General features: G+C 46.6%; 3 protein-coding genes and 1 pseudogene across 4 annotated transcripts; 1 reads left to right on the top strand and 3 right to left on the bottom strand.

The window, feature by feature from the left end:
• The first annotated feature begins 5,392 nt into the window (after nucleotides 1-5,392).
• Nucleotides 5,393-16,560, top strand: LOC133928860 (PH, RCC1 and FYVE domains-containing protein 1-like). Of its 2 annotated transcripts, XM_062375361.1 has the most exons (9): nucleotides 5,393-5,833; nucleotides 7,933-8,019; nucleotides 8,111-8,200; nucleotides 11,509-11,589; nucleotides 11,753-11,947; nucleotides 12,578-14,701; nucleotides 15,173-15,319; nucleotides 15,481-15,833; nucleotides 15,952-16,560. In XM_062375361.1, the coding sequence occupies exons 1-9, from the start codon at nucleotides 5,768-5,770 to the stop codon at nucleotides 16,082-16,084; spliced, it is 3,276 nt and encodes a 1,091-aa protein (XP_062231345.1). In that variant the 5' UTR covers nucleotides 5,393-5,767; the 3' UTR covers nucleotides 16,085-16,560. The 2 variants fall into 2 exon arrangements, with proteins under 2 accessions (XP_062231345.1, XP_062231351.1); XM_062375367.1 differs by lacking the exons at nucleotides 5,393-5,833; nucleotides 7,933-8,019; nucleotides 8,111-8,200; nucleotides 11,509-11,589; nucleotides 11,753-11,947 and adding an exon at nucleotides 12,264-12,459.
• A 5,277-nt stretch (nucleotides 16,561-21,837) lies between these two features.
• Nucleotides 21,838-28,799, bottom strand: LOC133928849 (F-box protein At3g54460-like). The gene is made up of 8 exons (XM_062375351.1): nucleotides 28,193-28,799; nucleotides 24,028-26,556; nucleotides 23,724-23,937; nucleotides 23,409-23,633; nucleotides 23,268-23,327; nucleotides 22,623-22,753; nucleotides 22,220-22,334; nucleotides 21,838-22,135 (listed from the first exon to the last, which is right to left on the bottom strand). Exons 1-8 carry the CDS (start codon nucleotides 28,615-28,617, stop codon nucleotides 22,007-22,009), a joined length of 3,828 nt encoding a protein of 1,275 aa, XP_062231335.1. The 5' UTR covers nucleotides 28,618-28,799; the 3' UTR covers nucleotides 21,838-22,006.
• A 1,618-nt stretch (nucleotides 28,800-30,417) lies between these two features.
• LOC133891067 (germin-like protein 1-4) lies at nucleotides 30,418-31,361 on the bottom strand (annotated as a pseudogene).
• A 6,110-nt stretch (nucleotides 31,362-37,471) lies between these two features.
• Nucleotides 37,472-38,692, bottom strand: LOC133891057 (putative germin-like protein 3-2). Its single transcript, XM_062331754.1, has 2 exons — nucleotides 38,449-38,692; nucleotides 37,472-38,302 (listed from the first exon to the last, which is right to left on the bottom strand). The coding sequence occupies exons 1-2, from the start codon at nucleotides 38,576-38,578 to the stop codon at nucleotides 37,761-37,763; spliced, it is 672 nt and encodes a 223-aa protein (XP_062187738.1). The 5' UTR covers nucleotides 38,579-38,692; the 3' UTR covers nucleotides 37,472-37,760.
• Between the last annotated feature and the right edge of the window lie 13,279 nt (nucleotides 38,693-51,971).

Here is a 51,971-nt window from a genome sequence, read left to right as displayed (position 1 = left end):
CTACTATTCTTACTGGATCATCCGGTGTTAACAGTTTTTCTGAGTTGCCGGGTTAACGGCTAGTGCGTGAGTTTGAGGCCATAGATACCTCTACACTTAGTCTTTTGAAGGTGTGACATACTGTTGGAGTTCAGAGAAACACAAAGACACTTGAAAAGACATCCAAACCACCAAAATATTTAAAGTGATCATCCAAGACGATTAAGCATCATATTTGAAAGTGTTTAGTGCTTATAGGCCTAGAGTGAGTTGTAGCTAGATGTTGCAATTTGAAGAAGAGGTCAAGGAGTGATCCTAGCTTGTACCAAGTGGTACGCCGACGCCTTAGAGTCTTAGTGACTTGCCGTCAACTTGAGCCGAAGTTGCTCAAGCTTGTTGGCCCTTCGACTTAGTGTGGAGCGGCAACAAGACGATTATGCAGGGACACGGATACCCTTTCCTTTGTAGCTCAAGCTCCGAAATGATCACAATGGCAAGTGACTAGAAGAGATGCTAGTGGTAAGATCTTATCTTGGTGGTTTGGTATCTCATCCGATTTGAGGTCTTATCTTGGTAGCTTAAGAGCTGTGATCGGGTGCCGATCAGGACCATATCCTTTGTGGAGCTCTAACATGGACCAGGGGTGATATTTATGTCATCAATATTACGGGATAAAAATCATTTATACCGAGTTTGCTCTCTCTACCTTATTTACTTTTCATATTTACATACTTGAAATCTACCTTTGCGCATTTATGTTCATAGAGTAGTTTACTAGGATTGGTTGTAAGTTACAAAACTCTTTTGAGTGGTACATTAAACGCACCAGATAAACCTAGACTATATTTAGAAAGAAATTGAGGTAGGTTTATCTTACGAAGTTTTTAGAGCTGATTAGATTTCTAAGTGTCCTAATCCACCCTCTCTTAGCACGTCACCGATTTCTATAAGTGGTGTTAGAGCCAGGGCTCACGCCTTTTATAAAGACACACCATTCAAGTAGCATCTGAGACTCCGTCTTATTTTGATCGGTTAGGCTTCACGCCTAGTGACTTGTGACGTCCGGGGTTAGGATGGATATCTATAGTGCTCCACTTTTTGTTGGTATAAATTTCTCCTATTCCAAAATTTTAATGTATTATTATTTGCAAGCCAAGAGTTTAGATGTTTGAAGAGTCATCGAGGAAGGAATGAGACCTCGCATTACCAATAAGGAGAGGCAATTAGATGCATTGTCGAAGAGTATCCTTTTATCAGCTTTAAATATTGATGCATTTAATAGTATTTATTCTCTCACCAATGCACATAGTATTTGAACTAGTCTCATTGAAATACGTAAAAGGCACAAAGGATATGCGCAATGAAAAATATCATATGCTTGTTACTAAACTTAATGGCATCAAACAAACACCCCATAAAAATGTTAATGACATGTATTCACGTTTGAATATTCTTGTTAATGAGATCAATAGATTATGTTTGACGCAAATTGATGATGATCAAGTGATGAAAAGAATATTTCAAACTCTTCTTCTGAAGTACAAGTTGATAGTCTTCATCATTTATGACAAATACGATATCAAGAAGATGACTCCAAGTCAATTGCTTGGCAAGATCACCGTCCATGAGATGACCATAAATATGAGGGTAGAAACTTCTTTTTATCTTACACCAAAAACCTTGCTCTCACAAGTAAGTAAGCACCATGTCAACATATAAAGGTAAATATGAGGAGGTAAGAGAAAGAGTCAAGTTCAAGCGAAGATGATAGAGATGAAGATGAAGATGAAGAGAGCAATAAAAATGATGAGTAAAGCATATCAAACAATAAAGAGATGGATCCCGAAGTCATCAAGCTCATCTCTCAAATAGAGAAAAATATCAAGAAGATCAATACTAAGATTGATCATCGGATCTCTATGAAAAACTTGGTCAAAACAATTGATTATCTAAAAGAAGGAGAAAAAGACCAAGAGCAAGAAGGAGATGAGGGGAAGAGTCAAAATATTTACAAGCATGGTAAGATGAGTATGTGAAGATAAAAATTAAAGCTCAAATGATGAGAGCTTCACTACCTACTTCTTCAAGACGAGCTCTTTCTTAAGGTCGTCATCACGCAAATCACCAGCACGCAAGTATCTTACGGCTAAAGGTATGGAAAGCGATACAAGTGACGATGAATCTAATGAGGATTCTCTTTCTCAATAAAAACTTATTGATTTGATCAACGAGCAATAAAAGGCTTTTAAGAAACAATCTAAAGAAGTTAAGAAATTCAATACCCTTAATGATATTTAGGTACCTTTATTTCTAATTATGAGCAATTATTGAGCAAATTCAATATGCTAAACAAGGAGCATGAAGAGTTTAAGGTAAAACTTGAGTGCATTGAATCTCAAACTAAGGTGTTTTTAAATCAATCTACCTCTCTATTTAATTTCAATCCTAAGGCAGATTATTCTACTCCTTGCGATGATTTAATTGATATATCATGCTCACCCATTTGCAATGAGAACTACATTGAGAATGTTTTTTAGAACCATCTAATGACCTAATTTCACGAGAAAATGATAAGCTCAAGTAAGAAGTGGAGACGCACAAAAAGGACTTGGCAAGACTAAAAGGCAGGAATCATGTCCAACCTCCTTAATATAATCGTGCAACCATGATGAACAAACTTACAGAGGTGTCTATCGTGACATGCTTCAAGTGTCATCAAGAATGTCACATGTTCTTCCAATTAAAAAATAAGTCAAGAAGGAGACCAAGAAGAAGAAAAAGGCAAAGAACATCTCCAACAAGACCTCTAACCTCTACACCAAGCCTAACTACAAGATTCAGATCAAGACTAATTACTACAAACTCAAGAAGAAGGACAATGGCAAGATGGTTGCACATATACTTAGGAGAAAGGATCGGAGGTGGAACTAACCCATTTGGGTACCTAAGAGAGTCATCATCAATATGAAGGGACCCTAATTCGTTTGGGTTCCAAAGAAGACTTAAAGTCTACAAGTTGGTTCAGAGATTTAGAGATTTGACTCATAAGATGAAATAAATATTAAAGCAAATAAGTCAAATATATAAAATTAGATGCTTTAATGAAGATTATGATAATCATATACCCAAATGCCCATTCAAAGTAAAAAAAAAGACATAAATGGTAGCTAAATTTTTATTCATACAATTTGTTTTGCATCTAGATCATTTGCCTTGATGTCACGTCCCGAAGCCATAATTATGTAATTAAACCTAATCATGCTTCATAAGCATGATTTAATTTTGAGTAATTTTGTTTCGGAGCATTAGAGCACTTAATTTTAAGTCAATTGGATGAGAGAAAAAATTTAGGAGATAAACTAATGAATTCACAGTTGAAACAAGCATTTTTCTCTAACATGTGGGACCCATATGGGTGGCCAACTACCTCATCTCCTCTTAGGTTAGCAGCCCCCACCAACTCCCTCTTTCTCCCTCACTCCCACCGTGTAGCCTGAGCTCCCTCTCTCTCAAGCTCGCTCTCTCTCTTTCTCCCTTGATTCCTCCCTCTAGAAGCTGAATCGAGATATGCATATGGTATTCACGTGATCATTAGCTCCTAAGCTTCTCATCCATCCAATTCATTTTTGTTTTCCCGAAGGATTCGAGCCGTTCTTGGTGTTTTTGCTTGAAGTACGAGGAACCACGGTTGAACTCCTCTTCCCTGACGATTTCTTCGTTTCCTTAATCACCTGGTGGTCACTAACCTTTACAAGCATTGTGGGTAAATCCTTTAGGCTTCCCTTGGTAAGAATGTGTGAATTGGTGGTTCGATTTCGAGTTTGGAGCTAAGTTTACGGAGTTCTCGAGTTCTTGAGCTTTGAAACAAAAAGAGAGGATTTGGATGAGATTTGTGCGAGGAATTATTTTGCTAGATTGGTGAGTAAGCTCTAGACTATATGAACTATCTCAAACATATTTCTTTTAGTTTAGAGTAGTTTGCTAGGATTGATTATAGGTTGCAAAACTCTGTTGAGTAGTTGAGTAGACGTAATAGATAAATCTAAGTATATTTAAATAAAAATTAAGATAGATTTATTTTATAAGTTTTTAAAAATCAATTATATTTTCAAAAATCTCTCTTAGAACATCCCTGATTCTTACACCCTGTCGATCCCGCTTGGTGCAACAAAACAGGGGACCTTTGGATTGGGAGGAATTTGTTTAATCTAAGCTAGCTTTGTTTTCTCTCTCTGATACTATAAGCGCGGTCGTTCGTCACAGCTCGATTTTTTATTATTTATTTATTTTTTTTATCTCGGGTGAGTGCATCACAGATTGATAACGACAACGCTGATTACCACTGAGATTCTTCTTCAGCTACAGACTGTTCCGGATTCAGAGCTCTCATCGATGAAAAATGTAGGCTGGGACCCAACTGATGAGTTCCCTTTCGCCATCTCGCCGGCCGGATCAGTTTCTGGTTCCATCTTAGCGCTCTACTCTGCATGCAGATCGTGGTGGTGATCGCGTCACGCCGACAAACGCATATTGCTCCCAGAATTAGGTGGTCAGCACACGGAGGAAAAAGTCTAGAAAGAGCATGGAGCGGATTAGTTAGCTCGTGAAGGTATTTTCTCTCAAGCGGTTGTAAAGTTTGCTAGTAGTTCTTTTCGGTTGCGAGGCTGATAACGATGTCTAGTTTTCTGAATACGACACTGCAGTGAACAGTATTAGCCGCCCCACTGGGGGAACTAACTCTACATTTATACAAACGGCGTGGCAGCAGCACTGCACAAGTAGTGAGAAGAAGCACCTACCACGTGTTGAAGAAGTACTGGTGCGAAAAACTATGTACCACGAAATATTACGAAATAATCTTTTACTATTGGGACGGTGAAATCAATTACAAATTTAAGAAGATCGGCATTCACTATTAGCACCCTTGCATCTATTTACTAATCTTCTAAGGATATGAACAAATGCCAGATGTTCAAGAAAAAAAGAACGTTAACCACCTAAATAAAAATTATAGTTTTTAATACTAATCAAGATTAATAATTAATTATTTTTAACACCAATATAAATAACGGTGTTTAAGCAAACATCCTACCTTTTATCTACGCGTTTGTGCTACTACAGTTAGAAAAGATTATTTTATAAACATCACTCTGAGCACCTTATTTTTAGTGCTCTAAGATTTTATCCTCCGAATGCCGCCCCGACCAGCCGTCAAAGACGTAATATTTACCGCCGCCGTCAAATCGTCGTAATGGGCGAGGCAGCAACACCGAGAAATAATTACTCGCAGGCAGGAGGCAGAGCCAAACAACTCCAGTAAAAACATGCGCCTTGAACCGAATCATCAGGTGGGCCCAACCCCAACCCCAAGTCCCAACCAAAACCGAGACCCTCCGCAAAAAAATATATTAAAAAAAGTAAAAATAGAAAAAAAGGAAAAAGCTTCCCATTCCTCCTCCTCCCCCCTCTCGTTCCTCTCTCCTGACTCCTCCCCGTCGCGATCTCTCTCTCCCCCATCCCCGCACTCCCAAACCCCTCCTCCTCCTTCGCCGCCGCCGCCGACGCCGCGCTCCGATCCGATCCACCGAGGAGCCGCCCTGCGCTCGTCGCCCCGCGAGGCCGCAGGTCGTCGGTGAGCGAGCCCCCATTGCCGCGCGCGGCTCCGCGGCACCCCGTGGTGGCAGTGCTTGGAGCGAGGGCGTCGGGCCAGGCGTTGCTGTGGGGTTTAGGGTGAGAAGCGTGGCGGTGATGGGGCGGTGCCGGCGGCGGGGTTGATGCTGAGGCCGCCATGTCGGACGCCTCGTCGGATCTCGGCGGCATCCGGTCGGGGCCCGTCGAGCGCGACATCGAGCAGGTGCTTGCTGCTAACCTGGTTCGCTTTAGACGGATCAATTTCGCGATTCCTTTTACTGGGGTGCAACTGAGAGGCGGATACATAGCGCTACATGTTCTCTGCTTGGGTTTCTGTGAGGTGCGGAATTTCGTGTTGCCTTCTGTTGCTCCTGTCCTTTGAGCTATCGGGGTGGAATGGTAACAGATTCCGGCGTACTTCGTGGGGGGTAGATGCTACCGTTTGTTCTTTCTTCCTATTCAGTTGGGTTTCTGTGCTGGAATGGAGCTCGGATTGGAGATTTCGGTTTGGTAGTGCTCCCTGTTCCTCTGTTAAAATTCCGGGCCTACGGAGGTAGCTCACCTGTTTCGCGTTTATCTGGTGTTTAGTTTGTGAGTTCAAGTTGGGACTATTATACTTCCCATTTCCCCATTTTGGCGGAGTTGAAGGGATCAGTGGGATGCTTTGGGGAGCTGCAGATTTACTTTGGTATGACCAGGAGGTGGTGCAGTTTTTCAGTTGTAGACGCCTAGCTTTCCTCATTGGTGTGTTGGCCTTGGTAAAATGCTTTTGCCCATTCTGTTGTAGTGCTAAATGGTGCTGAATTATGGTGGAACTTCGATGGAATTGCAATGGGATTTTGTTCATCTGTGAAAGCTGTTACGAGATTGATGTAGCGCATAGTGTCTTTGTGGTTTTGTGGATTTCAACTCCTGTAGATTTTGAGAGAGACGGCTGGCCATGTGACACTCAAACAGACAGACACCTTAATACTATAGTCTTCTTTTGGGCACCAAGGACGAGGACGGTCTTGCAGTGTCGGAGGTTTGGAGTTTGGACTCAAGTGCAGATTGATTTGTATTTTTTTTTTGTGTTATGGCCATATTCCGTTTGAGGTAAACTTGATTCACAAAAGAGCCAACATGTTGGTTAAAATAATGCTTGATGAAGCTGCTCAAAACTAAACGAGTATGCTTTAACTGATTATGTTAACAAAACTTTTGAAATTTCGTTCTTTGTATACTAAATGACCGTGTTACCTATTTTTTGGTAGTTATTGGACCACATTTGTCAAACATTTTAACGTGTAATGATCAATATTCTGTTTAAGTTCTGGAGTTTACGGAGCGATGCTTCATCAGGTCTCTTCCATGTGCAACTGACAAGATGCTAATAATACAAAGTAGTAAGTACAAAAGCAATACAGGAAAAGGTCAGTGCATAACCGAAAATATCACAATCACCAATATCTGCATATCAAATCAACAAGCTCAATGGCTGCAGTTGCAGTCATCATTAGGACACAAGGAGAAAGGCAATGCAAATGTTGTGCATGATAGGGATTATTTGGGTTTATTATTATTTATTTTTGTTAGGGAAGTTTATTATTTTTTGTTGCTGATAAACCAAAAACATGAAGATGAAATACTATTTCAACATTAACTGTATGGAACAATAGCTAAAGTCAATCTGAAGAATAAGCTGTATAGAACATTAGCTAATAATGAAGGATAAATAATAGATAACAGTGGTTGATCTTGTATATTGTTACTACTTCAACATCCCACTTGCCTTTATGTATGTTTTATATTTTTTCTGTTATAGTTTCAGAGTATAAATCCTGCAATGTACTTTCCTTAAATATGATAAGAAATTTTCTTAAGCGTAAGTAATTTTGGTTTATGTTGTACATCATCACCATTTGAACCATTAGTAATCTGATGCCACTTGCCTTTGTATATGTTTTAGTATTTTGTTCTGTTATGCTTTCAGTACAAAACCATCAATTTACCTCTGTGGAGTATCTAAGAGCTCTTCTTTGTTCTTAAGCCCCATAGATTTTTGTTAATCAGTTTTATAATGTGAGACATACAGTACGGTGTAGCTCCGCTTTATTGCTTCTATTGTTATTGGAACCATTTGGAAGTCAAGTTTATTACGAACTTACTTGGTCGTATAGACACTATTGATGATTATTCTGTGGTATTATATATTTTTTCCATGTGACATCTGGAAGCTGCATGATTCTGATTACTTTTTTATTTTCCATGAAATATTGAGAATTGAGATACTATTGGAGGCTTGACACCATCTTTCCATTGGTTGTGTCTATTTTTCTGCAGGCTATCACCGCTCTCAAGAAAGGAGCTTACTTGTTGAAGTATGGACGTAGAGGAAAGCCAAAGTTTTGTCCATTTAGGCTATCCAATGTTCGCTTTCTTTGCACTCTCTAATAAGATTTCTTTGCCTGCATAGTCCTCACTCTTATAAGGTGTATTTTGTGCTTTTTTGCTCCTTCAGGATGAATCTGTATTGATATGGTTCTCAGGGAAAGAGGAGAAACATCTACGGTTGAGCCATGTATCCAGGATAATTCCTGGACAACGGACTGTAAGTTAACGTTCCTAAGAGGCTAAGACTCACACTTAGAAGGTGTTCCTGTCTAGATTTTTCTGCCTATTAGATAAATTGCTTTGACCAATAAGCTTTATTGCAAAAATTTCCTTGGCTTGCTGTTTTTATTTGCTTGCCAGCTCATATCAATGCATACTGTTTGGAACTTTAATAGCTTTTCTACTACTACAACAACAAAGCCTTTGTTCCAAGCAAGTTGGGGTAGGCTAGCGATGAAACCATAGTCACCAGAATTCCGGGTCGAGGAACAGGGTCGAGGGATGCGGGTCGACATTTGAGAAAAATGGGGTACGAAGGGGGTATACCTCTTTGGGACGACAATTCGTGACTTGGATTGATGACCCCCAGTATTCCGGGTTGATGACCCTAGGACAAAGCATCGTGTTGAGGGTTGTGACCCTGGAAAGGAAAAAGAAAAAGAGAAAAGAAAAAGGGGAAAAAGGGACAACAAAAGTGAGGGGAGTAGCGCAGCCCACCAGCCAACCCATAGGCCCACCAACATGCCACTTAGCACTTAACGTGTGCCCTAAAAGGTTAAAATTGAAGGCTGGGTGGTTGGTGACCACGTTCAGCCACCACCACCTGCTTCCATTCTTCCTCTTCTGTCTCCCCATTGAAGTGCTGCTCGACCACCGCCACCGCCCATTGCTATCCCAACTGTGAGCACCGGTCAGCCGCCACCTCTGCTTCTCCTCTTCATCCCCCTTCCCATCCCGTAGTGCTACTCCGCGCTCCACGCCGCTCTGCAGCTTCGGGTCCAGCAGCAGCGGTGCGCAATCTAACGACAGTGGCCGTGATGGTCTGCCCCCCGCGCCATCCGTGCTTCGCCGGCGAGGTTCTCTCTCCACGTTGTCAGATAAGCCCTAAGCTCCATTGTATTACCTATGTGGCAAAGGGTCGACGTCCTGTCCCGATCCATATGCATCAAGTCCCACAGTCGATCTGTGCGTCAAATGGGCGACGACCCTCTTAGAATTGGGACATCGACCCCATTCATTCCCGACCCTCGATTCGGGACGGCGTCCCAGGGTCGAGGAACACACCATCGACCCAGTTTTAGGTGACTATAGATGAAACCCACAAGATCCAACTAAAAAGATGATAAAATAATAATGATAATAAGAGTACTAGTAATAGTAAAAAATAAAGTAATAACAGTACAAGGAGGCTGAAGTATAAGTTATTGTTCTGGCATGTGGATTGCTAACTTCCACGTGTTTCTATCCGTGGATAGTTCTTTAGGGATATTCTATTCCTTCAAGTCTCTCTTTACAAACTCCTTCCATGTTATGTTTGGTCGATCCCTGTCTCTCTTCACATTATCAGCGCGCCTCAGTATACTACTATGCACAGGTGACTCTAAAGGTCTCTATTGGATATGTTCAAACTATCTCAACCGATGTTAGACAAGCTTTTCTTCAATTGACATTACCCTTACTCTATCACATATATCATCATTACAGATCCGATCCTTTCTTGTATGGCAACAAATCCATCGCAATATATGCATCTCTGCTATAATTAATTGTTGGATATGTTGCCTTTTAGTTGGCCAACATTCGCGCCATACAACATCACAGGTCGAATCGTCGTCATGTAGAACTTCCTTTCAGCTTTTGTGGCACCCTCTTGCCATAAAGAATGTCAGAAACTTGGCATCATTTCATCCATCCAGCTTTGATTCTATGACTAACATCTTCATCGATATCACCATCCATCTGTAGCATCGATCCTAAATATCGAAAGGTATCCTTTTTAGGAACCACCTCTCCACCGAGATTAACACCTTCTCCGTCGTGCCTAGTATCACCGAAATTGCACTTCATATACTCAGTTTTGGTCCTACTAAGTCTAAAACCTTTCAATTCTAAAGTATATCTTCACAACTCCAATTTCCTATTAGTCCCTATCTACTCTTGTCAACTAGCACCATATCGTCAGCAAATAGCATACACCAAGGGATATCTCCATGAATGTCCCTTGTGACTTTATCCATCACCAAAGCAAATAAATAAGAGCTCAAAGCTGACCCTTGATGTAGTTTTATTTTAAGTGGGAAGTTATTGGTGACACTTTCACTTGTCCGAACACTTGTCACAACGTCATTGTACATATCCTTGATGAGGGTAATGTACTTTGTTGGGACTTTGTGTTTCTCTAAGGTCCACCATATGACATTTCTCGGTATTTTGTCGTAAGTTTTCGTCAAGTCAATGAATACCATGTACTTGTCTTTTTTTTGTTCCCTATATCTCTCTATAAGTTGTCTTATCAAGAAAATCGCTTCCATGGTTAATCTCCCAGACATGCAACCAAATTGGTTTTTGATAATGCCCGTCATTCTTCTTAGGCAATGCTCAATAACTCTCTCACGTAGCTTCGCTCATCAACTTAATTCCATAGTAATTAGTATAGCTTTGAATATCTCCCTTATTATTAAAGATTGATATTAATATACTTCTCCATTCTTTGGACATTTTGTTTGACCGAAAAATTAGGTTGAAGAGCTTAGTTAGCCATGTTATTGCTATGTCTCCAAGACATCTCCACACCTCAATGGGGATTCTATTAGGGCCTATCGTCTTGCCTCATTTCATCTTTTTTAAAGCTTCCTTGACCTCAGCTTCATAAATCCTTCGTACAAATCTCATGTTGGTATCATCAAAAGATTCATCTAGCTCAATGGTAAAGCTCCCGCTCTCCCCGTTGAACAGTTCGTCTAAGTACTCTCACCATCTAGTCTTGATCTCATCATCTCTCACCATAAGTCGACCGGTCCCAACCTTGATGCATTTGACTTGGTTGACGTCCCTCGTCTTCCTTTCACGGATCAAAAGGGTTTCATCTCCATAAGAGTCGCTGGTTTTTTTATGTTGGCTCACCAAGCCTATCACAACCCTCCTCCCAAGCCTATCACAACCCTCCTCCTTAACTTTAATCTCTTTTGTAAAGTTCGTAATTTTTCACTTTTGTATGGATAAACAGCGTGGTGCAATGAAAAGATGACTAGAATAATCGTGTTTAATCTTCATCAAACTATAAACAAAACAAAAGGCCTCCAATTCTTTACTTGTATATAAGAGTTGCCATAAGCGTGAACTCTCGTCTCATGGTGCGATTGTCTTCCATTTGCTATGAAATAATCAGACATTGGTCCTTTTCTTATTTTCAGCAATCAGCAGCACTTAATCAGAGAAGTATTTCCAATTTTCAATTGTGATGAGTATGGTGTATGACTTTACTAACTAGACCATCTTTGTTCCTTTTCTCCCCGGATAATTTAGGCAATTTTTCAGAGGTATCCACGACCTGAGAAGGAATGCCAGTCTTTTTCTCTAATTTCACATGATAGGTCATTGGATATTGTAAGTTCTCCCCAGTTCACATTTCATGTTTCATCTTTGTTGGTTCTCTTGGCAACTTCAGTGTCGCTATTGTTTCTTTTTTCCCCTTTTGCTTTCAATTTTAATTTTTAATAAAGTTTCATGTTCACATGGTAACTCATTTTGTTTTATTCAATAATATCAGATATGCAAAGATAAAGATGAAGCTGAGGTGTGGTTTGCTGGTTTGAAAATGCTGATTTCCCGTAGTCACCAAAGAAAATGGAGAACTGAATCAAGAAGTGATATCATTTCCTCCGGTGCAACTAGTCCAAGGACATACACACGGCGGAGTTCTCCGTTGAGTTCTCCTTTCAGCAGCAATGACAGTGTCCACAAGGTATTACTATCTATATCTATCTGAAAAAGCTATTTCGAAACAATCTTTGAGTTTTAGCCCTTAATTGTGCTGGGCAGCCTCTTCATAGATAGACCCGATCCTGTTCTCACTTTTCCTGTTTATTTACTATTTTATCTTGGCTTCAAGATGATATACATTTCTTGTATGTAATAGTTACCGTCACAGAAAATCATTTGACAAGGTGTACTGGATCTTGATAATCTGCTGGGTTAGTAAGACACTAAAACTTTCCGATTCTTATGCTCTGAGCACTTTTTTTCAAAATGCCAGATTAAAAACTAGGATCTGGATGACATATCAACACAATCATCATATCAGCAATTGCTCCCAGTCAAATAATCATGAAAGTACTACCTTGCTTTCATCGATGCATCCAATTAGAGAAGGAAGCCTTGAAGCTAGAAAGTGCTTGATACTAGAAACATTCCAGTGACAAGCTAGAAAGAAGTAGTGTTTTGTGGACTATGTACGCTGCACGCTCCAAATTCCTTGTATGCATAATTACTCTTAATGATCTCTCCTTCCCATCATATTACTTTGCGCTTTTTATACAGTGTTGCAATATTTCCATTGTTTAGGCACTGATCTTTGATAACTGTTTCACACCAGGATGGCAGTGAAAATTACAGGCTCCGTACTCCATATGGGAGCCCACCAAAGAATGGCTTGGAGAAGGCGTTTTCTGATGTTGTGTTGTATGCAGATCGTTCCAAGGGCTTCTTCCCATCAGATTCTACTGCTGGATCAGTCCATTCTATGTCTTCTGGACACTCAGATAACACAAATGGGCACCCCAGAGGCATACCAATGGATGCTTTCCGGGTCAGTTATTCAAGTGCTGTTAGTTCATCTAGTCATGGTTCTGGTCATGATGATGGTGATGCTTTAGGCGATGTTTTCTTATGGGGAGAAGGAACTGGGGAAGGGATTCTTGGTGGTGGTAGTTCGAAAGTTGGAAGCTCCTCAGCTACAAAGATGGATTACCTTGTACCAAAACCATTAGAATTTGCAGTGCGACTTGATGTGCAAAACATATCTTGTGGAGGAAGGCATGCTGCACTTGTCACTAAACAAGGAGAGATATACTCTTGGGGTGAGGAATCAGGGGGGCAGCTTGGTCATGGTGTAGATTGTGATGTGTCACAACCAAAACTCATTGATGCTCTTTCTCATATGAACATTGAGCTGGTAGCATGTGGTGAATATCATACTTGTGCTGTCACACTATCTGGAGATCTTTACACATGGGGGGATGGTACCTTCAAATTTGGGCTCTTGGGTCATGGGAATGATGTCAGTCACTGGGTACCAAAACGGGTGAATGGACCATTGGAGGGTATACATGTTTCATCAATTTCATGCGGACCTTGGCATACGGCCCTAGTAACTTCTGCTGGGCAGCTTTTCACATTTGGAGATGGATCTTTTGGTGTTCTAGGTCATGGAGATCGTGAAAGTATAACAGTTCCCAGGGAAGTTGAATCCCTCAAAGGGCTCCGCACGGCACGGGTGGCTTGTGGTGTTTGGCATACTGCTGCAGTTGTAGAAGTAATGGTTGGGAATTCAAGTTCTAGCAATGGTTCATCTGGCAAGATATTTACATGGGGTGATGGTGATAAAGGTCGCTTAGGACATGGTGACAAGGAACCAAGGCTTGTCCCAACATGTGTGGCTGCTTTGGTGGAGCCCAATTTTTGTCAGGTTGCTTGCGGACATTGCTTGACTGTGGCTCTTACAACTTCTGGACATGTGTATACAATGGGCAGTGCCGTCTATGGTCAACTTGGGAATCCACAAGCAGATGGTATGCTTCCTGTACGTGTTGAAGGGAAGCTACACAAAAACTTTGTGGAGGAGATTTCCTGTGGTGCTTATCATGTTGCAGTTTTGACCTCTAGGACCGAGGTGTACACATGGGGTAAAGGTGCAAATGGTCGGTTAGGGCATGGCGATACTGATGATAGGAATACTCCTACATTGGTTGAAGCACTGAAAGATAAACAAGTCAGAACTGTTGTTTGTGGAATTAACTTCACTGCAGCTATATGCATTCACAAATGGGTATCTGGAGTGGATCAATCAATGTGCTCGGGTTGCCGTCAGCCATTTAACTTGAGGAGAAAACGACATAATTGCTACAACTGTGCTCTGGTATTTTGTCATTCCTGCAGCAGTAAAAAATCTTTGAAGGCTTCACTGGCACCAAATCCAAACAAACCTTACCGTGTCTGTGATAGCTGCTACAGCAAATTGACAAAGGGGCAAGAGGCAGGCATGCATTCTTCAGCAAAGCGGGGTGCTACTGTACAGGGATTCAATGATACAATTGAGGAGGAACTGGAAACAAGATCAAATGCCCAACTATCAAGGTTGTCTTCAATGGAGTCTTTTAAGCACGTGGATAGTAGATATTCAAAGAAAAATAAAAAGTTCGAATTTAATAGCACTCGTGTGTCGCCTGTTCCTAATGGAAGTTCACATTGGAGTGGGCTCAGCATTTCAAGATCTTTCAATCCTGTCTTTGGATCTTCAAAGAAGTTTTTCTCAGCTTCTGTCCCTGGATCTAGAATTGTTTCTAGGGCAACATCACCTATTTCAAGAAGAACAAGCCCTCCGCGATCTACAACACCGACACCTACTTTGGGGGGTCTAACATCTCCAAGAGTTGTTGCCAATGATGGCAAGCCAACAAATGATGCACTAAGCCAAGATGTTCTAAATTTGAGGTCCCAGGTACGCATTTTGCTGCATTTTTTTCCATTTTCTTAAGGCTATTTGATCAATACTGCTGCTATATGTATTTTGCTTTCAGCAGTAGTTGATAACTCAAATGCAGTTGAACTTTAGTTGGCATCATGCCTGATTTCCAGCCCAATAAGACATCAGTAGTAGGCTAGTAGCTTAGAAGCTTTCTGTTCCTGTTCGCCCCCAGTGACTTTGTGCTGTGGATATATATATGTAGTTATGTACCCTTTTGCTCTGTAACAGTAACAAGGTACAGCCTATCCATTAAACTGTACCAGATTTTTCAATACTAGATTGCTATCTGCCTACTTAATACTAATATGGCCACGGTAATTACTACATCGTAGACAACCTGTTATCTTTTTTAATTCCAAGATTTCAACCTCCTCTTCTTTAGAATCTCTGTATTATCTGAAAGAGATGATTTTCTTGCTGATATACTTGGGTGTTCACTTACAGGTGGAAAGTCTTACCAGGAAGTCTCAACTCCTCGAAGTGGAGCTGGAGAGAACTACCAAACAATTGAAGGAAGCTATTTCCATTGCCGGGGAGGAAACTGCAAAGTGCAAAGCGGCAAAGGAAGTAATCAAGTCACTCACTGCACAAGTAAGTCTGCTTACTCCGCGAGCATGCAATTTTGTCTCTTACATGTGCCGCTAAGTTTATAATAATTAATTTCAATATTAGAATTTAGAGGGAATGCCTTTGAACTATGATTACAGCTATTGTCTAAGGTTTTGTCAATTTGTTTTTTTTTTTGGTGATAGTTGAAGGGGATGGCAGAGAGATTACCTGGAGGAGCATCCAAGAACAACAAACTGCCACCTCTTCCAGGAATTCCTATTCCAAGTGACATAACATCTATGGCCAAGGAAAGTTTGGGCAGCCCAGGCAGTTCCTCCGGAGAACAAATTACAAATGGTCATAATGGATTGCTTGCTTCTAATGGACCAAGTTCTACTAGGAATAAGACAAGTCATCCAGAAGTTGGCAAGAATGGAAGTAGGTTACCTGATGCAGAATCTTGCCATGAATGGGTGGAGCAAGATGAACCAGGTGTTTACATTACTCTCACAGCCTTGCCCGGAGGCGCCAGAGATCTCAAGCGGGTTCGCTTCAGGTACTGCCTTCAAATCCTGCTCAGATAACTTTCTATAACTACTGCTCAACTTATTCATCATTACTGTGTATTCGTGTTGAATTGATTAGTTGGTTCCTCTTCATTTGTGTAAATACAGCCGTAAGAGATTCAGTGAGACACAAGCAGAACAATGGTGGCAGGAGAACCGGGCAAGGGTATACCAGCAGTACAATATCCGCGTGGTTGACAAATCAACCGCCAGTGTCGATAATGACATTGCATCTCACTGACATTAGATTGACCTGGACAAACATACTTGATTGCAAGTGGAGCTGAGGCCCCGCTCCCTACGTGAAGGCTCTCTCGTCAGTCAAGCTCGGTTGCTAACGTGGCTACCATTTTACTTAGCCCCTTGGAAAGTTGGAAGAGGAGGTTTCCGTTTCCGGAAGAAACAGAAGGGTGGATTTTTTCAGTTTTACATAATTCTTTGCTCTTACTCCGTTTTCTTCTTTTTCTTCTCTTGTGTGAAAAGCAGAGTGCTTGAGCAGAAGTAATGTAAATGCTTAGTAGCAGCAGGCTAATCTATCTTGTAAATGCATAAGCAATTGCATCGATTAGAATGTCTTCCAAATTTTCCCTGATATGATTGCAAATGCAAGTCAAGATACGAGCTAGTGGCCATGGTCCGTGGGTGGCGGCTACGTTTGGTTTGAGATCGCGAGTAACCGGTTTGCGAGGCTGCAGCTCTCAGATATTATTGTGTGTATATCCGACCTGATGGCTGTGTCCTGTCCTTTCGGGATCAAACGCAAGATATTCTGCTGATGGTGATAAGTGTTACGGATCACTTTTGATCAATACCGTAACTAAGTGCTTTTGTTTCGGAAAGATTAATTACTGATAATATGTTGCTAGCATATGAAATGACCCACTATACGAGGAACAAAAGAGGTGGTTTGGAGGGTTTGGCAGCTGTTAAGCTAGATATGAGTGGAGCCTACGATAGAGTAGAGTGGAGCTTCACAGAAGGCATTGATGAGAAAACTGGGGTTTCCAGTAAGATAGGTAAAATTGGTGATGTGTTGTGTTACTACAGTATCATATCAAATTAAGGTAAATGCTGAACTAACAAATGTGATCACTCCACTGTGAGGAATAAGAAGGAGATCTGCTATCCCTGTATCTTTTTATTATATGTGCGGATGGTCTGTCTGCTTTGCTCGAGGAGGGTGACCAAAATGGTAATAATTGTGGGATTGAGATTTGTCAAGGTGCTCCAAGAATCAACCATTTGTTCTTCGTAGACGATTCTTTGATTCTCATGAAGAAAAATGGTGATGCAGCAATGATATTGCAAGAAGTTTTGCAGTTATATGAGGATGCATCAGGAGAGATGATCAACATGGAAAAACAACAATCATGTTTAATAAAAATACACCATTTACTCAAAAGCAGCGGGTCATGAATCAGTTGAGATTATCTAGTGAAGTGCAGAACGATCGATACTTGGGACTGTCGATCTTCATTGGCGGATCGGAAACCAAATTTTTTGAGTACATTAAACAAAAGATATAGGGGCACATTCAGGGCTGGAAAAATTGCTATCAAAAGCAGGAAAAGAAATTCTGATAAAGGTAGTAACCCAAGCAATACCAACATTTGCTATGTCTTGTTTTGACCTCACACAAAGCTTTTGTAATCAGCTGAGTACAATTATTGGGAGTTTTGGGTGGAGTCAACAAAAGACAGGAAAATACATCGGATAAGCTGGGAAAGGATGACCCAATCCAAAGAAAAAAAAAGGGGCATGGGATTCAAAGACTTACATGTTTTTAACCGGGCCATGTTGGCCCGACAAGCAGGAAGATTCCTAATAGATCCGGACTATCTCTGTGCTAGGGTCCTTAGAGCTCACTACTTCCTAGATGGCAATCTTCTTAGGGTGACATCAAAGACAGGTATACCCTACACGTGGCAGAATATTCTGAAAGGTGTACAGCTGATCAAGCAAGGAATGACATGGCGTGTCAGGAATGACGTTTCTATCAACATATGGAATAAACTATGGATCCCTAGAGGTACAACCCGCAAGCCAGCTACACATAGAGGCCAATGCATACTAACCCGTGTATCAAATTTGATCGATCCTGTCACAATGAAATTGGATTCAGTGTTGCTAGAATCTATATTTTCTCTGAGTGATGTCAATACCATTTTGTCAATCCCATTAGAAGAGAATTTTGATGATATGCCTGCATGGCACTTTGATCCAAAGGGACAATTTTCAATGAAATCGGCATATAAGTTGGCAATCAGTTTAAGAGATCAAAAACTAATGTGTGATTCAGAGGCATCAAACGTTGACATAGCTAGCAGGTCGATCTGGAGGAAGATCTGATAGCTGCTGGTGCCGAACAAGATGAAATTATTCCTTTGGAGATTGGGTCACAATAGTCTTCTGTTGCGTACTAGCTTAGCTCGCCGGGGAGTCGACATTGTACACTCTATCCAATGCGTAGCAGATTAGACAAGGATGGAGGTCACCTTTTCCTAAAATGTAAATGGGTTAAGGAAGCATGGATAAATGAAAATATGGAGGAAATCTGGGTGAGATTATTGAATTGAACATCAGCGCATGAGATGTTCAACACTACATGGGCTTTGGACTCAGACCTGCAAGTGAGAACTTACACATTGCTGTGGGTGCGGTGGTTAGCAAGGAACAAAATCAATGCAAGGGAGTGTAGCAGAAATAATGAAAAATTCAATCGGCGTATAGCTTGCCTTTTGTCGGATTTTAATCAGTTAAAGAAGAAGCCACAAGAATCGAACATCCGTCGGAAGTCATGATGGACTGCTCCCCCAAGTCAAGTCCTAAAGGTGAATATTGATGGCTCTTTCAATGAAAGAAACGAATCTGGAGATTGGGGCTTTGTTGTGAGGGATGGAGCCGGTGTGTTTCAGGCAGCAAGTGCAGGCCAAATTGACAAAGCAACTAATGCATTGCACACTGAACTGATAGCTATCCTAACAGCGCTCCGATAAACTAGTGATTGGAGAGCGACGAGAATAATTATGGAAACTAATGCTGCAAACTTATTTGCTGCTTTGAAAATGACTTCCTTCTATCTTTCTCCGTTGGGTGTTCTTGCTATGGAAGCCCTAAGTCTGTTACCGTTATAATTTAATGTAGTCGAAGTTGGGTTTTACCCACAAGCATGTAATTAGGTAGCAGATGCTCTAGCAAAATTGGGTGTTGATCTTGTTGGGAATGGTCCTAGGCTATGGCTAGACCATTGTCCGGATTTTGTAACCAGTTATGTGGCCAGTGATTTAGTTGAGCCTTTGGTTTAATAGAATCTCCACTAAAAAAAAACATAACTGATTATGGCAGTTTCTCGTTCGTGTCCGTTAGTGAAGGATGTCTTCCCAACAGCACCCGTTGAACATGTATATATTGTACACATCACAATACAATGAAGACAATGGATTCATGGAGAACCCAAAAGAGTGGCAGTTCCAATCTCGATCTACAATTTCTACTATAATAATAAAATTGGAAGTTGGAGAACCCGAAAGAGTATGGCAGTAATTACAGGTACAAATAGTGCATTGCCATTGGACTGTAACATCATAATTTGGTTGTCAAAAGTCAGTTAACCGTGTGGCAGGGATAATCATGCATGCTTTTACTGATTGATTATAAGTCATAAGAGGTTACATATATAGTTTGTTGAGGCTAATGTGAACACATGACTAATATGAATCCATAATGTGAATGCCTGAGGTAACCCAAAGGGCAGTCTAGCACCCCCGGTAGTTTGAGCGTTGACGATGCAAATATTCAGGCTAGATATGAACTTAGTGGAGATAGAAGTATGCCATCTTTTGGTGAAGATGTCGGCGTACTGCACCTAAGGGAACCTAAGGCGCAGCACCGGTTTTGCCAGAACCGAGTGCACATTGAGGACGAAGGTACACATCGGTGTTGCTAGAGTCGAGTGTGTGGAGCAAAGGGAGCATCACATGCCTGCCAACAGTGTCTAGGAAGGGTGCAAAAGCAGCATCATAGAAGGGCTCGACGGTGGTTGCAGCACGCGAAGCGGTGAGAGGGAGAAAGCCGAAATTGAACGCGGTGGCTGAAGCAGACAAAGCTAGAGTGAGGAGAAAATCGCATGCGTGCATGCAAAAAAAAAAGACGATGACATTGAAGGCATAGCTATGGTGGATGAATCAACAATAGATAAAGACTCGATGACGGTTGCAGTGCATGAAGTGGCGAGAGGGAGAAAGCTGAAACAACACACGATGATCAGAGCAGACGAAGCAAGGGTGACGAGAAAAACACATGCGTGCATGCAAATAGATAGACGACGATATTGCAGATATAACTATGGTGGACGAAGCAGCAGCAAAGAAGGGCTCAACGGTGGTTGTAGTGTGTGAAGCGACGAGAGGGAGAAAACCGAAAAAACATGCTGTGGTTGGAGCAGACAAAATTGGGGCAAGGAGACAAACGCATACATGCATGCAAATAAATGGACAAAAACATGAGCATAAACCAGCGGCAAGAGAGGTGGCAACGTAGTAGTTTGGAGAAGGGTGCGAAGGCAATACATGAACGCAAACCAATCTATGATTGGAAAAAAAAAACGCTGAACAAGCTACCAGCAAGAGAAAATCAATCTAATAGATTGGAAAAACTCTATTGTGCGCTGATTTAAAGTATTAGCAATATGTCCGCTACACTAGGGGTTACACAGCCCCAATGTTGACTTGGGGATTGATCTCTCCAGTGGGCGGCGTGATGGAGAGCACAACCGATGTTGTCTCAATGGAGGAGCACATGATGACGAGGAATCTCGGCGTGGGGCCGCGGTGGACGAGCACCGGATGACGAGGATCGTCGGTGTGCGGGGGCGTAGGGGGCACGATGGAGAGCATGACAGATGTCGTCCCGACGGAGGAGCACTTGACGACAAGAAACGCTAGTGCGGCTACACTAGGGGTTGCGCAGCCCCCGATAAAGATAATGGGGATTGATCTTCCTTGGGCGGTGTGGTGGAAGCGATTTAGTGAGTAGGTTGAGGAAAGAATGATACCGTGTAAGTGAAGATAACCGCGCACACTTTGACTGATTGATTATAAGTCACAAGAGGTTACATATACCGAGGCTATTATAAATATGTGACTAACATGAATACATGACTAATGTAAATCCATAATATGAATGTGTGAGTTAACCAAAGGGGCAGTCTAACAAACCACACTTTCCCATTCATGTCTATACTCCAGAGAGGCACAACTAGGAGTTTAGGCCTGTTCCTCTCTGTAAAAAAAAACGAGTATAATAGGCCTGTGATTTGGATTCGAAGTAGACCACTTATATTCCTACGTGGAAAAAATCATCTTTCTCTCTTCTGATTCCTATGAATTTCCGTTCCGTCCATGTCCATACTGTAGTTTTTCATGTGTTCTGTAATCTTCAACTTTGTACCTGTTTTCGTACTTAAATTCCATGTTTTTCCTATTTCCGTGTTTTTCCATTTTTGTGTTAAAAAAGGTCCATACCAGGATTTAGTATTTCATTGGTCGAACGGCCAAAAAATTGTAAGGACAAAGGCAGCAATGAGTACGCGGTAAACAACATTAGGGAACCGGAGGTCTGTAGGCTTAGCGTTATGCTAGGTGTAAAGCACGAAACAAGGTGGCTTGTTGAATCCTAACTATTTACTCAGGACCCTAGCTTCAACTTATTTTGCTCATAAGATTAAAATACTAGAACGTTTATGCGCGATTATCATTCTTCAGACTTTGAGAGCACCTTCCTGTACGACAGAAGATATGTTAATGAATGACTCAAGTCTGAAGGCATGCCTGGCTAGGTTGATCTGAACACGACTGAATCACAACTGGTCACAAGAAGATTACTTCCAGTAAAACACTGCAGATACTATACCCAATTTAAGGCTTCCTGAATTGGAATCTCCCTTTTTAACAAGGGCCAGTGCCGTTGTTTAAAAGAAAGAAACAAGTGACTCCGAGCAAAATTCTTTTTTTTTTGGAATTAAGATGAATTACATTCTAAGTAGTTTTTATTTCAACTGCAAAAGAATGATTTTAAGGATCTCCACATTTCAAAAGGATGACATAGAAAAATCAAGAATTTAGTTGATATTAGAATCAATACGCAGTGATGTGTTAGATCCTGTCTACACAAAGCTGAGTTGCGACAGATAGCTGCTTTCAGCAAAATCATGGAGACTCCTATGAGACCGGCCTCCTTCATTGTCAGTGCTGCTTGTTCCTTCATTCACCATTTTTCTGCAAGCATCAGAATTCTGCAGGCAAAGCAAATACTTAAAACACGTAGGATTGAACATATTTTCGCATGAAAATGTTATGAACATGTGATGCACACAAACCTGGAGAAGTTTAAGCATTTGCTCTTCGATGGTACCACGCATAGCCAAAGTTTCGACATGTATTGGACGAGTAGCACCCATTCGATGTGCCCGACTAATAACTTGTTCCTCCATACTGATCAGAACAGAAAAGATAGTCCAATCATCAATCATACATAATAATGACAATGTGACAGTGATAAGAAATATCCTCATCAAAAGTGTTACTTGCCAACTGCCAGTAGGAATACAAAAATACCCAATCTGAGATATACGTAAGGCAACAAGACAGAAGTGTAAAGTATTGGCAGATAAGTTTGCATTTGATTAAGAACCTATCGAACATCATGATTGGTAAATAATCTGAAACTACTTGATGCAGTAGCATCTGTAGTTGTTTGAAGTATCTGAACAATTAGATTACCTCCTATCCCATATTGGTTCCATGAGGAAAACATGTGTCACAAAACTCAAATCAAGGCCCAGTGCGGCAGTTCCATCCATGAGTAAAGCCATGCATGTTGGATCATCTTGAAACTTCATCAGTGCACTTCTCTGCATAAAATTGCAGCAACAACTGGATAATCCTTAAAAAAATGTTTCAGATATTTGCTAAGGAGAGTGTACTTTATTTTCCCAATTAGGCAGCTATTTGTGTAACATGTGAAGGAGCACGAATGGAGGGCAGTGTAGTGGGAACTAGGAAACAAGTGGGTACTAGTGTGGTGCACATCAGGCCACTGGGAAGGAAGGTGGTTAGGGTAGACAGGTAGGGACAGAGAGGGAGAGAGATGAAGAAATGTAAGATCAGGTGGGGCAGAGTACTGAACAAAAGAAATAAATTGAAAAGGGGGAAGGAGCAAGGGGTGGGTTCACACTAAACAGTGTGCACAATGAGCGTCAATAGGGTTCACCGGGCTAAAGTAGGCCGACAATGAGCGTCATTATAGTTATTTTTATAAAAAAAAACTGTTAATTTTTTGGGGAAAGATGAGCATGGTTTCCCAAACACTCCAAGTACTTTAGTATAATTTACGAATTTAGACTAGAAACAACAAGAAAGACATACCTTACTCCCTAAAGGCATGGGACTATACATTCCCGCATATGTTATTCCAGCAATAGTCAGCTGAACAGAAAGGAGATCAATGGCCAACGAATTCACATGATTTGTTAAGTAAAAGCTGGAGTATGAGCATTTCGAACTAACCTGCTGCTCAATAACATGAATATGCTCTAGAAACTGAGAAAATACTATAACTTTGTCCAACATTGCCTGTGGTTGACAAGATAGTGTACTAGCATGACCAGCAGAATTAGTTATGTTAGTAGAGTTCCCATGATTTCTGTCTGTTTCTCGCAGATTTCTCAGCTTCTCAACCAAATAAGCAACTTTGCTGCTAGATGTTGATTGCCAATCTGGATCCCAGTCATCCTACATAAAATGAGAAAATTACATAAAGCAACTTCTTTTCAAGAGCACACAAAAAAAGAAGAAAATGCATAGGATAGCACAAATACAAACCTGCTTATATGAAGGCTGCAACTCAATTAGATCCTTGGGCACCGGCCATTTTGGGTTTGGATTTTCTGGCCTTGCAAGAGCCTCAGGAGACTGCATCTCATAATGATTGCCACAACCAGGTAATGTGCATTTCTCACTATCAAGAGCTACACAATCAAGGCACAAAAGATGTCGACAGGGCGTGATAACAGGCAATCGACACCAATATTTACACCTGAAAGCAATATGAATATTTGAATAAGGCAAATAATCTGATTGATGTGTAATATGATTTATTTATTTATTTTACCAAAAGCTTTCATACCTGAAACAATCAGCACCATTTAAAAGAGCATATCTTATAAATTGATATTCCTCTGAAGAAGGATCAAGACCCAGCTGCACCAATGCATCCATTGTTTCCTGAATATCCTGACCTGCCTCGGTTACTTTGATATGCCCGGCAACACAGCAAGATAAACGGACATTCTTTATAGTAGTAGCACGGAATTTCCACTGCTTGGGGTTCAGAAGGGATTCCACATGGGAAGGGTCATTCCAATCAGCCATCAGTATATTTCGGCGAATAGTAACGACCAATTCATTGTAACTTTGTGCATGCCCTTCATTGAAGTCTAGGAAAGTTATCTTTTTTATGCAAGGAGGAATGTTTTTCAGGTCTGCTTTTCTTGCACTAATCATAGTCCTCTGAAGCAGCTGCACAAGGCGAATGCGCCCCTCTTCCATTTGTGCCTCAAAAGGCCTATGGATTCCATAGTCCCATGACTGGTAATTTTGACCATAAACTTCGTCATGAAGAAACTTAAGCATGGGGTGAAGATGAGCGACCTGACTAGTTGGTGTGTTTGGTGTAGGTGTACCAGTTAATATCCACCTATTTGATGCAACCAAAGAGACAGCCATTTGTAATTTGTTTGTCAGGGTGAGGCTGGAACCTAATGTGTGCCCTTCATCCAATATAACCCTGAACCAGTGGATCTGCTTTAATGCACTTCTCTTCCGTGGACCCCATTCTGCACTTAATCTGCTGAATGTGGTTATGATAATGTCATAGTCCCAAGCAAGGTTGTGAGCAGATGGCTTCTTGTGGTCTCCCCACACAAAAACATTAAGGGTGTCCGAGGACACATGCCGCTGTATCTGTGTTGTCCAGTGATCGATTAAGTTAGCAGGTACCACTATCAAGGTGGCCATAGATAAATAAAACCTTACTAAATTCAGCGGTTTTTCAAGAGCAACTCCAAGTGCGGTAGAATCAAAAGCTAAATCGTCAAGCATAGAGGGATAGTACCACCGAGTCACACCTTTCTCAATCTTTCTCACAAGGCCAAATGCTTGAAAAATCTTGTAATATGGACGAGCACCCTTGCCTATGGTTGAACGTGTATCTAAAACTGGGCGAGTCAAACCGACCAATTCCATCTCGAGGTGTTTTGTGGGAGAAAGTTTTGCCAACCACAACAAAGCCTTCTTGGTTTCTGAATTGATCATAGCAACATTATCTTTCAATATGTTTGTGAAAAATGAAACATTTTCCTCATTTCCAGGCAATGAATTTTTCTTGTAAAATCCTGGCAAATAGGTTATCTTTCTCTTAAAATCCCAGGATTCCTCTGGAGCGGTGCATTTCTGTCTTGCAGGATCAGTGTTCATAGTGCAAAACCATGCTGTGGTAGAATCAAGAACAGTTCCATCTGCTAACCTTCGCCATTTTCTGCAAGCATCACACTGAACCCAGGTCTCACTTAACTCGGAGGTGGTGCCTCTCTTCCTTTTATTGCCAAATGATTCGTTGTTGTATGCATCCATGAGGTTTTCCCTAACTTGTCTCGAGTTTTTAGTGAACTTCAGTACATGAGTAGCTGGACTTGGATGCTCTTTGCTGTGTGATGACTCTGGGGACTTCTCACTCGCAGCATGCAACATGACCATAGTTGGATCAAGGCTCGCTAACCTGCCTCTCTTTCTTGAAGATCTGGTACTGCAAACATAATCACCATCATGCGATAGCCCACTTGAAGATGGATCTTCTCTAATCACATCCTTCCCCAAAAGCTTTGTCAACCCAGAAGAAGAGTTGTTTCTATTAGAAGAGCAGCTGGCACTTAGTTCATAGTATCCGTATTTTTTATCTGGCTTATGCATGCACCACCTCACATCCACCCCTTGTGGAGGGTACGCCAGTGTTCCATACGTTTTCAGAATAAGAGAGAGTGCGGTTACCGTCTTGCCTAACCCAGGTTCATCACAAAACATACCTCCACAGAAATCATTTACAGTTGGATCATTTCCGGTAAATATTTCACCAGAGGCAACATTTATGTAGAAAGGGAAACCATCCTCAGTGCAGAAATCCTTGTACAGAGGATGTGCTAGGACCTGCGAGTTCTGCTCTCGATTCAACATCCATTTGACAGCCGCCTCTTGATGGGGAAAAAGCTTAAGCTTCATGCAAGGCATAATAGAGGCAGCAAGAGTCCTTAGATGATGACAAGTCGCTGCTACTCTTATCAAATCCCTGGGTTTAAGTCGAATCAGTACTTTATTCAATACATCATCAGGGACAGACCAAATACCCAGTTCCAGTGCTGCTGCGTCTGGTGTAATTCTTGCTACCTGCATGCTCTTCTCCATCCTAACACTAGGGAGGGTTTTGAAGATTTCATGCAGGTCAAATGACTTCTTGTTATTTGATATAGATGCTATCTGATGGTCCTTGCAACCAAGGACGTTACAATCAGTGCAGCTCCAAATATACCGGTCATCACTGTGTGGACTATCATTAGAAGTCCAGTCAAAAGCAAGCAAAGCATTCCTATCATCCCAGTTGCAACTGCAAGGAAAGAAAAAAAGCTTAGCCTAGGAGGAAAGTGGCAACAACAGGGAAAAAAATATTGACATAATGAATAGCTGCTGCGCTGCCCAACCTAAAGGCATTCTATGATAATTAGGTCTACAAAATGTACTAAAGCAGAACAAGAAGCTATATTTTTGGAAATAACGAATGAAAAATCCACAACCTTTATTATTGCAGATTCAGTAAATTCACAGAATATGCATAGGCTGGGACAGCAAAAATGAATCTGGACCTAATATTGAATAAGAATATCTGTTTATAACAGAGGCAGCGACATTAACAAGGCAGGGTGTGAAAACACCACAAATATGGAACTATTACAAGCTTGCATCACATCGTGAGAAGGGAAGCTGAACACATAGCCTTTTAAAAGACTTGAAGCATCAAAGGCTAGGAAATGCGGTAAAAATAGAAATGGTTGGACATAATTTAAAATTTTGTGTCCCAGAATTTTTTCCCCCAAGCACATGCCCCAGAAAGTGATCATTTTTTCAGAAAAGACAAGAAAGTGCTGATATCAATCCAAACTACAAACAACAAGAAGAAATGATGATTATGTACTAATATAAAAGGCACCAGTCCTGAAACAGAGCATTATAAGGAAAGCTTTCCTTTGCAAGATGCCAAGCATGCTGGCCATTCTTGGAACAGATAGATTCGTTGTGATTCAAAGTTGTTCCCACCCTCAGAAAATACCATCTGATTAAATGCACAATTAAAGGTAATAAATCATTTGTACACTAGTAGGTCTAATCCATTCCCTCCCCAGCCCTCTAATCCCTCCCCATGCCCTCCTGGCCTCCTCTCAGTCGCAATCCTCCCTCCAGTCTCACCAGTCCTTGGCCCTTTGCATCCCTCGCCCCTTCTGTTGGTGCCTCCACTGAGGGCAGTCACGGGCAGGATCATCACCATGGCATGGGGAGGCTTGGTGAGGCAGGGGCGGCTACCGCACCCCCGTTTAATTCTATGCGCGACAGTGGCCAGAAAGAAACATCCCCTACCTCCACTGTTGCTCACTCTGAGTCATCCTGTGCCTTGTGGCGTCGTGGAAGCAGCCTGTAGTCTGTGAAGCATCCACCACTAGCAGTTAATCGTTACTCACTTCAGGTATAAGCTCATGCATTGCCATCTTCGTTCATATTTGGAGGTGAGCATTTGAATGTTCAAGGTTAAATTCCCTCTGCTCTTTTTTTTTATTCAGATTTCCTTGGACCAGCTCTCCAAATTGCAAATATTAGTTGTTCAAAACACACGTGTCCAGAATTCTAGACATGAAAATCCGTTGCAACCCACAGGCACTTGGCTAGTAGTTACGAGAAGTCTCAGAAATGAAACATAGAAGAAGGTCGAGCAGAATTGAAAAATATAAATTTCTCACGCAAACAGATCACGATTCTCATAACTTCAGACACTCAAGGCAATGCAGCTAAATATCAAATGTGCGCATCAGAGACCTGTAACCTCGACCATTCAAATGACAAAAATACCCCTAACCCCTACGCCCACAAAGCTCAAAAGTTCGCCGCGGAAAAGCTCCAGATTCGGGTATCGCGATTGGGGCGACAAAATTCAACCGCTACAAACGGATGAAACGTTCCGAACAGCGACGCACCTGACATGCTTGAACACCGCGGCGGCTGCGGTGCGGGAGCGCGGGAACTGCCACCCGGACCAGGCGGCGACGGGCAGGTACACGTCGAGCAGCAGCACCGCCCTCGCCTCCACCACCGCATCGTCCCCTTCCCCCACGCTCCTCGTCGCAATTCTCAGCACCCTGCCCTCCACCTCGATGCACCGGTTCGCCACGAGCGTCCTCATCATGCGCACGACGCTCCCGCCGCCGCTGCACGCCCTCGACTTGGACCGCGGTTGGGGCCCGTCGTCGGGGAGCGGCGCGAGGGGCACGGCACCGCAGGCAAATAGGGAGCATGGGGAGAGCGGGGGGATGGATGTGGCTCCGGTTCCATCCCCGGGGGGGAGGGAAAGGACGGCGCGGAGGTAGCCGCCGAGCCTGCGGTGCGCGGCGGCGTTGACCATATCGAGCGAGCTAGGGCTCGCGCTCGCGCTCCACCATGGGGAGAGGCTTAACGAGTCGTCGCCGCCGGCACGAGGCCCGCGGGATCCGTTGGCGAATTCGGCTTCGAGTGTTCGGAATTGGAGCGAAGAAGTGGAGGAGGAGGAGGAGGGGAGGACGGCGCGAGCGCAACGACCGGGCAGGATTTACCCGCGTGTAGCACGGATCGGATCAGTGTATGTATGGCAAGTGGGGCCGGTAAATTTGCGGGCCCACTGTCGTTGCGTGAGAATCGAGATACTATTAGATTATTTTTGGGCCCACTGTCACGCGAAACCGAGGGGACGCTGATCCAACGTGGGCTGCGATCTATGGGCATTTCTGCTTGGCCAATAGCAAACTATGGGCTTTTCGTAATACGTGGGCTGCGTACCAGCAAAATGGATAATGATCGTCACGTCACAAAATTCACACGGTGTTGAGGTGTCGAGGACAATGTCTTTTTTCCGAACAACACGCAGACGCACACACAAATTGAATTAAAAAAGAATATCACATAAAATGATAAATGCAAATAAATAGAGTATTAAAAAGGAACTTATTTTTTCACTAAATAACCTAGGGCTAAAAATATTTTTTATAAATTAGTACGTCATATGAGAAAAATATTAGTGAATTTTTAGTGATTTTTGGGAATTTATTTGAGGCATTAAAAATTGCTAAAATTTTAAAAAGTAGGTTTCTTTGGAGAATTTTAATTAATTTTGGCTTAGATTTTTGGATCATATCAATTAAAATGGGTTGTTAATGAGTTCTAATTTACTCATAAAAATGTTAAGAATTTTTAGACCACTCTAGTACTCCAAATAAAATCGAGAGTCAGATAAAGATAAAAATGAACACGTATGTACATACATACACTAGCTAGCAACAGACACGAACGAACATAAAGCACGTGTGCCGGCGCGAGCACGTGTGCCGGCGCAAGATTGATCTCGCCCTTTTAGCGGGTGAGAGAAAGGTTTCGCTGGCTGAACATGCGACATGCATTTTTTGTATTTTTATTCTTTTGAGCGGCGGGGCTCACAAGATCTCGCCCGTTCATCTCGCCTGATGAACGAGTGATGGTAGACTATTCTTGCAATTTATTAAAACGGTTGTATAATTTGGCAAATATTAGAAAAAACATATATAAACAAAAAAAAAATCCAAATTCACATGGTGTTGAGATGTGGAGGACAATGTCTTTTCTCCGAGAAACTCCTGAATAACACAAAGATGCATACATAAATTTACATCACCATAATCATCTCTTTATCAGCAGGTACATCATCTACTACTTAAAAAAAAATTATGACTTAGTGAAACATTCGAAAAGCAAACCTCGTGAGATACCTAAGGAGCAAAACTAGACTTTATTTCTATTGGGTAGGTGGTACAACCACTCTACTAACTAAGACTTGTTCTCGTCTTGAGGATAATGTTTAGTTATATAGCATGGTTGAAGAAGCATTGAAGACAATAATCACACATTTATTAACGGGGAATCAGATACGTAACGCAGATTATGCAAGAAACGCTATATATCGTGGTACGGGTGCAATCAACTGAGGATGATGCACGAACAATGAACAAACAAGAGAGATTCGTAGTATATAAAGTTACACGCTACCGATACCAAATAAAGCATCAAATTAATCGCGCCGAAAGCATGCGTCCCTCCCTTATTAATGTACCACACGCACGTACGCCTCCTTCACGGTCCCTTGCGATGGGAGACTTGGAGTGATGAAGCGTCATGCATGATTCATGTCCGTGCTGCTCTACTTGGCTGGAAACTTGGACTTGATGTTGTCCACCACTCCATCGTCGGTCTGGAATGCCCGCGCCAGTACGTCCGTGGGCACCGCCGGCGCGGCGCCGAACAGCGCACCGGCGACCGTCTGTGTGCCGGCCGGGCAGCTGGCTGTCGAACGCTGAGATGGCCACGGCGGGCGCCTCCCCGACGGCCCGACCCGACGCTCCGCTGGAAGTGCACGAGGCCACGGGGAAGACGAACACCTCGCCCTTGGAGACGGTCCGGCTGAGTTGCCTGTTCGCCGAGGTGACGATCGAAGCCCACCTCGAGGGTGCCCTCCAGCACGAAGAGGATCTCCGTGGCACGCGGGTGCACGTGCGGCGGGTTGACGCCGCCCCACGGCGCGTAGTCCTCGCGCTCCATGGACACGCCCAGGGTGTTGAGCCCCGGGATCTTCTCCACGTCCGCCGTCGTCACCGCCGACCCCAAGGGGTTGCCAGAGTACACGTCGGCGGCCTTCGCCAGCCCGCCGAAGAAGAAGTCGTCCGGAGTCACGTTCATCTCCCCCTTGCACGGGAACTCGTTCACCCGCAGCGCGCTGCATGCGTTTCGATCAATTATATATATGTTACGTCAAATGCAAAGACGATCGATAACAGCATGCATGCAAGGCTTATGCATGCTTTGCATGCACGATGAACAAAAGTTGAATGAAAATACAATGCATATATGTAATAAGGGGATGAATCACTCACGGCCCTGATGGGATTTGTAGTCGGCGACGCAGATGTCCTGGAGCATGTCAGGGTCGCCGGCGAGCAGCGGACGGCGAGAGCCAGGAGGACGGCGCAGGTGGCAAGAAGGGTGGGGAGCTTGTTGGCCGCCATGGGTCTCTCGTGATGATTGGTTGGTCCTAGCCTCACCTAGCTAGTTGTACGTGTGAGTGTGAGCTATATGAAGTTAAGTATGTAAGGCACTTCCGTGCTGATGGAAAAGATGAGAGGCATGGAGTTGGTATTTATAGATTTATGGAGTTGGTTTCACTATTATAGTAGGGGTTAAAAGTAGCGCTCTATTAGCGTCAATTCAATAAAAATCATGACAGAAGATGTATCACTGCTGGTTTTTAAACTCCCTCACACGAACTATAGTGAAATCACTAAAAACCGGTACTGATACCTGACTATAGGTACCGATTTATGTTATAAACTGATACTGGTAGTCATGTATCAGTGCCGGTTGAAACCATAACCGACACTAATATGAACATACTCGAAATTTCTGTTAAATGACATTTTGGCTCAGCTCACGTCCTTTATCTTTTCGTCTCCTCCTTTCTCTCCCTTACCTCTTTTCTTTCCTCCACAGCCACAAGCGGACTCAGACGACGGACGGCTCACTACGTAAGAAACTAGCAAATAAGACATCACATTAGTGACAGCTGCTCAACACACGTCATTAATGTCCAATTAGTGATTTGTGCAATAAGGACGCGTCACTAATGTGCCTTCTAATCATGACTAGATATAGACCCGTCACTAATGATCACTCATTAGTAACATGTCGTAACATGACCTGTCATTGATGATAATAGTGACATGTCAAGTTATGGCCCGTCACTAATGATTAGATCGTTGATGGATCATCCTAGACCAGTCTTAATGATGGGTTAAGTTATAATCTATCACTTCTAATGATAAGGTCATCAGTGACAGGTCGTCCTAGGACAGTTATTAGTGACAGGTTAAGTTGTAATCCATCACTAATGACTAGGTCATCAGTGACAGGTCATCCTGGACCAATTATTAGTGACAGGTCACAACTTGACCCGTCACTAATAATCCACTCAGCAGTGACTAGTCATCCTATGCCAGTCATTAGTAACAGGCTAACTTGTAATCTGTCACTAATGACCACCTTCAGTCACCAATGACGGTATTCGCAAATATTTTTTATTTTATTTTTCTCTTATTTTTTCTCACCTCAGCAGCACTAGAATATGAATTATTGTACATTTCTGGTCAAGTTTAATGTAAGGTGTGACAGCTCTGGACACAAATGCGCGTTTTGAAAATGGTGCTGAAACTTTCGGGGGTGAGAACTCGATCTTTCAAGCCATTTTTGGCTTAAAAAAAAATCCTCTGAACCCGACAAAGTGGGAGAGACACAGTTGTGACTTTTTCTGTAGATGTTCGTAGAGTCAAAAAAAATGTTAAAATCAGAGTATGTATGCAAAAGTTATGCCTATTTTATCAAATACATTCCGGATCACTTATCAAATTATAAATCTTAACGAAATTTGGCAAAATTAGTTATTAGTGACGGGTTATGGTTATGATGCGTTACTAATGACCTTTGGCAAGAAGGTTAAAAGGATAAAATATTCGGTTTCTATCACAACTATATGATAGCAGATGTGGTAAGGTGGCTACATTCGCGAGGAGGAGGTCGCGGGTTTGATTTTCATGGAACGTAAACTTGAAAATAATATGAAAAAATGTATGGGTTGTGAGACATATGGGATGAGCCTAGGTTGGGATGGCTTGATTAAATAAAATATTTTTTTGACTTTTTTGTGTCCAAAAAATATTCATCGGTCATTAGTGACGGGTCAAGATTACAATCTGTCACTAATGTTCAGTCAATAATGACGGGTCACGGTTACGACCCGTCACTGATAATTGAATATTAGTGACAGATTACGGTTATGACCCGTAACTAATGACCTCATTAGCGACAAGAGTGATGGGTACAAGACCCGTCACTAATGCCAGTTATCACCCGTCACTAATGCCAGTTATCACCCATCACTAATGACTTTTTTCACGTAGTGGCTTAGGCGTAGTAGAGGGTGGAGGTCAGCCTCCGAGCTGCGTGCGGCTCGGGTGTAGGGGCATGTGAAGGCTGGCCTCCAAGCGGCGGCCTCCGTGCGGCGTGCGTCTCGGTTGCGGGCGTGGGCGGCTCGGGTGCAGGATCGGGCGGAGGCTGGCCTCCGAGCGGCGTGCGGCTCGGGTGCACACTGGATCTCCCTCTTTGTATTCTTTCTATTTGATTTGATTGTGTTCTTGTGTTTGAGATGAGTATATAGATGAGATAAGTATATGGATGAGATTATGTTCTTGTGTATCGGCAGATATGAGTATTTGGATAAGATGAGTATATGAATGAAATTGTGTTTTTCTGTACTGGTTGAGATGTGTATTGGTGAGATTGTGTTCTTGTGTTCTTATGTTTGAGATGAGTATATGGTCAGAGCTGGCGACGGGAGCAGCGACGGCGGTGGCGGCGACGGGAACGACATCTAAACCGGCTCGGATGCCGCTCCCGCTGCCACCATTTTTCTCTATTTTTATTGCTAAAAATAGCATTTATACCGGATAAGCAACCGGCACTGATAACACTATCAAAACTGATTTAAGAGTGCTTGTGTTTCAGCTTAACAAAGGCGTACGTGACCGATGGATCGATTGGTCATGTCGCAAGTTCATAGATGGAGTGTGAGAATAGGAATATCGGGTGTAGGTAAGTAGCTAAGTGATGTGACCCATAAGATTAATGGTGCATGGTCTAACACTGAATCTCAAACAGTGCTTGCGAGTTACAATTTAAAATTCAATAATCTCTTGTTGCTATTGTCATATTTTTTTATGCAACTTTTCTTAATTTTGATGTCACATGAGGATTCTAATTTGCGTACAGCACAGGACAATGCATGTGCAAAGGTTATCCAGATAGAAGGAAAAACTGTAGAGACACTTTGAGTTCAACACAAAACACTATTTTCTAGGATACCTATAGAGTAACAATGGGGTGTAAATCATCGTAGCCTCAGGGATTTGGATACATGGCTAAACCTCCTAGTGGTGCTGAAAGGTTCTTGCTCATGCATAGATGAAACCTGAAGATAAATTATTAAGCTCAATCTCTAGGTTCATGATTTACACGATCAACTAGCAACTGAACGTGCGCAGAGAGAAAGAGACTTGGAACATGAGCGTGGTGAAAGAGTGAGAGTTGAAGAACAACAGGAACAAAAGCTTGCAGAAAGGGATATGTTTCTAAGGGAGGCGCGTAGAAACAGGAAGTCAGAACTACAGGTGCATACACGCATTTCTTTCAATTCATTTATTTTGCACCACTATATTATGCTTTCAAGTTTTCCCATCAAATATGATTATTATTATTAGGACCAATAAGGACCCATGTGAAACCAAGATTATATGGATATCTTTATGAAACCAAAGTTGTAATAGTAATTGTCAGATGCCATGCCTCAAAAAAGATACTCTGAGAAGTTGCAAAATGGTATCGACACAAAAAATTGGTTGTTGCATCAGATTATTACAAGAAAAACAAATTGTTGTCGTAGGCTACCATCACAAAGGAAATGCTGTTGCAAGACCATATTGCATCGTTCCAACTCTTGTTGTAAAATGTTGTTGCCAGAAAAAAAATCTTGTTGCAATAGCATATTACGGCAAAAAAGTGTATGTTGCAATTTGTTGTTACCATGGGAATTTTATCATGGCATGCAATAGTGTGTTACCATGAGATAGGAGTCGTGAAAACGTGATATGGCCACAAGAAATTAGGTGTCGCATTAGCCTAACACAACAAAAAATTCCTGTTGCAATTGGTTGTCGCAGCAAAGAATATGGTGTTGCAATATGCTATTACGAAGAAAATGCTCTTATTGCAATATGTTTTACCACAAAAATGTGACCCTTACAATAACTTATCACCACGGGAAAATTTTCATTGCAGTAAAATCTTTGGGCAACATTGATAGGTGTGGCAATAATAGACTAAAATTGTTGCAGTATGCTTATTTAACGCAACAGTATAAAAACCGTTGCAACATGCTATTATCATGTGGTTTATTGCAATAGCTTGCAACACATTTCGCTCCGTTGCAACAGGTACCTATTGCAACAATATTGGACTTATTGCCACAAATAATTTTGTTGCAAAAAGTAGGTTCCTGGTAGTGACGCATCAAACCAGAGGGACATCTCCTGTGAAAAATAGGACTTAGGTGCATGGCAGAGCCTGCAGCGTTTGAGAAGGTTCAGGCACCAACAGCATGTGCTGCATGTGCAGGATTTCATGTTAATTGCCTGATGGACAGGACTCTCTAATATAAGGCAATGCAGTTAAGATTATTTAAATTGATAAATGGTGTACAACTGAAAACCGTTAGTTCATATTGCACCGGCCGAGTCCTGCAGCTGCTGGCAAATCATAAGCATTCAGCACAGAGAGGGAGAAATAGGCTTATCCTATTTGCATGAATAGTAGCTGACGTGATTCGTGCACTTTGGGAGTTGGAGCTAGAGGGACCCGTAGGAACCCACTTATAAGTTTTAAGGACGGATCATGCAATTTGCTCGTGTCGCAAACGGTACGACGGCAGAATTTAACTCCTTTAGGGGCTCACAAGTTCATTCGCGTTAAGAATATCTATATATGATTGGATGCTAGTGCTCAACTTTCAGATGAGTTGTTAACGTTGTTACACGTCTGATAATAACGGTACGGTCATGCAATTGGTTAATATCGGAGACCCGCGCATTTGCTTTCTGAGGCTGTACATGCAGAGCAGAGCAGTAGGAATATATAGGAAACTAGTAAGATGGTTCATATTAATAGTGCGACTATTCTCACTCAAATATTGTATCAAATAATTTTTGATTAAAAATTAATCTTATTAATTTTTATGAGGTTTGAGTCATTTAGTTACAAAATGTATAAAATTAGAATAAGAAATAAAAATTATGTTAATAGAAAAGAAAATTATTTATGCACTAAACTTTGCCCGAATCGTATACACGTATTGGTTAGATTTGTATATGTTTTGATCAACCGTCAAAATAGCGTGTCATGTGTAGACAACCCAACCAAAATCAAAATAAATTTGTCTTGCCTGCTTGATGTGATAACTTTGAGCAACACGATGCTTCGTAATCTATTATCTTAGTAAGAATTTTGAAATATATTTTCATTATTTTTATTGTGAATTTTAGCTATTGATTAATTATATTTTACATTGACTCTTTATTTAGTATTGTACCGTTGTCTACTTGATGTGATGATATTGAGCTATAAGGTGCTTCTTAATTATCTTAATAAGAATTTTGAAATATTTTTATTATGAATTTTAGCTATTGATTAATTGTATTTTATATAGACTCTTTATTTAGGTATTTGATTTTAATAATAATTTTATTTTTTAATAAGACTATATTCGATATGGATCCTTATTGTTTTCTATTCTAACCACAATTTCAATTATTATTTATTTTATTTAATTTAGACTCTTAATTTAGATATTTTGCTTCCCTATGGAAATCGAACTACTAATTTTCCTTAATTTTTTAATTCCGAATTTTGTTATTTATTTATCGTACTTGATAGGAGTTTCTGAATTTAGCTATTTATTAATCATATTTTATATAGGATCTTTGATTTAATCTAGATCGTTAGATGTTTATAACAATAAGTGGTGTAAATTATTTTTTTCTGATTAACACGATAATTTTATAACTTAAGAGCTAATGTAGTGGCTCTTTTTTTCCTCAAATAATAATATAATAGATTAGTGATGGATCAAGTAGGACTCAGACTTCCACGCAACTCGACAGTGCCAAATTCTGATGATGATTTTGCCGGAACAAATTTGATTGCATGGTTGCACGCTTCCTATATATAGATGACTGATTCACAGCAAGCATTTGCGACCAAAGTGTCTAAGGTCATGTTTGTTTCTTGCTTCTGATTTTGGTTCTGATGCTGCCAGAAGCCGGAAGCCAGAAGTCAGAATAAACGGTGTTCTAGAAAAGCCAGAAACCTATTTTTAAGAAAAATAAAGTAAATCTGAGAAACTCACTAAGAGACGTTTTTATGAAAAGGTATGTGCTGAAAAGAAAAATTATTATAAAAACCAACAACCTATTTTAAAAACAGTTTTTCAAAAGAACCCAAAAACAGAAACTAAACAAACAGGGCATACGTGTGACATATCATCGATGAGTATATATTAAGGCCCATATGATGTTTACTGTGCATATATACATCAACAATTGAGAAAATCAGGACATGCATTCATTTTCTCGAATTGATAAATACACATCACCTTTATTTTTCACGCAGAAAAAGCAACAAACAACAGTGAACTAACAGGAAAGAGGTCCAACGACACGTACAAAAAAGGACGAATTGACAGATCATACTTTGAGCATAAAACAGATTAAGTGGCGGCCCGCGGCTATTCAGTGGTGCTGCAAGAGGTATATAATTTATTTCCCTTAATGAAGGGTCCTCGTTACGTACGTGGTGGTTGCCAGCCACCAACTGCATGCATGAGCGTGCCTACTTGGGCGGGAACTTGGACTTGATGCCCTCCACGAGGCTGCCGTCGATCTGGAACGTCCTGGCCAGCACGTAGGTGGGCACCGTCGGCGAGGCGCCGAAGAGTGTCTCGGCGACGGACTGCGTGCCCTGCAGCTGGCTGTTGAACGCCGAGATGACCGCGGCCGGCGTGTTGCCGTTGTTCTTCTGGTAGTGGACGAGACCGCGGGGGAAGACGAAGACCTCGCCCTTGCAGACGGTGCGGGCGTAGAGCTTGTTGGCCGTGGTGATGAAGCCCACGTCAAGGGAGCCCTTGAGCACGAAGATCATCTCGCTGGCGCGCGGGTGGGTGTGCGGCGGGTTCACACCCCACGGCGCGTAGTCGATGCGCGCCATGGACACGCCCAGGGTGTTGAGGCCCGGGAGCTTCTCTACGTTCGCCGCCGTCACCGCCGAACCCGCCGCGTTGCCCGTGTTGCCGGGGTTCGCCAGCACGTAGGAGAAGAAGTCGTTCGCCGTCACGTTCTCCGGCCTCTTGCACGGGAATCCGTTCAGCCTCAGTGCTGCACGCACGTACATTCAATTCGTTCATGTTTATCGAACATGCATGCATGATTATTCATGCAAGTTGTTGCACGTAGCCACGTACACAGTGAATAATTGAAGAGAGTGGTGTGTATGTATAGATCTAGATCACTTAGACACTTACGGCCCCGGAGGGATTTGTAGTCCGCGACGCAGATGTCCTGGAGCATGTCGGGGTCGCCAGCGATCGAAGGGGTGGTGAACGCCAGGAGGACGGCGAAGGCGGCCAGGAGGAAAGTGGCGAGCTTGGCCATGGCGGTCAAGTTGTGTATGTCGTCGTACTTGACTAATTGGCTTGGCTCTCGTGTGCTGGCGCAGCTAGCTACTCCTGGTGTAGTTAGCTAGCTGTCTGTAGGCCGGCCTGGGTTGGTCTGAGGACGGGAAGGGAAGGAAGGCTGGTATTTATAGGGGCACGGGTAGCTTAATGGAGACTGACATCATGGTCGATGATGGCATGGACATGCATGAGAGAGAGAGAGAGAGAGAGAGAGAGAGAGAGAGAGCACGTACGCAGCAATGGAGGGACGCATTCCTGTACGTGTGTCTGACGGCTAACTATGTCCATCAGATCGAGATGCATACACCAATGGATATCCATCCAACCGCCCGTTCCTTCCCTTCCTCCCATGCATATACACCTCTTTCCAACCGCAGGACGCTCGTTTTCCTGTGACTAGCTAACAGCAGGTATAGCTCGTACGTCATATCGTGCTTGCTCACTAAATCCGGCCCCTTTAATTTTTTCAGTTTCGGATGACGTAAATTAAACAGGATGCCTTGCGTGCGTGTTAGCAATGAATAATGCCACCTTTTATTGGGATTAATTTGACGCCGACATTGTGGGAGAGAATTAATGTGATCGACCACATCTACAGCTTTCGACGTACGACACCCTCTCTCTGCCTCTGATTTTATGGTACGAGGTGCAGTATGACTGCATGAGTCCTCTGATTTGATGGTACGAGGGAGCACACGCAGAGAGAGAGAGAGAGAGAGACGCCGGCCGGCAGCCACCAACCAAGATCGAATTCCCTCCGTTATATGCGCCACCAACTTTACAATTGTTACCTGCTGCTCCAACACGATCGACCAATGGCAGCGTCAGATCCCTTTCAGACAACAGAAAAGATGGCGCTATCAGAACAGACATGAATTCAGATCCGTCCGGTAGTACGTGCATTGATCACTTGCTCGATCAGATCGATTAGAGAGCGTACTCATGTGTGGCTAGAGGTCTATATCTGTCCTTTTTTCCCCCTCGAATGGACTGCGTATCATAGAAGAAAAAACTTCAGTTTTACGACGCATAGCGCCGAGCGCTAGCTAAGTGCAACGGGAGAGGTCTATATCTGTCGCCTACGAACCGAGTAAATGTACGTATATATGTATATGTATATATGTTGTCGCTTCAAATATCCGCTGCTCCACTTCGTCCCAGCTTAATTTACTAGACCGATGCAAATATGAACAAATTAATCATGCAAATCGTCCGTAGCTATTATACATAGATTCCGTCTCCGTATAGTTATATCATATTAGTATAATTTCTTCTATATAAATTACAAGAGAAATAAATAAACAAATGAATCATTTATAATTTGTAAGTAAAGGTCTTATGCGAGCCTCATGCACGCATGCATGTGTGTGTATATATATACATATCGTTAAATAAGAAATTTAATGTGCGGCGCGTCCGACCCCGCCGGCAACTGACACGTCGGCCCCAGTCATGCACACATCAGCATGTACCGGAAAATACTTGTTGCCTAACCGGTTGAAAATGTCCAAGTATGCACCAAAAATTGTTACCATTTTGAACCATAATATTTCACAGTTTTACCCAAAAAAGCACTCCCACAACTGGAAAAACAAATAGAGTCTGATCCAGCTAGCCATTAAATAGAGTTTACTTCTTCTCTCCCTTCTAGTACCCCATAAACCGCTGTAGATATCCTGATGCATGCATATTTGTACCTATTGCTGATGGGGCGCGATTTGAGAGGGTCATGATCTCCTCATCTTCCTACACTCCCTCCCCAATGTTCAACGACGAGCCGAGACGTTGTCCATCAGTTCTGACATGTTTGTGAATCTCTTTGTCTCACTGCGCTCACTCCCTGACATTCAACGACGAGTCAAGACATCAGTGCAAGCACTGATGTACATACGGAATCTCCATCAACACCTTCGTCCATTGCTCATATATTGTAATATTTTTAAATTTTCGTTTGATTTTGTTAGCAGACCAATAAATCATGCACGTTAGTGCATGAAATCTTCTTATTTAGATGATTACTTCCTTGAGTAGCTGGAGATTATTTTCTTGATTAGCTGGAGATTGTTTATCTGATTATGTGATTAGTTTCATTGTTTAGAGAGAAAATCTCGCAAGCTTTTATTGCCTACGAAATCAGCTAGAGATTATTTTCTTGGTTAGTTAGGGATTTGTCGGAGGATTAACTCTTATCGCAGGGATCCCGAGAGACCCCTTTTTAGATATTCGACCGGGGGGATGATCCTGAATAAGTTCGTCAGAGAAATAAATGGGAATGAATGCCACGGCCGGTGGTGGGGGTGTTGACCTAGTGCAAGAACAAGTAAATGCACCAGAATTTAGACAGGTTCGGGCCGCACGGGGGCGTAATACCCTACTCCTGTATGGATGCTATAAATGTCCTGTGGAAGTCCCTCAAGGATGTTGCTGGTTACAAGAATATGGGCCTATCTAAGAGCTTGGAGCTCCTTGTTCTTCGGCTGGAACTGGGCTCAGCCTTCCTCACAGTGTTTCTCTTGCGCTGTGTTCTTCGTGTCGGCTCTTGGTCTCTGTTTTGCTATTCTTCGTCTCTTGTTCTCTCGCCCCCTTGCTTCTGTGCCGCCGACTGTTTTAAATACTCGCCGGCCGCGACATGCCCCGAACGTGAAGGAGGGGGCTCGAGTTCCGAGACGCCATAAATGGAAAGGGCGTCATCATTTCTTCTGGGCGAAGTGACCAGGGGTGGAAAATGCGTCGCACGCCCGGTCGCCTGTCACCATAAATGCCCTGGCAACGGGTGCCGTGGAGAGGGCCCACCGGGCAGCCACAGGGCAACCCGACGTGCTCGCCCTGCCTTGTTCCCCTGCCGCAGCAGCGCGGCAGACAGAACGTCTTGATCCTTACGACATTATCCTGAGACAATAATGACCCCACGCCTCTCTGCCAAAACATAGCCAGTTGGAGGTGTCAGGACACGCACGCTCATTAAATGCGGCCTCGGGCCTCTGACTGGTTGACACCTCATCGGTAGGCCCCTCGGGGGTCTTGCTGGGTCGTCGGGGTACCAAGTGCTCAGGGGTACTGTTCACATCCCCGAGCACTCTCTCCCGAGAATGCCTATCCTTGTCCTCGGGGTGCCGGGTGCTCAGGGGTACTGCTCACCTCCCCGAGCACTTTCTCCCGAGCACTCTTGCACGGACCCTCGGGGAACCGAGTGCTCGGGGGCTGCCGCGTGCAGCCCCGAGCACTCTTGTACGGATCCTCGAGGAACCGAGTGCTCGGGAGCTGCCGCACGCAGCCCCGAGCACTCTCTCCCGAAACTTAGCTCTTCTGATCGTCGGGGGACTAGGGTGCTCGGGGGTGACCGTACACCTCCCCGAGCACTTTCTTCCCGGTACTTGGATTCCGTGGATCATCGGGGAACTAGGGTACTCGGGGGCCACCGACCGTGGCCCCGAGCACCTTCTCCCGGGACTTGACCTTTTCTCATCCTACAGGAGAGACCTCGCGGGATGACACCATGTGGCGGATGGCTGGCCTGGCCTCGAAATTCGGGGACCCCTGATTCCTGATACACCGACAGTAGCCCCCGGGCCCATTGGCAGGCGATGGCCCAGAGACTGCGGATGGGCCCTTCGTCGCGAACGAGGTCGAAGCCGGCGTGGACGCCATGTGGCAAGCTTTCAGAAGGTGACCCCTCTAGTCTGGGCCTTTGGTACGGCCCAACGGGGAGATGAATGGAGCGCGGCGAAGCTGCCGGAGTTCGACGCCCAGGGGTTGGTCGACCGGCCGAGGCGCCGGAGTCCCGAGGCCGCTGAGATCCCCGGGTTGGATGAGGCGGCCGGCGAGGGGGCCGTAAGCGGTCCGGTGCGGACTGGTGGCCCGGGCGCCTCGAGCGGTGAGCCGCAGGCCAGCAGTGGGGCCGCTGCGGGCAGCAGCCGCCGCACCGGAAGAGGAGCGGTGCCGGCGCCGGAGGACCGGGGGAAGCGCCCCCGGCTCTTCACTCCTACGCCGGAGTCACTGCCGTCGCCGTCGGCGGGGGCGGCATTTGCGATTCTGGAACCGTGCCTTGTTCGGCTTGGGCCCGATCCGGCGCCCGGAGACCACGCGGCGGCCCCGCAGAACCCCCGGCGAAAGAGGAGGAGGGAGGACTCCGGGCCGGCGCCATCGAGCCCGGAGTTCAGGATTTCGGCAGCACGATGGCAATACCGAAGACCCACAACCGCGTAAGTCTTGTCCTTCATTCTTTCTTGGGCGTGCTTCGCCCAAACTAAGTTCTGGATTTCGATTTTGATCTTTGTCCTTTTCCTGCAGGCCGCCTACGGGCACCGCTGAGGGCCAGGGGCGGCCGGAGGCGCCGAGGCCAGCGCCAGCCCCCGAGGCGAGCGCACCCGAGCTGAGCGCACTGGCGGAGCCAGGGCTGGCAAGCGCGGCGGCGGAGCCGGGGCCAGCGGACACTGCGGCGGTGCCGGGGCCGACGGACGCGGTGGCGGAGCTGAAGCCAGCGGACGCGGCGGCGGTGCTGGGCCCGAGCGTCCGGTGCCGTCCGAGCCCGCTCCAAGCGCGCCGAGCGCGGGGCTGGCGACCGCGTGGCAATTTTCGGGGACCCCGAGCCCCCCGGGGGAGGCTCGCAGGGGACCCAGCGCCCAGCTGCTGCCCAGCCAACCCGCCGAACCTCTCTCGATCGTGCTGGGGAGCGCCCGGGAGGTGATCGGGTGGCTGGAGGCGGCCGTAGCGGAGGAGATGGCGCGACGAGAGGCGGAGCGCGCCGCTCTGGCCGCGGAAAGAGCGCAGCTCGCCGTGGCGCGTGCCGCTAATGAGGACGAGCGGCGCACCACGGAGGAGGGCCGGAAGGCCTTGGAGGAGGTCCGCGCGGAGGTCGCGCGGGAGAGGAAGGTTCTGGAGGACACCCGCGCGGAGGTTGCGCGGGAGCGGGATGACACCGCCCGCCTGGACGAGGCGTCGCGGCAGTAGGGTGCCGAGGCCCTTGCCAGGGAGAGGCAGGCGCAGGAGCGGGAGGAGGCAGCGGGGAACCACGAGAGGGCAGCGGAGGCCCTCCAGGCCGATCTAGCTCGCCAGAAAGGCGAAGTCGACCGGACCCGCGCTGAGCTCCAGCACTTTGCGGCGGAACTCCAGGACGTCGATGGGGATCTCCAACGGCGGGAGGAGGACATCGCGATCCGGGAGACCGACGCCGAGATAACGACGGCGGACTTGGGCGCTCGGGAGGACCTGTTGGCCCGCCGGGAGGCGGAGATTGCTGAGGCGGCGGTGGCGGCTGCTGCTAGAGAGGAGCGGATCGCCAAGTCCAAGGCGGAGCTGGCCGCCCGCGAGCTGGCCTTGTCCTTCCTGGCAGGGCAGGTAAAGCTGGCCGCGGGTCATGCACCCGGCACCGGCTCTTCTAGCGCGGTCGGGGGCCAGGGGCTCGAGGAACGGCTGCGGATCGCGAAGGAGGAGCTCGAGGCCGCCTCGGTCGCGCGGGCCAGCCTGCAGCTGATGCTGGAGGACACCCTCCGGTGGATGCAGCGGTCCGTGGCGGCGGCCGGACTCGGGCCACTCATCGTGGAGACGAAGGGGGGAGGCCCTGGCCGGTACGCCCTAGGCTTCCAGTAGGTCTGCGAGTGTCTCGAAGCGCTGCCCTGGGCCGTCCAGGAACTCACCGCCCGGGAGGGGCGTGGCTTGGCCCAAGCAGTGGCCGAACACGTCCTGGATTGCTACCGGAGCCGAGACCCAAACTTCCCGCTGGAGCCAGCTCGGGAAGGGGTGGTTGAAGCCGAGGAGGAGGCCGCCCGGGAGGTAGTTCGGAGCACCGCCGCCGCGGTGACGGCCGGCTTCAAGCGGGAGGTGCCGCCACCCCCAGTCCTGAGGAGCGGTCACGAAGGCTCTAACTCCGACTCCGACTAGACTTGATGTAAATATGGGAGTGATTCCTCAGAACAGCTATCCTTCTTTGTGAATATAATGGAAGCCTTTCTTTGGGGTCGCAACTTCAGTATTTTTGAGTACTTAGTGTTGTTTCCGCTGTTTTCACTTGATGCCCCGAGGAGTACTCAGTCGGACCGACCCCGACCTTTCCTTCCCCGAGAATGAAGTCGTCCCGATCGTCCTTCTCGGTGCGTTCAGCCCCCGAGCCCTCGCGAGTCCGCATCGGCTAAGTCAAAAGACAAAGGCACGAACTTCCCTGCTCGGGAGATAGATCGATCCAGCGCAGAGCACGCCACGACCGGTGAACACTTTTCCATCTTGCGACCACTCAGTCAGTAGACTAGAGACACGCGCGGGCAGGAATGAGACCAAGAGTCCCCATGGTTCGGTGGTGTCCGGGCTTAGGATGGACCAGACCGAGCATCGACAGTCCGCCCCTGAGGCCTAGGCTCCGGACTACTCGAGCAGCTCGAGCGATAGGATTACCCAGGGCGCCCAGGGACTCGGTAGTGCTCGGGGCCCTAAAAGCGGACCGAACACCACGACCACCATGAAAGACTTCGATCGGACATTACCGCACGTACGGTACACCTTTCTACGGACCGTTCTGTCGTTCTAGGAAAGAGTGGACACGCGGTAGGGTTTTGTGCGCGAGGAGACCATCTCACCGGGCAGATTAGAATACGAGGGCCCCTGAGGACGACTCGGGAACAAAATATTATTGAACGTAAATTCGTTTGAATTTAACCACTCACCGGACAGCTATTAGCCTTTCGGCCAACCGATCCAGGAGGGGCATGCGCTCCAAGCTCGGGGTGCCCGGGGACTTGGTTCCCACGGCCGGGGCGCCCGAGCATCAAGGGGCGCATGAGGAGCCCGGGGTCAGGCGATCTCGACCACTCACGCTTGAGCGGTAGGACCACCCGAGGACCCTTGGGGCCGAGCAGCGACCTAGGCACTGAGGCCTTCGCGGTCGAGCTGCTTTTGCTTTGATTGTCGATCTGTGACTTAAGAGAAAATGGAGAAAGTCTTTGCTTGGTGCGCTCTGTTAGTGCGGTATTCATTATAGACTGCTCTCGTTTTCGACCCGAGACCTCTCGAATACCCAGACCGGCAGACAAGAGCAGGCAGAGGTATAACCCAGAGGTCCTATGGTTCGGTGGCGCCCGGGTATGACAGACCAGACCGAGCATCGACAGCCCGCCCCTGGGGCCTAGGCTCCGGACTACTCGAGCAGCTCGAGCGATAGGATTACCCAGGGCGCCCAGGGACTCGATAGTGCCCGGGAGCCTGCCACGACACCGAACACCACAGGCTACCACAACAGACGTAAGCCAGCGGCAACTGCCCGCGTGCATACCGATCGAGATTCTTTTATCAGCGGGGAAAAAGAGAGAGCGAACTTTTCTCGCACAATCGCGCATCTCACCAGACAGATTAAACATATGGAATCCAGAAAAACAAAATTGACACATGATTGCACATTAACATTCATACTGTATTGACAATTTTTTACAAGGTTGGGTGACTTACCCAGTTAGTGGTAGCCCCCGGTCAACTTGGGCAGAGGGAAGCCCCCGACCTGGTTGACCTGAGCCGCGAGCATGGCCATCTACGGGTAGAACTTGCGCAGGTGCTCGATGTTCCACGGGTTGGGGAGCGGTTGCCCATCTTCTGCGGCTAGCCGGAAGGAGCCTTCTCGCGGGACCCCGATCACGGTGAAGGGGCCTTCCCACATAGGGGACAGCTTATTCCTTCCTTCGCGTGATTGGACGCGTCGGAGAACTAGATCCCCCACCTCGAGAGACCGGGCCCGGACGTGGCGCTGATGGTAGCGCCGCAGACTTTGCTGGTAGCAGGCTGCCTGGACGACGGCACGCCGCCGGCGCTCCTCCAAGTAGTCGACGTCGTCGCGCCTCTGCTGCTCCTGTTCGCCTTCAGAGTAGGCATGCACCCGAGGGGAGCCTAGAGTGAGCTCGGAGGGGAGGACCGCCTCAGCGCCGTACACGAGGAAGAAAGGAGTCTCCCCGGTAGCGCGGCTTGGCGTGGTCCGATTGGCCCATAGCACGGCAGGCAGCTCGTCGACCCACCCCTTCCCGTGCTTTGCGAGCACGTCGTAGGTCCGGGTTTTGAGCCCCTTTAGTATCTCCGCGTTGGCGCGCTCAACCTGCCCGTTGCTTCGAGGATGAGCGATGGAGGCGAAGCAGAGCTTGATGCCGAGGTCTTCACAGTAGTCCCCGAACAGGGCACTTGTGAACTGGGTGCCGTTGTCGGTGATGATCCGGTTCGGGACACCAAAGCGACTGGTGATACCGCGGATGAACTGGAGCGCCGTGTTCTTGGTCACCTTGATGACTGGGACCGCCTTCGGCCACTTGGTGAATTTGTCGATGGCGACGTAGAGGTACTCATAGCCCCCGATTGCTCGGGGGAATGGACCCAGAATGTCCAGCCCCCAGACCGCGAAAGGCCACGACAGGGGGATGGTGTGAAGAGCCTGAGCTGGCTGGTGAATCTGCTTTGCATGGAACTGGCACGCTCTGCAGCGCCGAACCAGCTCGGAAGCATCCTGGAGGGTTGTAGACCAGTAGAAACCTTGCCGGAAGGCCTTCCCGACCAGCGTGCGGAACGATGCATGGCCACCGCACTCGCCCTCGTGGATCTCAGCGAGGAGCTCGCCGCCTTCTGCCCGGGAGATGCATTTCAGGAGAATACCGCCTGCGCTACGCCGGTAGAGATCTCCATCTACTATGGCATAACGTTTGGACTGTCGAGCAACTCTTTCGGCAGACGCCTCATCCCCGGGGAGGAACTTTTCCTTCAAGTACCCTCGGATGTCGTCCATCCACGAGGCATCTTGAGAACATTCAGCAAGTGCAGCGCACTCGCCGGACGGCGGCACCCTGACGGGGCTTCCCACTGAGGGCGCCGCCAGGGTCCCCTGAATTGAGTTCGAGGTTTCCCCTTCGCCCTGTTCGGCAGGCAGGACGGAAGGTCGTGTGAGTCTTTCTTCAAAGACTCCGGCAGGGACACGCGCACGGGAGGAGGCCAGGCGGGAGAGGTCGTCGGCCAGAGCGTTGTCGTGGTGAGGGATGTACCGCAGCTCCAGGCCATCGAAGCACTTCTCCAGCTTCCTGACTGCCGCCACGTATGCCGCCATTTGAGGATCCGTGCTCTTGTACTCTTTGGACACCTGGTTGACCACCAGCTGGGAGTCTCCCTTGACCAGGAGGCGATGAATCCCGTGGTCCACTGCGGCTCGGAGGCCAGCGATGAGACCTTCATATTCCACCATGTTGTTGGATGCGCGGAACTGCAGCTGCACGACGTACCGGAGTTCTTCACCCGTTGGGGAGGTGAGAACCACTCCGGCCCCCGCGCCTTTCAGCGAGAGGGAACTGTCGAAATGCATGATCCAGTACCCGGGCGCATTGTGCCCGGGATATGCAGAAATCTCTTCTAGGACGACCTTGGGGACGGGTGTCCACTCTGCCACGAAGTCAGAGAGTACCTGGCTTTTGATCGCCTGGTGACTGACAAAGTGCAGGTCGAACTCCGCCAGCTCCACCGCCCACTTGATAACACGCCCAGTGCCTTCTCGGTTCCGGAGGATAGGTCCCAGTGGGTACGTGGTAACCATCGAGACCTTGTGCGCTTGGAAGTAGTGGCGCAGCTTCCGGGAAGCGACAAGCACAGCGTAGAGCAGCTTCTGAGCCTGGGGGTACCGTGTTTTGGCCTCCCGAAGAATTTCACTGACGAAGTACACCGGCCGCTGTACCCGGCGGGCCCAGACCGCGGCCTCTCCCGAGGGGCTGTTGCAGCCCCCAGGCTCGGTGGCGCAGTCGGGGCTGACTGGGTGCTCGGGCTCTACTCCCTGGTCGGGAGGAGCCGAGTGCTCGGGCTCGACCCCCTGCTCGGGGGGAGCCGCGAGGACGGGGGAGTGCCCGGGGGCGGCCGGGAGCTGGGACCCAGCACCTGGCCCTGCGCACTCGTCGCGCTCTACCACCAGCACCATGCTTACGACCTGAGGAGTGGCCGAGACGTAGAGTAGCAGTGGCTCGCCTTCGAACGGAGCCACCAGCACGGGTGGTGAGGTGATATACTTCTTCAGATCACGGAAGGCCTGCTCGGCCTCCGGCGTCCAGTCGAAATGACCGGTTTCCAGTTTTCTTCAGAGGCTTGAAGAGGGGGAGCCCCCGCTCCCCAAGTTTGGAGATGAAGCGCCCGAGGGCCGCCATGCAGCCGACGAGATGTTGAACCTCCTTGAGTCGAGCCGGGGGTCGCATCTGCTCGATGGCCCGGATCTTCTCTAGATTGGCCTCAATCCCTCGGCTGGAAACCAAGAAACCGAGGAGCTTGCCCGCAGGTACCCCAAAGACACATTTCTCGGGGTTGCTTCAGGCGGGTAGTGCGGAGATTATTGAAAGTCTCGGCAAGGTCTTCGAGCAGGGTGGCGAGGTCTCGGGATTTGACCACGAGATCATCGATGTAGGCCTCGACGTTGCGGCCAACCTGCGAATCAAGGGTGATGCGAATAGCGTGCTGTAAAGGAGACCCAGCGTTGCGCAAACCAAAAGGCATTGACATATAACAATAAGTCCCCACCGGGGTGGTAAAAGCAGTTTTTTCTTTATCCTCTATGGCCATGCGAATCTGTCGATAACCAGAGTTTGCATCTAAAAAACACAAAAGATCACATCCCGCGGTTGCATCTACAATCTGATCTATGCGGGGCAAAGGAAAAGGATCTTTAGGGCAAGCCTTGTTTAGGTCGCTGTAGTCCACGCACATGCGGAGCTTGCCGTTGGCCTTCGGAACGATAACTGGATTTACCAGCCACTCGGGGTGGAGGACTTCTCGGATAAATCCGGCATCGAGGAGCTTGCTGACCTGCTCCCGGATGAATCCTGGCGTTCAGGCGCCTACCGCCGGACCTTCTGCTTCACCGGGCGTGCGTCCGGACGCACATCCAAGTGGTGCTCGATCACCTCCCTAGGGATCCCGGGTTAGCCCGGAGGAAGGTGACGAGCGCGCTTTCCTATTTGCCGTCCAGGTCACCGCCGATTCAGATGACCTGGGAGGCGTTTTCGCCCACCACGCCCTCCTTTGTAGGAACGGAGGCGTCGGCGGCGAGTCGGGGTTTGGATGAAGAGGGTCCCGAGCCCTCTGGACAGCCTTCGACCTCGGCCTGAGCTGAGACCAAGGCCAGGTATGACTGCTCGGCGCAGGAGTCGGCGGTCACGGAGATGGGGCCTGCTGGGCCCGGCATCTTGACCGTGAGATACGCATAATGCGCAGCCATCATGAACTTTGCGAGCGCCAGACGCCCGAGGATGGCGTTGTAGGGGAGGGGGAGCTCCACGACGTCGAAGAGGACGTTCTCCGTGCGGAAGTTGTCCCGACTCTCGAAGGTCACGGGTAGCTCGACCTGCCCGAGGGGCAGGGAGTGCCCGGGTGTCACTCCGCAGAACGGAAGCGACGGCTTTAGGCGCCTGGAGGGCACCTGCAGCTTCTCAAAGGCCTCCTTAGAGAGGAGGTTGAGGCCTGCGCCCCCGTCGATCAGTACCCTACCGACCCTTACATTGCAGACGGTGGGGGACACTACCAAGGGTAGTCGCCCCACGCCTGCAGTACTGGCCGGGTGATCGGCTATACTGAACGTGATCGGAGCGTCCGACCATCTCAGGGGCCTTGTGGCCTCTTCGCTCAGGGTTGCCGAGCATACCTCGCGCCGCATGGTCTTGATGCCGCGCCGCGATGAAGACGTATAGGCGCCTCCGTCAATGAAGGCGACGGTGTGCTCGGGCTCCTGAAAGCCGAGCTCTGTGTTGCCGGGGGCGGCCTCAGCGTCGCCTCCCCCGCGGGACTCGTCGCGCTCCCTCTGGCGTTGCTCGACGAGGCCCTTGACCGTACGGCACTCCGTGAGGTCATGCCATCTGGTCTGGTGGATTGGACATCATTTACCTGGCTCGGGCCCCGCAGGAGCGGGGGGCCTTGCTGGAGCGGGAGCCCTGGCAGGGACCGGAGCCCTTGCAGGAGCCGGAGCCCTTGCTGGAGCCGGAGCCCTAGGAGGGGCCCTGGCCAGGGGTCTCGCGGGCGCAGGCCGTCTGTCGGCGGCCGCCCGGCGTTCTTGCCGGCGGTCGGGCTCTTGGACCGGCCTTTGGGCGGGGCCCTGGGCCGGCTCGATGGGAGCAGCCTCGCGCCTCCTTCTCTTTTTCTTTTCTCGCCTGTCGGAGCGGGAAGAACTTGGTTGGTCGGCGGCGGGGCGCTCGGGGCGCGGAGCATGCCAAGCCCGCGCCTCCGCCGCTTGGCGCACTTGTTGGCCAGCGCGAAGAGTTCCGCAGTGGTCTCGATCTCGTGCGTACCTAGCTTCTCGAGCATCCGCTCGTCGCGGACGCCCTGCCGGAAGGCGACGATAACAGCGTGGGGGGCTATCCGCGGGATAGTGTTGCGGACCTGGCTGAAGCGCTGAATAAAGCGCCGCAGCGTCTCCCCCTCCTGCTTCTTGACGGCGTGGAGGTCGCACTCCAAGCCGGGGCGCGTGAACGTGCCCTGAAAATTAGCCACAAACTGGTGGCAAATATCATCCCAGGAGCTAATAGACCCTGGGAGTAAGTTCATGAGCCAAGAACGGGCAGAGCCCCTCAAGGCGACATGAAAATAATTAGCCATCACCTTCTCACTGCCACCGGCCGCCTAGACAGCCGTAGTGTATATCTGGAGGAACTCAACGGGGTCGATGGACCCGTCGTACTTCTCCGGCAGCTCAGGGCGGAACTTGGAGGGTCATTTGACCCGGCATAGCTCGCTAGTGAAGGCACGGCAGCCGGTGCCGTACCCTGTGGCGCGGGTGGCATTCCTTGGCGGTGAACACCGGCGAGCCGGGGAATCCTGGCGATCATAGGCTGGCAAAGAGAAAGCCTGGTCCTCAGCTTCCGCCTCCTACCGGGTTTCCCGCTGGCGCTCGAGAGTGACTCGCGCATCTTCGAGGGCCCTCCGCTCGTTGAGACGTAAGCGGAGGTCCTGGGCTCCGGACGCGGCCAGGGGGGCGGCGCTCCGCCTGGAGGCCCCCCGGCCTGTGCGAACGTTACCCGACGATGGGCCGGTTCTGGCGGCGCCACGCTGGGTGGTGGCGCGAGAACTCTCGACCAACACCTGGCGACGGGCTGTGCCGACCAGGGCAGTGACTTCTTGGAGCCAGCGGCCCTCCGGGGTTTCCGCCGTCGCCTGGACAGGCGGATGCCAGAGGAGAGCATGCGCCGCAAGCAGGCGCTCCCGGGGTTGGCCTCGCCGAAGGCGAGTCTACGCCGGAGAGGCACCCGGCGCTGTCCAGATGCGGATCTGGCGGCTGGAGTTTCGACCACCAGCTGGGGGTCGGATGGTGCTCCGACGGCGGCGGCGGCGGCCCTGCTGGGCCCAGCGCCTTGGTCCCCTTGGGAGGGGAACGCCGCGCGTGCAGATCGTAGCTG

Source organism: Phragmites australis, chromosome 1 (genome assembly GCF_958298935.1).
Source record: "Phragmites australis chromosome 1, lpPhrAust1.1, whole genome shotgun sequence".
Taxonomy (NCBI): Eukaryota; Viridiplantae; Streptophyta; class Magnoliopsida; order Poales; family Poaceae; genus Phragmites; species Phragmites australis.
Note: the sequence above shows the minus strand (reverse complement) of the source record. Positions and strands in the feature narration are given on the sequence as shown.

What these genes read in the sequence shown, in the direction of transcription:
- LOC133928860 (XM_062375361.1), top strand. Translation starts at nt 5,768, where the DNA reads ATGTCGGACGCCTCGTCGGATCTCGGCGGCATCCGGTCGGGGCCCGTC. An exon ending in GTCCATTTAGGCTATCCAAT is followed by an intron (nt 8,020 to 8,110) that starts GTTCGCTTTCTT and finishes TTGCTCCTTCAG; the next exon opens with GATGAATCTGTATTGATATG. An exon ending in CTCAAGCGGGTTCGCTTCAG is followed by an intron (nt 15,834 to 15,951) that starts GTACTGCCTTCA and finishes GTGTAAATACAG; the next exon opens with CCGTAAGAGATTCAGTGAGA.
- LOC133928849 (XM_062375351.1), bottom strand. Translation starts at nt 28,617, where the DNA reads ATGGTCAACGCCGCCGCGCACCGCAGGCTCGGCGGCTACCTCCGCGCC. An exon ending in CCATGCCTTTAGGGAGTAAG is followed by an intron (nt 22,754 to 23,267) that starts GTATGTCTTTCT and finishes AATTTTATGCAG; the next exon opens with AGAAGTGCACTGATGAAGTT. An exon ending in GAACCAATATGGGATAGGAG is followed by an intron (nt 22,335 to 22,622) that starts GTAATCTAATTG and finishes TGTTCTGATCAG; the next exon opens with TATGGAGGAACAAGTTATTA.
- LOC133891057 (XM_062331754.1), bottom strand. Translation starts at nt 38,578, where the DNA reads ATGGCCAAGCTCGCCACTTTCCTCCTGGCCGCCTTCGCCGTCCTCCTG. An exon ending in CTACAAATCCCTCCGGGGCC is followed by an intron (nt 38,303 to 38,448) that starts GTAAGTGTCTAA and finishes ACGTGCGTGCAG; the next exon opens with CACTGAGGCTGAACGGATTC.